Genomic DNA, 71,194 nt, shown 5'->3' with positions numbered 1-71,194 from the left:
AAAGACAAGACAGTGTCAAGCTGTAGTGGTTGAAAATCAGACACTAAACGTTCGTGGAAATAGTAAGCATGTTGAATCAACAGTAACCATGACAACAAAACTATGTCGTGCCGCCGTCATGTATTAGGTGTCTGGATGTGTGACGTTAACAAACACTCAAACAAACAAACCAACAAACACTTCTCTTGTAACCATGAAACCTACAATCACACCTGGTGTATTGTAAATCTATAAAACTGAATTAAACTCTGCATCTCCTGGAGATGTACAATCGACCAAACACCAACGGCGTCAGTCTATCGATGTACTTACGCTTTGATGTAACACGGTAGCTAGGTTCACGGTCAATTTCTTCATGAACTACTTCAGTCAAGGTTACCAAGGTTATCAAGGTGTTACTGACCGGCCACTGTTTATGGGGTGGGACGGGTCAGGTAAATTCCATGGAGGGTCACTATCGAACAATGGCAATGTGAAGGCCATTCTCATTAATGCATTATTACACATACCTAGGGGTCGGTCATTAAAGTGGGCATAATAAGGTGACATACATGTAATAACATCAAGTGTTCTTCGTACTATGTCTTACCAACAACAGTGAGTGAGTGAGTTACGTTTTACGTCGCACTCAGCAATATTCCAGCTATGTGGGGGCGGTCTGTAAATAATCAAGTCTGGGCCAGACAACCCAGTGGTCAACAGCATGAGCAATGATCTGAGGGACTGGGAACCGATGACATGTGTCAAGCAAGTCAGCGAGCCTTACCACCCGATCCCGTTAGTCTCCTCTTGCGACAAGCATAGTCGCCTTTTGTGGCAAACATTGGTTGCTGAAGGTCTTTTCTACCCCGGGCCCTTCACGGGTCTCCATCGGCAAAAGAGAGGTCGGACGAAAACAAATGAGGAAAAGCTGTTTTTTCACGAATTTCATTCTATAATTTATATCACTTACAAACGTGAATATTAATTCATGATGTAAATCGAGCGTGGTTGTTTTATTTGTAAGGGTTTTTTAATGGTTAAGGAGGAACCTGATCTTTTTTTTTTTCATAAGTAGGAAAGGGAAGAGTAGCTTTTTGTCACATCAGACATCAGATCATACTTTTCCACAGCGGTGCGATAAAATGACTGAATAATATTTTTAAATTATTTTAGATTGGAAGGAAAATATAGGACGGGCGGGAAACACAGAAAAGAATGCGTACAGGTTAACGATATGGTGATGGGGGTTTGAGTACGATAGGATTTTACGCTATTTGGAAGTATTTCGGCAATGCCAAGGCTGTGGTACACCAGAAAAGGGCTTCACACATTGCATCCATGTGGGGAATCAAACACAGGAAGTGTTCACAAGCACCGCCCACCCTACAGTCCTTTGTGTGTTAACAATTAGGTTCAGAATGTCATCAGGAGCATGTGTCACTGTGCGCGTGTGCGTGCGTACGCGTTTTTGTGCGAGTGTGTGAATGTGTGTGCGTGTGTGTGCGTGTGTGTGCATGTGTGTATGGATGGTATGGCACTTCGTGTATTTCTTTTGCATAAAAACCAAAAATAGCTTACAAGTGTTGTCACGGTGCAGTCCACATTAGAAACAAACCCGGAACAACTTCCGTCTGAATAACGGTCGCTCAGCTGACACGTGTAGCCACCAGGTGTCTTGCAGTAGGACGCTGACAGACAGTCTTCGTCGTTTAAACAGAGCACAGAACACTCGGTCCTGCTTCTGGCGGTCATGATTGTTATCAGATCATCGTCGGTTTTTGACGAGAGGCAACTCTTGAAAGAAACACGTCTTCTTTCAGCAAAGACGACCGGCAAGTGAAGAAATAACATCAGCAGACATCTCTCGTGGAGCCTCATAGTTTTTGTGAGGTCAGGCTGAATTCCTGTATTTACTCTGTACAGTGTGTTTAATGCTGCAAACAAGTGAAGAAAGGCACACTCGAACATGTGTTTGTAACAAGAACACTTGCGAACACGATTTGTAACAAGAACACTTGCGAACACGTTTTTGTAACAAGAATACACTAGAACACGTTTTTGTAACAAGAACACATGAGAACACGTTTTTGTAACAAGAACATTTGAGAACACGTTTTTGTAACAAGAACACTACAACACGTGTTTGTAACAAGAACACACTACAACACGTTTTTGTGACAAGAACACTTGAGAACACGTTTTTGTAACAAGAACACGTGAGAACACGTTTTTGTAACAAGAACACGTGAGAACACGTTTTTGTAACAAGAACATTTGAGAACACGTTTTTGTAACAAGAACACTACAACACGTGTTTGTAACAAGAACACACTACAACACGTTTTTGTGACAAGAACACTTGAGAACACGTTTTTGTAACAAGAACACGTGAGAACACGTTTTTGTAACAAGAACACGTGAGAACACGTTTTTTGTAACAAGAACACACTACAACACGTTTTTGTAATAAGAACACGTGAGAACATACCAATGTAGTAAGAACACACTAGTATGAAGAACCACTCACGCATTGTTTGGTGAACCCAAAAGAATCCGTTTTTGTCTCAAGAACACGTTCTTGTAACAAGAAAACACAAGAACGCGTTTTCGCAACATGAACACAGAACAACACAATTCTGTAACAGAAACGCAAATAACACGTTTTTCTAATACGAACACACAAGATCACATTTTGGTGATAAGAACGCACAAGAACATACAGTGGTTAAGCAAACACAAGAGCACATTTTGAAATAACACAGAAGAACACGTTTTTGTTACAAAAGTCCATTCATGTAACAGGAACCAATAAGAATAGCTTGCGGTTTTGTGTTAAATTGGCATAGTTTCTTTCATTGTGTGAGATGGCCCAAAAAGAATAATATTTTTTTATCACATGCACGCAGGTACTGAATGTCAACGACTTGCAAAAACTGAGCCTCGTAATGTTTCACAAAATCGCGAGAAATGTGGCAAATTTTGGTTTTCATACATTGATTAATCTCATCGCTGTGTGGCTGAGACATGATGACTCACGCACACGCACACGCACACGCACACGCACACGCACACACACATTGTTTAATGATCTCATAAAAATCTAAAGAGAATAGTCGCTAAATAGCAAAAAGTTCGTGAAATTCAGATAACTGGTAATAGAAAAGTCAAATTTTACTAATCAAAGAACAAACCTACCTTGCTGATTTTCTGTTCAGTTATCATGGACTAAAATGAAGCAAGACTTGTTTGCATTAATAAGGTTAAACCGTTCTACAATTGTCTTGCAATCAACATACTTTATCAACACACATCTTAAGCTTTATCGAACATTCTACTGCAAAAGAAACGCAATAAAACATGACCAAATTGTTGACGCATCGACTGGCCTGGGTTACACGGCGTTTTCCGTTTAATTGTTTCTTTCACATAGACGTTTCAGTTTACTGTGCCTGACAACAATAAAATTATTTTATGTGTTTTGCCCCGTTTGAAGCGTAAGATGTCAATCAATGTTTGCTTTACACAGACAACTGAATGCAAATTAATTTTTATATTTTAAACGGGTTAGCGTTCTTGTTTACTGTTGGTCTGACGTTCACACGTTAATATGAAATCCTTCCACATGGACGCCAGACTCACAAATGCCACAAGGATAAGTTAATGTATTGACTTTTCTTGACATATTCCCTTATTTCCAGTTTCTGGTGAACTGAACTGCTATTTTACATTTATTTTCTGTGATTTATATATTTCTTAAAGACTTTCGGTATGTTGTCTGGGGTTTCCATGGCAACAGTGTGAATATAACATCAGTATTTGCTGATAAGAAGAGGGTCCGGGTGATCCTCTCACATTTAGACTGAGTGGACAGCTCATCAGGTCACGTGTCCTTGCTCTCCTCTAAAGGTTTTGTCAACAACGCTGCCTACTTCTGTATGAAGTCAGTCAATGACAGTAAAACACATGCCCCACACGCTGCAAACATACAGATTCTTAGGAGAAAGAAAACGAATTTGCAGCTGCTGATCCCTTGAAAATCCAGTTGCTGATCCGATGCTTGAAAATTTCAGCTAAATGTCTTTATTGTTATAACATGAGCTGTATGCAATTTCAATTAAATGTAAAGATCCGGCTAGAATAGCCCTTCAGCAACCCATGCTTGTCACAGAAGGGACCACAGTATAACCATACGCAGTAGTACGCTGTACGTATTTCGAGTACGGTGTGTAGCAAGAACCAGAGGTTCCAAAGTATTTCGATATTAGCGTGTTGATTAAAAATGTAGTCCAATGGTCTTATCAACGTGAAATCCTCTACAGATCGCAGGCCATATCTAGAATAGCGCGGCGTCAGACAAACAAAGAAATAAATGATTTATTTTAATTCAATTACATTTTCAGACAAACAAACATGTACTATATGTTATGTACATAACTATAAACGGATTTCAGTTTTAAGGGCACATGTTCAAGTGAGGGAATGCATACAGTTTCATGGTTCAGAAGATGTAAGGTAAAACTACCGAGGAACAAAGAAAATATGCCTTGCTTGTTTTTGCATCTGAAATATGGTAGAACTGTTGTTCTGTAAGATATATCCAAAATCAGTCAACAGCTCTGTGTTACGTAATTTAAATAAATCAGATAATAAAAACCATCGCCTTTCAGAAGTTGCCATAGCCATTACGACTTGTATCTCTGATACAACATTGTTAAATGTAGCCAAGGTTCATTTGCCACCCAGCAGATATCGCAAACACTTGAGGACAAGACAGGACAGTGCAATGTTTTAAATACTGCGTATATGTATTCAAAGCGGTGAAATAGTGGACAAGGTAGTAGTGAGTCACGGGTGTCCGGTTCGTCGATTTGGTTGACACAATGATTGTCTGCTCCAGTGTCTATTGCTAGTAAATACAGGCCGCTAGTATATGCAGCAAACAACAAAATATGAAAAATGCATTAAGCACTGATCTCGATCTCGAAACTGTTCACTGTGCCCTTCGGAGGGCCTTTAACGGTTGGCCTTCAGTAACAGAGACTCATGGACCACTGAATGATAAGTTAGTTATACCTCAGATGGTATATAGACGCAATTATAGTTACTGCAGCGCAATTATTATTACAATTACAGTATATTATTACATTAAATTATTATATAGCGCACACATCCATGCATCTAGTGATTGTTCAAGGCGCTGGTATATGGTCCCCTCGACCATTGGATGTTAGTCTCAACGTCACATCGTATTATCAATCTCAACTCCCTGGGGAATATACAATTCTAATACTGTAAATGCTTTAGAAAAGAATGGGCTCTATTTATTTCGACATATATACGAGTTACCAGAGCAAGGCGGATGGCACTCACTGATGTATAATATTCGGACAAATACATTTAGTTTGTTTGCTGTTCAACACCATACCCAGAACTATCCAGAGGTCAGTAAATACTAGAGGTTCGACTAGACAACCCAGTGATTAATATGTCACCTAATGCACTGGGATACGATGACATGAGTCACCGAGTCGGATCACCCTATCAGTTTAGAGCCGACTCTTATGGCGTAAATTGTATTCGCTTCTTCTTCACAGAGGGTTGACGAGCAAATTGAGTATGTTGGGGTGGCATGGTGGCAATGAGAATCAACATTGGTCGCTAAAAATATATTCTAACTCGGATGTTCAAGGATATGGATATAGGGGTATTGTTGCAAACACTCGTGAGACAAAACAAGTTCCAACCCTTCAAGAAAATGAGGCCAACCGATATTACTGTATAACCTTATCAGAGGACAAGATCATCTTCGATGTACCATAGTCTTGGAACTATCGCCAAAAGAAGATAACGTATCTTCTCTAGTTCAACTGTCCCACTTCGGTTGGTCGGCCATGACAGGGGATCAAGCCCAAAGGCTGCACAGCCAACTGGATTGTACCACCACGAAGCGTTGTAGACGCGGGCGCAGTTGTTAACGTCACGGTCGGTGGTACCAAAACGTGCTCCATTCAAAGTCTTGGTTGAATCCCCTACACCGCCAAATCCATCTAAACAGTGATCGCTGCCTGATCCAGCATTAAATGGATCAATTCTAAAGGAATCCCAGTGCAAGGCATAACCCTCAGTCTCAGAGTCCACACGGATGTTTGTATACATCATTGCGCCAAAGCCATTGTGAAAATCAACCACAGCCACAATCATATCGTACATCCCCTGATTGGTTAAAAGATGCAGGAATTCAAGACCAATGAAACCGGTCTTGTCATTGAAACCATTTTTCATCTCTCGCCACGTCAGTGAAACCTCTAAGCTATTGGACATCCTAATGTCTGCCACTGATGTTATGTTAGAGTGGATGCTACAGCGACACTCGTAGATCTGGTTACTCCCCAACGGCTGAATGGGGTACCCGCTTATCGCCGATCGTCCTTGTGCCTCCCAGCAATCTATTTTCAAAGACAGAAAGGACATGCAAAATAGAAACACTGTGAAACACGTTAAAGGTATATTCAAATCTTCGTAATATTCGGCCAAGTGGCCACACAGATCAGACTAATCTGTTTGAAAGGCAGTTTCAAGAACTTCAAAATGTGGCATGATTTTTTGTGAATATCTAAACGGACAAAACGTAGCTACGTAAAGTCATTACAAAATAAACACTACTAGAAACTTCCTAACCCTTCTAACAATGATGACGGCTACTCCGACAAGTGAGTAATATTTACTTTGTTTGGAACATGATGTTTTCACAAAACTGTTAATAGTCACCATACCTGGAATTGGTGTGCTAGCAGGGACCGGTTTGTGTGCATTTCAGTGGTTAAACTGTTGGCTCGTCACACCGAAGATACAGGTTCCGTTCTCTACATTTCTGATATTGTGGGAATATTGCTTTGCGCGGCGTAAAACTATTTCATTCGTTCTCTATCAGAGGTTTGAGTAGTAAATTTTAAAAATGTTTAGAATCGGGTGCAGTTTGGGTTGCACATAAACAGAATCTTGGAGAACGACCTCTGGTGTAGGTCACATAGCTAAGACAAACGACTAGATTTATGCGAGTCCATTTGCAGCGAACTTCCATTTGTCAGTGATAATGCCAATCGGAATGACAGTCGGGATGACACGTCACTGGGAGGAGCAAAGGCTCCTTTGATGACGTCACGGGGCATTGTTCCTACGCGCCATCATTTGTTTTGTAACAATGGTTCACCGCACCCATTACAAACACGTCATAATACAGTGTGACATAATTTGTGAAACATCGATTCAGGGTCTTCGGCTTGATGAGCAAACACTTTAACACTACCCCTCCGCACAGTCCCCTCGAGATAAGATGACGACATTCAGCAACGTTAATGGCGTACATACCTCGGTAGCGTCGTTGGCAGTACTCCCCTACGAAACCATCGGTACACTGGCAGGTCATGTTTCCGGGAAAGAACGTTCCGCCATTTTCACAGGGGTTCACCTGCGGTGGAAGGTTGTTGCAAAGCAATTTTACATGTAATTATTTTGAAATATTTTTTAATATCGTGTTGAGATTAATATGACAAACCGCCTGGTGAAGCATTAAAAACAATAGAAAAAAACGTCAATACAGGGGTTCGGGTGGAGAGTGCTGGTGGGGAGATGTACAAAGATTTGTGAAACGTCACCCCAACATTTTCGCTAGTGAACCTACACAAAATTATTACACAGAGTTGATGTATAACCAAGCTATAGTGATATGTTCTTGCATATGGGGTATTTTTGCGATGCCAAAAGTAACTGACTTTTCTCCCATCAGTGGACCCTTCAGTGACTACAAATTCCAGTAATGTCAATCTTCACACCAAACCACATGCTCTGGGGGTAACAACGGACACCCGTCAATTGTAATACCGAGGATAGCAATGGAGGATAACAAGGGACACCACATTTGCAGTAATACTATGTGCCCTTAGGATTAACAGTACAGTACACAGCAATGTGCACTTTAATATTTGATGCGCTTAGCGACTTAATGAGTTACATTCAGGGAGTTGAAATTGATAACGGACGATCTGAGGATAGCAGTGGACTCTAGGCTAAAAGTGATGCGATTTTCCCTGAGGATAACAACGCACGCCAAGCTTGTCATGGTGTTATGTGATCTGAAGATAACAACGAACACAAAGATGTTATGTGCTCTGAGGATAACAATGGACACTAAGCTAGTCGTGGTGCTGTGTGCTCTGAGGATAACAATGGACACTAAGCTAGTCGTGATGCTGTGTGCTCTGTGGATAACAACGGACCAAGCTGGTCGTGACGCTGTGTGCTCTGTGGATAACCACGGACCAAGCTGGTCGTGACGCTGTGTGCTCTGGGGATAACAACGGACCAAGCTGGTCGTGACGCTGTGTGCTCTGGGGATAACAACGGACCAAGCTGGTCGTGATGCTCTGTAGCCTGAGGTCGCTTGTTTGATAAAGGGCTATGACATGAGCCGATGAAGTCTTTTGATTCTGAGAAGGGCTGAATCTTCCCTTGTCGGCGGATGACAAACAGCCATTCGTGTGGCAATAAAATGTAGGGACATGCTCTAAGCGCATACAACATAATGGGCATTATTACGTCGGCTAACCCAAACTGCCGGTGAGGCGCTAGAAAGTTAATAGTCATATGACTTATACCATATCTGACTTTTCTGGGTGAACAGAGGTAACGTTAAACAAACCCGCTTCCTTAAGGTGTGACCACTTGTGTGCTCCATTGTGGGACAGAAATGGAGTCCTAGAAACTCTCAGGAGTCAAGTCTCAAAACACGTTCACCCATGCATGAAATCTCCGAAAATCTCCGACGATGCTTCACCTCAACTGATTTGTGACCAGAGGTCTATGCACACACCACCATCAGATCACGTTGTCCTCATGGGTTTTATAGATGTACGCAGAGAGAGTGTTTTATGCTATCATCTCCAAACACAAATTCTCACAAAAGCTGGTAAAATGTAGGTAGGAACACTTTAATCATTTCACGGCTATGGATGGCCTGTGTGAGTGAGTGAGTGAGTGAGTGAGTTGAGTTTTACGCCGATTTTAGCAACATAACGACAATATCACGTCGGAGACACCAGAAATAGGCTTTTTTCACATGGAGACGTGGTGGAAAGTGGAAAACACGTCTCCGGTGCGACGAGCCAACACTTGTAACACTGATATAGTCATGATATAATGATCCACCAATTTCAGGAACAGTAGCGGTTATGTAAAAGACTAATGTCCCAAACAGTACAACTATTACTCACTTATCTGGGAATCGAAATCATGTGGGGAGTCGAACCTGGACTTTTGACGAGCTTTCGGGGTTGTGAAGGAAGCAGTCCAGCGAATCATGATAGGGTGAGAAAGCGGAGAGACAGAAGGTACGACACGACCAATATTTTTGTGCACAAAAACTAAAAAATAACACCACAAAAACTGAAACATAACCTACAAGAGTAGTCACGGTGCACTCTGCATTAGAAGCAAACCCGAAACAGCTTCCGTCTGAATACCGGCCGCTCAGCTGACACGTGTGGCCACCAGGTGTCTTGCAGTAGGACGCTGACAGACAGCTTGGGTCGTTCAGACAGAGCACAGAGCACTCGGTCCTGCTTCTGACAGACCTGATTGTTGTCAGATCATCGTCGGTTTTTGATGAGGGGCAGTTCTTGAAAGAAACACGTCTTCTTTCAGCAAAGATGACCGGCAAGTAAAGAAATAACACCAGCAGACATCTCTCTTGAAGTGTCATAGTTGGTTCTGTGGGGTGACGCTGAATTCCTGTATAATGTAGAGACGCTAAATCAACATTCGGGACCCACTCGTGTTATTCCGTGACAAGCAGTGATTCGCGACCATCTGGACGGACTTTTGGAGTAGGAAATCAGAACTACTTCGAGTAAGAATGGCAACTCTATTACCCTTTAGATTTCAACAGTATTAAATATTGGCGTGGCACTCCAAAATTGATGTTTCTTAAAGACTTTAAGCTGTTTAAAACAATGAAAATTATCTTAATGATTTGTTGAAAAGATACCTAACGTTATTATGACAAGCTGTATTTCTGAATGTTTATTTCTAAATCTTGTTTCAGAAATGTGATTTTCTTTGATGAACAGGCTATTAAAACACATGATGTCCATCGTAATAAACTGAAGGATTCGGGGAGAATGCAATCACGATTTAGTATGCATGTCACCTCTTTGCCATACTACCTGGAATTTTTAACTAAATCATACAAGTCTGATTTCAATTATGCCCGCTGAAAACAAATGTGAGTATAGATTAAAGCTGATAATTGTATCGTTAATACACTGTTTTGAAACCCGTTGCTACATGTTTTAATTCCCCGAAAATGTCAAAGGCCATATGCAAAATGTCCAATACATGCCCGCAAGATACATTCGAAAAAAAGCTCTCTTGCAAACAAAAGTTATGTAGAGACACATACGTGTGTGTTTGAACCTCTCACCGTTCATTGTACTAATGTTCTACTAGTTCTAATGTTCATTGTACTAGTTCTGTTAGATATGTTTTTTGTGTGTTTGTTTTTGTCAATACGATATATAGAGGATACTAAACGACCTGCCGTGTAATACCATTTTTATTAAACGAGTTAATGATTTGGTATCAGACGAGCGAAAGCGAGTTCAATGAAAATAGTATTTCACGGAAGCAAGTTTAGTATTCTGTTTATTACTCGTCAACATAAATTGACAGAAACTGCGGCGAAATTGCCTACAGTGTGAGGACTCTCAGCTTTCAAGTCAAGCAAGGTCTAGTAAAATCGTGACATCAACATTAGCATTGTGACGTCACAACTTTGAACCATGTTGACGTCATACGTCAAGCGGTATTACACTAGTGTAATATTGAAGTGAAAATATTACACTGCTGTATCTTCAACGGGCGAGTAATAATTTACACAACATAATGCCATAACTGATCTAAGGACTGGGTGCTATATCCTTAAGCACATTCAGAGAGAAACAAGTTAAACGCACAAAGACATCTTTTAGTTACAAGAACGCGTTTCAGTGACAAGGACACACTTGAGTACTCGACGTGTTTGAGTGAAAAAAACATGGTTTAAGTAAGAAGAACACGTTTGAGTGACGACAACGCGTTTGTATACACATAACGCGTTTACATGACAAGAATGCGTTTACATGACAAGAATGCGTTTACATGACAAGAACGCGTTTACATGACAAGAATGCGTTTACATGACAAGAACGCGTTTACATGACAAGAATGCGAAAGAAAAGTTTTCGTTACAAGAACGCGTTTTTGTAACAGGAACACAAGTTTAAAAAGACGCAATTTTCCAGACACTAAGCAGGAGGATGACATTCTCATAAAACTTTGATCACCCCCATGTTCGCACAGGCACACGGAACGCAGGTGTAAACGCTTATGTGGTTTAGATAAGAAAGCAGATAAGATGGTAAAGGTTTGTTTTTCATCCATAACTTAGACTGATCGTTGTGTGGCTGACACATTTGAACTCGCTCACGCACACGTATTTCTGTATGTTTCTACTCAAGCTGGTCAACATCTTCATATCCCTAGATTTTGGATCCGTTTGTCATAATGGGCAGAGTCAAACTGTCAAAGATCCTCAGTGAAGCAGTTACTGGTGGCCTGGACCAAACTGTCAAAGATGTTTAGTGCAGCCGTTATTGGTTTCCTGGACCAAACTGTCAAAGATCCTCAGTGAAGCCGTTACTGGTGGCCTGGACCAAACTGGATATGAGTACACATATGGCACCATGGTCAGCTATGATGTTGTAGATCTGTTTACTAACATTCCACTTGATGAAGCCCTAGTCATTCTGCGTACCAGGTTACAAACCTGCATCAACGATACAGACACGAAATTATCTGTAGACAGCATCATCAATCTTGTGCACAGTTGTGTTGAGACTTCTTATTTCAGTTGGCAGAACCAAACATACCAGCAAATGCATGGCCTACCCATGGGTTCTCCTCTGTCACCTCCAGCAAATACATGGCCTACCCATGGGTTCTCCTCTGTCACCTCCAGCAAATGCATGGCCTACCCATGGGTTCTACTCTGTCACCTCCAGCAAATACATGGCCTACCCATGGGTTCTACTCTGTCACCTCCAGCAAATACATGGCCTACCCATGGGTTCTACTCTGTCACCTCCAGCAAATACATGGCCTACCCATGGGTTCTCCTCTGTCACCTCCAGCAAATGCATGGCCTACCCATGGGTTCTACTCTGTCACCTCCAGCAAATACATGGCCTACCCATGGGTTCTACTCTGTCACCTCCAGCAAATACATGGCCTACCCATGGGTTCTACTCTGTCACCTCCAGCAAATACATGGCCTACCCATGGGTTCTACTCTGTCACCTCCAGCAAATGCATGGCCTACCCATGGGTTCTCCTCTGTCACCTCCAGCAAATGCATGGCCTACCCATGGGTTCTACTCTGTCACCTCCAGCAAATACATGGCCTACCCATGGGTTCTACTCTGTCACCTCCAGCAAATGCATGGCCTACCCATGGGTTCTACTCTGTCACCTCCAGCAAATGCATGGCCTACCCATGGGTTCTACTCTGTCACCTCCAGCAAATACATGGCCTACCCATGGGTTCTACTCTGTCACCTCCAGCAAATGCATGGCCTACCCATGGGTTCTACTCTGTCACCTCCAGCAAATACATGGCCTACCCATGGGTTCTACTCTGTCACCTCCAGCAAATACATGGCCTACCCATGGGTTCTACTCTGTCACCTCCAGCAAATGCATGGCCTACCCATGGGTTCTACTCTGTCACCTCCAGCAAATACATGGCCTACCCATGGGTTCTACTCTGTCACCTCCAGCAAATACATGGCCTACCCATGGGTTCTACTCTGTCACCTCCAGCAAATGCATGGCCTACCCATGGGTTCTACTCTGTCACCTCCAGCAAATGCATGGCCTACCCATGGGTTCTACTCTGTCACCTCCAGCAAATACATGGCCTACCCATGGGTTCTACTCTGTCACCTCCAGCAAATACATGGCCTACCCATGGGTTCTACTCTGTCACCTCCAGCAAATACATGGCCTACCCATGGGTTCTACTCTGTCACCTCCAGCAAATACATGGCCTACCCATGGGTTCTACTCTGTCACCTCCAGCAAATACATGGCCTACCCATGGGTTCTCCTCTGTCACCTCCAGCAAATACATGGCCTACCCATGGGTTCTCCTCTGTCACCTCCAGCAAATACATGGCCTACCCATGGGTTCTACTCTGTCACCTCCAGCAAATACATGGCCTACCCATGGGTTCTACTCTGTCACCTCCAGCAAATACATGGCCTACCCATGGATTCTCCTCTGTCACCTCCAGCAAATACATGGCCTACCCATGGGTTCTACTCTGTCACCTCCAGCAAATACATGGCCTACCCATGGGTTCTACTCTGTCACCTCCAGCAAATACATGGCCTACCCATGGGTTCTACTCTGTCACCTCCAGCAAATACATGGCCTACCCATGGGTTCTCCTCTGTCACCTCCAGCAAATACATGGCCTACCCATGGGTTCTACTCTGTCACCTCTCATAACAGAGATCTACATGACTAACTTTGAAGAAGCTGCTCTCTCAACCTCCCCCACCCAACCCTTATGGTGGTACCGGAAGGTGGACGACACATTCCTCATCCTGGAAAAGAATCACGTCCCCTCCGTCCTGCTCTGACCAAACAACACCAACGTATCCAGTTCACCATGGAAACTGAAAAACTACATCAACTCCCTTTCCTAGACATCACCATCTAGAACTCCAACAACCAGCTCATCACTTCCGTCTACCGCAAGCCTACCCATACCGGCCAGCATATCCATCATCGCCCCCAGATCAAAAGAGCCAGCGTCTCAACCCTCGCAAGACGCGCCAAGAACATATGCAGCCCTTCCAACCTTCAACCTTCAAGAACCGCTCCAAACCGGAAATTCACAGAGATCAAGGTGTCTTCCTACCAAATGCGTGGTGCACAGAATATAGCCATCCATAACATGAATCTCATTGTTTTTCTCACTATCACTGTACATGCCCTCATGTGTTTTCGCAATATTGTTTACATACGTGGCTTCTATCCCATCATGTGCTTTCCTATCATTGTTTTCATAAAAATACATTCAGCTGATGAAGGGGCAAGAAGTAGCCCAGAAACGTCGTGTTGTAAACATTAAAGAAGTTGTAAATCTGTACTATTTGTTGTCATCAGTTCATTTCTTTACCATATATAGCGATTATTGCATCGATATCGGTTATTTGTTGTAGCATCTAGTGATTTCTAGTGGTCATTGCATTGATATGGGTTGCCATGTTAACCATTAGTGATTTTTGCATGGATATCAGTTAATTTTTTCAACATATAGTGAGTACTGTATCCATATCAGTTAATTTCTTTATCATATGATGATAATTGGATTTTATATCACCAATTTTTTTTTTGTATAATAATTATTACATCGATATCGCTGTCGTTGTATGGCACATTCTTGCTACCGATGAAAAAAGTTCTAAGGATATCAGATATATTCTGCTCCTGGTGGCAAACATGTCATATATAACACTAACCTGTCAGTTTCCTGGCTGATCTGTTAGACACCAGCGCACGCCATGGACATCTGGAGACGGTGCATGAGCATCAAAGAGCCTATGTGTTTAGGATTCTCCTGTTATAAACGCGTGCATCAGCTGATTAGACAGAAAATCTTTCTTCTCCTGGTACTGTTTCCTTCATTTGCCGCAGACATATAAATTTCATAAAGCCTGCGAATTGATATCGAAGCCATAAGAATGTCCCCAACATTCTTTGTTTCATTTTCATTATATGAAGTTCCCTGAAAGGAGGTCGTGAGATCGCTCCACTGCTTGAAAGCACTTTGCTGCATTGAGCAAAGCCATTGATTCACTCAAATATTTCTTCAGCATATAATTAAGAATGTGTCTATACACGGAGACAATTAGCTGAGTGTTTTCGGTAGTGTAGATATCATAACAAAAGGTTCAGTTTGTGATGTCAAAATGTGATGTATACGGTACGGAAACACAGGAGATTACGACTCTGGTTATTCTATGACGTCTTGTTTAAACTAACAATGCATTGCCGTAGGTATTGCTATTCACTGTAGTGCCTTTTGAAATCGCACAGGAATCTAAGGTATGAGTGAACCGCTCCATTTTGTAATTAGTATCAAGGGATTTACAACCATGTTGTTTGTGTAAACACACTTCATCTTCTTTGTGTGGTTTTTTAGAAAATAGGAAGTGCAACAATGACAAACCTAATGGACAAAAGCTTCTGAACTACCCCTTTGGTTTGTATATCCGTCTTTTTTCTTCTGTTAATTCACTCCCGTCGTCAACTAGCTGTCTCACTAAGTATGTTAATGATGTTGTTTTATTTGTTAGACTCAGTGATATGCATCCCCTCCACTTCGTATTACGCTGCAGCTTTTCAACAGTACAAGGATCTGCACCAAGACGTCCACGAAGAAAGAGGTTGTCATCAGCAGCAGCTGTGTACACCCACCATCAGGAAACCACTAATGCGGGGAAAGCGGGTTCAGTCTCTAGTTGCCTTCATCTCTGAATAATTAGGCTGAAAAATGCATCCCTAGTCCTATCATGGAACCGCCTCTCCAGGGCTATAATGATTTTGATTGACTGTTATCAGAATATTTAGGAAGATAAGTATATCCAATTTGAATTCCATTAAGTATGTAGATGTAAAGCTGTGGCGAATGAACGTTTTTCTTTGCAGTGATTATTTTTATAAATGGCCTAGCATGTCAAAACATTTGCAACTTGTTTTTCAAGTTTTTACTTACAAGAGATACAAGGCAATACATTTACAGGATTTGTAATATTGTTTTAACTTCTCTTTTGATCTGGTGAAAGTTTTAAGGATTAACTCTTTTCCTTCTCATAGTGTAAATATTCTTCTTTATTATTATGCAGACAATATTTAGAAAGGTTGTTAATTTTCCCCTTAAAACCACATATTGTATTTTCTAATGTTAATTCAGTTTGTCCTTCACCCAATATCTCGAGCCACGAGGACAGTACGGTCCAATTCAAATCTCATGTAAATAAGTATTACTTGTTAAATATTCTGAGTAATCTTGTATCGGAAATATTTCAAAAATAGACTCTGTGTACATATATTGGCCATTAAATGTATACATCCCAGCCATTCCGGGGCAATCGTCTTCCTAATGTTCCTTCTCATTACGACATAGAATATCATTTAATATCAATAAACATTTTACACCTCCGTATACCTCTTTGTCTTCTTTCAAATAGAAGAGTCCAGTTTTCAGATCGTAGGTGTGATGCTCCTTTATTATTGTGTACTCGTGGCAACAGACCATGAAGTGTTGTTTTAAGAATGTAGGCGAATAGAGATGTAGGCGAATAGAGAACAACCCGATATGATAGTCTTTGAGCAAGCAAGCACCAGATAATGTACAGCGACAAAACATCTAATTCCTGCGAGATCCTTCTTGCATCAGTTCATTTTGATGCCAGTACGTTTTATCATAAAATGGTTGTTGTGTCGTTATCAGTTTTATCCCACGTAGTGATTATTGCTTGGTACCAGTTAATTTCGTTATCATATAGTGATTATTGCATGGTGCCAGTTAATTTCGTTATCATATGGTGATTATTGCATGGTACCAGTTAATTACGTTATCATATAGTGATTATTGCTTGGTACCAGTTAATTTCGTTATCATATGGTGATTATTGCATGGTACCAGTTAATTACGTTATCATATAGTGATTATTGCTTGGTACCAGTTAATTTCGTTATCATATGGTGATTATTGCATGGTACCAGTTAATTTCGTTATCATATAGTGATTATTGCATGGTACCAGTTAATTTCGTTATCATATGGTGATTATTGCATGGTACCAGTTAATTTCGTTATCATATAGTGATTATTGCATGGTACCAGTTAATTTCGTTATCATATGGTGATTATTGCATGGTACCAGTTAATTTCGTTATCATATAGTGATTATTGCTTGGTACCAGTTAATTTCGTTATCATATGGTGATTATTGCATGGTACCAGTTAATTACGTTATCATATAGTGATTATTGCTTGGTACCAGTTAATTTCGTTATCATATGCATATGGTGATTATTGCATCGATATCAGGTATTTTACTATATAGCTATTATTGGATCGACATCAGTTATCTTTAACTATATAGTTACTGTATCGACTACTGCATCGATGTTAGTTAATTTCTTTATCATATAGTGATTACAGCAGCGCTATCAATAATAGGTTTTTTTATTATATTGTGGTTATTACGTCAATATGGCTGCCATTACATGACAGGTCCCAATTGTTGGAACAAAGATCTCAGGGTATCAGATTGGTGACATCAAAACGACCTGTCGACCAACCAATTTACGTTCCCAAATCTGAGAGCAGCTTTCTCGAGCTTCAATGCAGTAGTTTCAAACTGGCTACTTTACCTCCACGGATGCAGATATGAGATGTGGGCTTCGTGCTGTGTGCCCATGTGGAAAATAGAACAATGGCTTTCGATGATGTGGCTTTATTCATTGTGAATACATTGTATCTGTTGACATTTAGGAGGGGTCTGTACATGTGCTGTCTTCTGTATGTAGGACACATGAAGATCCTGGTTAGAACTGATCTCCAGTAACCCATGTCGTAATGGTTTATACCCGGACTGTCGACAACAACGAACAATCCGTCCAAATTACTTGTGGAGGAAAGGGACAAAATGTTCCACATGATGTTCTACATGATGTTCTACATGATGTTCCACATGATGTTCCACATGAGTGACATGACGCCCAGTGTGCTCGCAATTAACGAACCAATTAAACACAAAGTATGATATCTACAGTGCACTATATGTTTATTATGCCTCGGCTAAGTAACGGGGTATATAGCGTTCATTCTGACCGTATATATGCGCACACTATATTTTGATATAGATATATATTATATAAGTGAAAAAGGTATTAACATTTGAGAATTGTGATGATAAAGTCCATTTCAGTAATCTGAATGTTCAGCCAAGATGAAGTAACTCTGACACGTGGTCTGTGCAGTTCAAGTCAGTAAGTCTGTCAAGAAGGTCAAATACGATGGACAGGTGGAATCTGTACATCTCCAGCATGTTTTCTGAGCTCTGCGCCTGTTGACTCTGACTTCATTGTGGTAAAGATTCTGACCTCCATTAATGTTGTCAGTCAGTGTACCCCGCGCCATAGCATATGCCATTTTGACAGTGACAACCACATATTCCTCATCTGTTATATATTCCCAAATACATGGTTTCAACTGGATCACAATAATCACACTACTCTCAATTTCACAACATAATTTCCGGGATTCGTTTGTTTTGTGGCATGTGAAACTCCAAAATGGTAATCCTTCCACTTGCATAACGTAAAATAATAGTCTGTTTACAATCGTAATTCTCTTACAAATTGTTAAAAAGATTAACTTAATTCAATTACTCGCAAACTGTTAAAAAGACAAACTTAATTAGTGACTAAGTGACTAAGCAAACATTCTCTTTAACACCATCACGGTTTGTTGACCACGTTATGTCGACGCTCCCGGTTTTTACCCTATCGACAATCTGATTTGTTCTCGTTTAATAATATGAGATGCTTTAGCTATTCTCAATAATTTTGAACCATACTGTATTTGTTTTATTCCCTGAGGTGAGGATTATGAAGCAAACTACACACGATCAGTCAACGTTGCTGCTTACGGCTTTTAAGCCTTTCAAAAACGTTTTGAAAGGATTACTTTGACCGTGAGTGTATTTGGTTGTGTGACTAGACAGGACTGTAAGAATAATTCCACAGGCACCAGATACATTGAAACGTACGCATCGTAATGATATACGAATTCAACACTGACAATGAGAGTTTTTTCTATCCCAGGGATTAAAAAGTGAACGTATATGTTCAAGATTCATATTGACTTATTCTCTTTTGTTTCACTTGAGAAAAGGGGGCGGTAGGTAGCCTAGTGTTTCTTAAAAGCGTTAGCTCGTCAAGCGGACGGTCCGAGTTCGATTCTCTACATGGGTAAAAAGCGTGAAGTCTATTTCCTGATGTTAAAATCGCATTATATCTAATACATTTTTAATAGTGATGTACGTAGCGCTTATATCAAGACCATGTTAAATAGTGACACACATTTTCACTAGTATCAAATGCCCGTACAATGGTGTTGTACGTCACTCTAATATCTAATAAACATGGAATAGTGTTATTAATCGCATTAGATCTGATACATGTTTCATAGAGTTGTAGGTCGCACTTATATCAAGACAGCGTTTAACAGTGGTGCATATCTCACTCGAATCAAATACCCGTTTAATCTTGTTATACGTCACTCTAACATCTTATATCACTTATATCAAGACCGCGTTTAACAGTGGTGCATATCTCACTAGAATCAAATACCCGTTTAATTTTGTTATACGTCACTCTAACATCTAATAAAAGTGTTATAACTCGCACTAGATGTGATACATAGTTTCACAGTGTTGAACATCGCATTGGTATCAGACATACGACGTCAGTAGAACAATAAACCACACTATATCGTACTAATACTGCATGTGCTTGTCAATTGTGCGAATTCAAATTAGTCATTTATAGCGGAATCAGATTGATTGCGTTTTTCTCTCTGCATTTGTATATTTTTTATTTATATAATCGAAGATTTCATTTCAGTAAACAAAGAACTTAACATACAGATTAGGTTTTGTCCATGTTTACTTTCAAGTTTGACACACAATCAATGACATCATGTCACATACGTCTCTATCTTTTCCCTATTTGTTCACGTCACACAAAAATGTGATTATTATCTACATGTTCCGGGTTCGAACCAGAGACGACTGACGGGATCGAATGGTCTGATATCCTTAATGCATACCATCATATCTCGGTTGGGAGGTCCGATTATTTACTGACCGCTTACTTCTGGAGTGCGGCGTTAAGGAGCCAGCCAACACATAACGAAACAAAATATTCCGGCCGCTACTGTGAATACCATTAAAACACCTGGTCACAGAACATTTGAATAGCCCTTGAGTGTGCAAGTCCCGATAGGTAAGTAGGTTACACGTTATAGTCAGAGCTATTTATAGAGATCAGGTTACAGCACTCCTATGTTTGTTATACTTGTTCACACTACAGGCACGTACAAGTCACGGCCTGCATAAAATTATTGCGCCACATCTATAGATAGCGCATTTTGAAGCGATTTCCAGTTAAGCTTTAAATATAAATAGCCAATTTCTTCTCAACCGACAGTATTCCATGAATACCGTAGCCTGCAGTTGCACTGCTAGTCAATTTGTTCTGTGTGGTAATGCCCTAAAATAGCCTTTCTCGAGAAATCGGGTAATTTCAAAGAATTGGGTTGCTAATCAGCAGCTTAAATATGTTCAGCGCGCCATTAAGCTTCTAAGATCCAGTAGACGTGGCGTGTTACTCAACCAGTCAAACAGCTACACAATGTCGGCTCCAAAGACAGCGAACGTAATTATCAGTACACACAGAAACCAGCATTTGTCTGCTGAAGGCGATCCACCTCGCCTCACCTTTGTCACTGGGGCAGATCACAAACAGATAGCAGGAGGTGAGATGTAGGTGTTTGAGATAACCTTCGAGGACTGTGGTAAAAGTGATCGCTCGACATGCTTAACACTCGAGTTTGATACTCGCAGAATGTTTCAAGTTTGTTATTGGTATCCCATAGTGTAATGTCGCTTGAAAGGAGTCAAACGTACTGTAAACTCCCGATAAACTCGTCTTTTTCACTGTGAATCAGATTCGTTTCAGTAATGTGAGGATGGAGCTCCCTGGGAATATTCGGGACCCACTTGCTGTTTTAAGGACCAAGTTGAGGCTTAGGCATTCCTTCATAGTCTTTATATCTCTTATATATTGAGCCCCCGCCTTCTGTCACTAGAAGTCGGATCTCAGTGCCAACGTTAAAACGTTACGTTACCTTAAAACAAAAACCTCACACATTCTACATTACATTAAATGTAATGAAAGTGATGGAACATGGAACATCGACTGAAAAAAAATAGATTGTCTCGTGCTCTGAAATTGCAGAGCGGTTGGGTAGCCTGATGGTTAACGCGTTCACTCGTCATGCCGATGAGCTGGGTTCTATTCCTCACATGGATACAAAATATGATGTTTACTCGTCTCGAGGGGGCCGTAGGTTGATGTACCCTCAATGTTTGTTTATGTTCCATCATACCTTCAATGCCCCACAGATTAGCTTTGAACTGTTTGGATTATGATCTGGAGTACCACAGTTAAGCAACAGGCTATCTATTCTCGAAGCGTCCGTAGCCCTACGAACCTAAGTCCACTCTAAACACATTGGCTACGATCAAAGTTTACAATTCTTAGGGCTACGAACGTTTCGAGAATAGCTAGCCTGTTGCTTAACTGTGGTACTCCATATTATAATCCAGGTCAAACACTATTGACACGAAATAGCACAGTTCGGCATTTCCAGCGAGTAACACAGAATATGTTATTGGATTGTAAGCAAGATACATCGATTGGCTTAGCCAGTCACAAAGCCACATGTATCTGTGAGGTAGGATAATGTATGAAGCCTATTGCTGGTGCCCCCCGACGTGATATTGTTTGCATATTGCTACAAGCGGCGTAGAGCTGAACTTGTTCACTCACTGAAATGACACCACAAAGTTGAAAGTCTTTGCAAGAAACAAATCGAGCAAAAGCGACGCACAGTGGTTAATGTGTTTGATGGACATAATGAAAGCTCGGGTTCCATTCCCCGGGTTTTATGCTCCCAAAGATTCCCACAGATATTGCTAGAAAAGTGCTAACAGTGATCCGCTTAATCGATCACTACATCACCTTCTCAGTGTACCATATATATCAATATCAACATTTGTTTTGCTTTTACAGAGACTTTCCAATCATGCACGAGTATTTCAGAAACACAAATGCCCCCTGTGATGACCATCACCTTCAGTCACGAAGTCAAGGGTCACGTGTATGACGTCACTGCACGTGCAGACGGAACAGTCGAGCTGCTGGTAAACTATATATCTGTTATTATTAACAGCCAATTATTTGTAGTTTAAGTGCAGTGTGAAACACATCTAATTATACTGAAATAAAATATGTATGTCTGTCAGTCAGTATACTGAACAATACACTGAAATAAATTATTTCATGTCTAGGACCACAGTTCTCCAAAGTCGACCACTTCTCCAGATGGGCACCGCTTCCTTATTTCAGAGGAAGTTGAAAAAAACGTCGGTTACCTGGTGTTCCAAAGCGTCAAATTTCCAGGTAACACAATTTAGTAAATCGATGTAATTATATCGCAGAGTATAACAAATATTAATTTTACTTAACAGTTACTTTTGTGCCAGAACTGCCCATCATTTATTTGGTAAAGTAAAGTAATTTTTTAAGGCAATTCGTACATTCGTCCCGTATCCTCAGCTGCATCTAACCTGATTTTCCATTTTTGCTAAACAGCAGAAACTTTACGTAGATCCCAGTCAAGGTTTCGTTCATACTTTCGTTCAAAATTCGAAGCCACAGAAAAGTTTTTAATCATAACCACAAGCCTAGAAATCATAAACACATGCATATGTTTTGCAAACAAATGATTGAATTGGATTTTGTACTTCAGAAATCTCATCCAGTATATATACGTTCTTCCAGGAAAATATCTCTGCTGCCATGACAACGATCTCCAGCTTCGTGTCCTTCCAGAAGCTTCTGAAAAAAGGACAGCTTTCCATTTTGACTTGATCCAAATCCAGTGACGCAATGTGTTTATATCGTTACGGTTGTGTTCGGCGTTTAGCGAAGGAAATTAAATGCGTATATTAGAACCCGTATAATTCACCGAAAAGACTACATATGCTTTCCTATTGTCTGGTGCACGAGGCCAGTTCAGCATACCAACACAGCAATGTCGCTCACTAATATATATGTTCAAAGTGGCGAGTGGATGTCCCTGGTGGTTAGATAGAGAGTAGGATGAGACAGTGTGAGGGGTTTTGAGTAGCGTTTCCTTTACGTCATCCACGAATGTCTTGCTCTAATCCCCAACATGTGTTCCCAATATAAAGAATATATAAAATTGCACATTTACAACACAAATATCTCAGAGAATATACAACTTCCTGTCCACAACAACTAGAGTCACCGTAGTATTGTTTTTTGTTAACACATTGTATACAATGAAATTCATATTGTATTGGCATCCAGTAACCCTAATTAGTTCGTATGAATTCATGAAAAATAAAATTATGACGTCTATATCACAATCTTTGTCATCTTCTGACGCCCTCACAAAATGTTCACAACAGTAGTATTTTTATACTAAGGTATGAAAGATTCATTCAAGACGACATCTCAGACTCTCAAGCTTTTCGAACATTTTGATCAGGTTCAAACGGTATCATATTCCTGAATCTATTCTGTCCAACAGATAGTAGCCGTTTTCAAATGGGCTTTGTGTATTCAAAGCAAAAGAACGTGTACACACGACGTTGTGTTGCAACTCACCAACAGAAATACACATATGTATTCAAGGTTTTGTCACTCAATTTAACATACTTAAACTGTCCTCAAAATACAAGTACATCTCTTTACGTGGTAAGGTTTGATACAATCTGACATTCGCCCAATATCTCTTAAAACGAACTATACTCTTCAAAAAAGTAAGGTATAATGAACTTTTAATTTGGATAGGAAGTGTAAACGGCAACAAAGGTTTCAAGGACACACATTTTATCAACGCACCACCATTACACTCCTTCACCACCCTAAACACAACTAATAATATGCATGTGCACAACACATTACAACATACACGGGCATGGGATCAAACTCTTGAATTTAACGTGTTTTCAAGAAGGTCGAGAAAACGGGGAAATCATTGCAGGAAAAATCGTCTTCTGACTGACGTAACTTATATTTGTAATAAAAAAGAATGACAAAACTAGTTCCACAGTAATACAAAATATCTCTTAAAGTATGCCAAGTCAAAGTATTGAATGTATGGTCAGAATGTCTTTGACGTAGCTCATTATTTGTTAACCTCCAAATTTCTCTATCGCTTCACACATCAATAAAATAGAGCACGAATTGTCGAACACCGAAGACCTCTGTCTGTCTCTCTCTCTCTGTGTATGTGTGTGTATGTGTGTGTGTGTGTGTGTGTGTGTGTGTGTGTGTGTGTGTGTCTGTGTGTGTGTGTGTGAGTATAGTCCTTCTGAGACAACACTGGGTGGACGTCAGATTGTTTCCAACCTTACCATATAAAACATGTATATACATTGTATATAGTTGGAAGACCATTCATGCACGTTAAATTGGATAGAAAGTACACCTTGAATACATATGTGGCATTTCTGTTGGAGAGTTGCACAGGACAATGTCACTGAAGTCAATCATGCGTAAATGTTGCTTTGATTATTCAATGCCAATTTCAAAGATGACCAATGTTTCCTGTTAGGTTCTTCGGATCTTTTGAGTTGTTTCTGCTTTGACTTGAATAAGAAATGCCACTGATTGTGCTGATGCCAATTTGAAAGTTTGCTTTGGAATTGTGTGTTGTTTACATTGGCAATGTTTAACCCCTTGTGTTGAGATCAAACAATATATGTAAGTTCATTCCAAAAGGATAGAACACAGATGAAAGTGTGACATGAGGAAGTATATGGCATAGAGAGATAATGACCATGAGTGTTTTTAGTGCTTTCCTTTAATTGTTTGGATATGTCATCGTCATGGATATGGTCAAAGAAATGCCAACGGTTGGGCATGTTATGCTTAGGTGTAGCCGAAGTTGTGTAAGATGGGAATTCCATCGCCAATATCCAGATGTGTTTCATTTCAGTTGGTTATTACTGATGACCTTTCACTACATTGATTGGAGTGGATAGATTTTAGGGATATGACACCGTCAGAACCCAAGCAATATGACCCAAGGCATGAGATATCATCTTGCGTGAATCGTTTGTTTCATAGTATCAAAACAGCTTTCTATACCTAGGGCTGTCCTCACGATGTCGCGAACGTGTCACAAAAATGAGAAAGGTTATGATATCGACTTCATACTTTTATTTCATGAATATAACCATCAACAACCAATCCTGGTTACAATATAACAGGATGCTCTTGGCACAACATTCGGAACAAGAACAATAATAAAGTTAATGTAGCACTACTTGATGTGGCCAGGAACTTGTGATTTCTCTTAAGCGTGTCTATGAAGAGCACAGTCGTCTACAGACAAAGCTCGACTGAGAGTCATCATATCGTAGCTGCTGTCGTTGCTGTAGAAGTCTTCCTGGTCCTCGTCGTCCTCACTGTATGAACTGTCGACCTGGAGTTCGGTGAAGGAAGCATCAACGTCATTGAAGGAAGTTTCAGCATTCCAATCCGCCTCTGTATCACTTCCTCCAGAAGCATCTTTGGTGATGGCATTCACGCAGGCCTGTACCTCTTGCCACTTGATTTGTCTGTAGATGGTAAACATCTCCTTGACACCTTCCAACACCCATCGTCTCTGGATCAGCTGTTCACCTCGAATTATACACTTGTTGGAGGAGGTGGCCGTCATCTTTTGCATCAGCTTGTACACCTGCATGTCTGAAAAAGGTCAAACGGGGAAATTAGAAGTCTTGGCAGAAATCATCAACATAAAGTCATAAAAGATTTTCAATTTGAAGATGCTAAACATTGACATTTCTACAGGCAGATAAGGACGGTTGATATATACCTAAGGTCAAGATCTCTTTTACTGCATTGTCATGGGCAAGAAGGAGACCTCTCAGCTTGATGGCAACTTGAACTGGATCCATTTTGTAGGGCTTTTCTACACAACTGTAGGCTGCAGTCGGGGCGAATACTGTGATAATTGAAAGAGGGTGTAATCGGTCCTGCAGATTGAGATGGAGTGAAGTACACTGGTACCTGGAAAGCCTTTATACTGTCCCTTAGTACAAACAAGTGGGGCTTTAGAGATCAAAGAGAGCGTTTTGGAAGCCAGTGGCGAGATCAAAGCTATACTGCAACCTCATTGGGCTTTGATCGAAAGGGGATCTCACTGTCCACTTTGAAGCACCAATCATGTTCTTGTCAAAACAAGCTTAACTGTGGTAAAGGGAGGTCTGAGGAAAGTTCAAGCAATCCAATCTCGTTATCTCCGGGGAATATCAATCAGCCTTTGTTGATGAAGTCGGGATTAATCTAACGGTGCTGTTTGTCATCTAACTTCAAATGCATTGACTTATGTTGGTGGAGGAAGAGGGTCGTTGATAAATCATTGCAGGAAAATCGTCTTCTGACTGACGTAACTTCTGTTTGTAATAACTAAGAATGATAAAACTAGTTGCATAATAATAGAAAATCTCTCTTAAAGTAGGCCAAGTCAAAGTATTGAATGTATGGTCTGAATCTCTTTGACGTAGCTCATTATTTGTTAACCTCCAAATTTCTCTATCGCTTCATACATCATTAAAATATAGCACGAATTGTAGAAGACAGAAGACCTCTCCCCCTCTCTCTCTCTTTTTTTCTCTCTCTCTCTCTCTCTCTCTCTGTGCGTGTGTGTGTGTGTGTGAATATAGTCCTTCTGAGACAACACTGGGTGGACGTCAGATTGTTTCCAACCTTACCATATAAAACATGTATATACATTGTATGTAGTTGGAAGACCATTCATGCACGTTAAATTGGATAGAAAGTACACCTTGAATACATATGTGGCATTTCTGTTGGAGAGTTGCACAGGACAATGTCATTGAAGTCAATCATGCGTAAATGTTGCTTTGATTATACAATGCCAATTTCAAAGATGACCAATGTCTCCTGTTAGGTTCTTCGGATCTTTTGAGTTGTTTCTGCTTTGACTTGAATAAGAAATGCCACTGATTGTGCTGATGCCAATTTGAAAGTTTGCTTTGGAATTGTGTGTTGTTTGCATTGGCAATGTTTAACCCCTTGTGTTGAGATCAAGCAATATATGTAAGTTCATTCCAAAAGGATAGAACTCAGATGAAAGTGTGACATGAGGAAGTATATGGCATGAGAGATAATGACCATGAGTGTTTTTAGTGGTTTCCTTTAATTGTTTGGATATGTCATCGTCATGGATATGGTCAAAGAAATGCCAACGGTTGGGCATGTTATGCTTAGGTGTAGCCGAAGTTGTGTAAGATGGGAATTCCATCTCCAATATCCAGATGTGTTTCATTTCAGTTGGTTATTACTGATGACCTTTCACTACATTGATTGGAGTGGATAGATTTTTGGGATATGACACCGTCAGAACCCAAGCAATATGACCCAAGGCATGAGATATCATCTTGCGTGAATCGTTTGTTTCATAGTATCAAAACAGCTTTCTATACCTAGGGCTGTCCTCACGATGTCGCGAACGTGTCACAAAAATGAGAAAGGTTATGATATCGACTTCATACTTTTATTTCATGAATATAACCATCAACAACCAATCCTGGTTACAATATAACAGGATGCTCTTGGCACAACATTCGGAACAAGAACAATAATAAAGTTAATGTAGCACTACTTGATGTGGCCAGGAACTTGTGATTTCTCTTAAGCGTGTCTATGAAGAGCACAGTCGTCTACAGACAAAGCTCGACTGAGAGTCATCATATCGTAGCTGCTGTCGTTGCTGTAGAAGTCTTCCTGGTCCTCGTCGTCCTCACTGTATGAACTGTCGACCTGGAGTTCGGTGAAGGAAGCATCAACGTCATTGAAGGAAGTTTCAGCATTCCAATCCGCCTCTGTATCACTTTCTCCAGAAGCATCTTTGGTGATGGCATTCACGCAGGCCTGTACCTCTTGCCACTTGATTTGTCTGAAGATGGTAAACATCTCCTTGACACCTTCCAACACCCATCGTCTCTGGATCAGCTGTTCACCTCGAATTATACACTGTTTGGAGGAGTTGGCCGTCATCTTTTGCATCAGTTTGTACACCTGCATGTCTGAAAAAGGTCAAGCGGGGAAATTAGAAGTCTTGGCAGAAATCATCAACATAAAGTCATAAAAGATTTTCAATTTGAAGATGCTAAACATTGACATTTCTACAGGCAGATAAGGACGGTTGATATATACCTAAGGTCAAGATCTCTTTGACTGCACTGTCATGGGCAAGAAGGAGACCTCTCAGCTTGATGGCAACTTGAACTGGATCCATTTTGTAGGGCTTTTCTACACAACTGTAGGCTGCAGTCGGGGCGAATACTGTGATAATTGAAAGAGGGTGTAATCGGTCCTGCAGATTGAGATGGAGTGAAGTACACTGGTACCTGGAAAGCCTTTATACTGTCCCTTAGTACAAACAAGTGGGGCTTTAGAGATCAAAGAGAGCGTTTTGGAAGCCAGTGGCAAAATCAAAGCTATACTGCAACCTCATTGGGGTTTGATCGAAAGGGGATCTCACTGTCCACTTTGAAGCACCAATCATGTTCTTGTCAAAACAAGCTTAATTGTGGTAAAGGGAGGTCTGAGGAAAGTTCAAGCAATCCAATCTCGTTATCTCCGGCGAATATCAATCAGCCTTTGTTGATGAAGTCGGGATTAATCTAACGGTGCCGTTTGTCATCTAACTTCAAATGCATTGACTTATGTTGGTGAAGGAAGAGGGTCGTTGATAAATCATTGCAGGAAAATCATCTTCTGACTGACGTAACTTCTGTTTGTAATAACTAAGAATGATAAAACTAGTTGCATAATCATAGAAAATCTCTCTTAAAGTAGGCCAAGTCAAAGTATTGAATGTATGGTCTGAATCTCTTTGACGTAGCTCATTATTTGTTAACCTCCAAATTTCTCTATCGCTTCATACATCATTAAAATATAGCACGAATTGTCGAAGACAGAAGACCTCTCCCTCTCTCTCTCTCTCTCTCTCTCTCTCTCTCTCTCTCTCTCTCTCTCTCTCTGTGTGTGTGTGTGTGTGTGTGTGAGTGTGAATATAGTCCTTCTGAGACAACACTGGGTGGACGTCAGATTGTTTCCAACCTTACCATATAAAACATGTATATACATTGTATGTAGCTGGAAGACCATTCATGCACGTTAAATTGGATAGAAAGTACACCTTGAATACATGTGTGGCATTTCTGTTGGAGAGTTGCACAGGACAATGTCATTGAAGTCAATCATGCGTAAATGTTGCTTTGATTATTCAATGCCAATTTCAAAGATAACCAATGTCTCCTGTTAGGTTCTTCGGATCTTTTGAGTTGTTTCTGCTTTGACTTGAATAAGAAATGCCACTGATTGTGCTGATGCCAATTTGAAAGTTTGCTTTGGAATTGTGTGTTGTTTACATTGGCAATGTTTAACCCCTTGTGTTGAGATCAAACAATATATGTAAGTTCATTCCAAAAGGATAGAACTCATGAAAGTGCGACATGAGGAAGTATACGGCATGAGAGATAATGACCATGAGTGTTTTTAGTGGTTTCCTTTAATTGTTTGGATATGTCATCGTCATGGATATGGTCAAAGAAATGCCAACGGTTGGGCATGTTATGCTTAGGTGTAGCCGAAGTTGTGTAAGATGGGAATTCCATCTCCAATATCTAGATGTGTTTCATTTCAGTTGGTTATTACTGATGCCCTTTCACTACATTGATTGGAATGGATAGATTTTAGGGATATGACACCGTCAGAACCCAAGCAATATGACCCAAGGCATGAGATGTCATCTCGTGTGAATCGTGTGTTTCATAGTATCAAAACAGCTTTCTATACCTAGGGCTGTCCTCACGATGTCGCGAACGTGTCACAAAAATGAGAAAGGTTATGATATCGACTTCATACTTTTATTTCATGAACATAACCATCAACAACCAATCCTGGTTACAATATAACAGGATGCTCTTGGCACAACATTCGGAACAAGAACAATAATAAAGTTAATGTAGCACTACTTGATGTGGCCAGGAACTTGTGATTTCTCTTAAGCGTGTCTATGAAGAGCACAGTCGTCTACAGACAAAGCTCGACTGAGAGTCATCATATCGTAGCTGCTGTCGTTGCTGTAGAAGTCTTCCTGGTCCTCGTCGTCCTCACTGTATGAACTGTCGACCTGGAGTTCGGTGAAGGAAGCATCAACGTCATTGAAGGAAGTTTCAGCATTCCAATCCGCCTCTGTATCACTTTCTCCAGAAGCATCTTTGGTGATGGCATTCACGCAGGCCTGTACCTCTTGCCACTTGATTTGTCTGTAGATGGTAAACATCTCCTTGACACCTTCCAACACCCATCGTCTCTGGATCAGCTGTTCACCTCGAATTATACACTGTTTGGAGGAGTTGGCCGTCATCTTTTGCATCAGTTTGTACACCTGCATGTCTGGAAAAGGTTAAACGGGGAAATTAGAAGTCTTGGCAGAAATCATCAACATAAAGTCATAAAAGATTTTCAATTTGAAGATGCTAAACATTGACATTTCTACAGGCAGATAAGGACGGTTGATATATACCTAAGGTCAAGATCTCTTTGACTGCACTGTCATGGGCAAGAAGGAGACCTCTCAGCTTGATGGCAACTTGAACTGGATCCATTTTGTAGGGCTTTTCTACACAACTGTAGGCTGCAGTCGGGGCGAATACTGTGATAATTGAAAGAGGGTGTAATCGGTCCTGCAGATTGAGATGGAGTGAAGTACACTGGTACCTGGAAAGCCTTTATACTGTCCCTTAGTACAAACAAGTGGGGCTTTAGAGATCAAAGAGAGCGTTTTGGAAGCCAGTGGCGAAATCAAAGCTATACTGCAACCTCATTGGGCTTTGATCGAAAGGGGATCTCACTGTCCACTTTGAAGCACCAATCATGTTCTTGTCAAAACAAGCTTAATTGTGGTAAAGGGAGGTCTGAGGAAAGTTCAAGCAATCCAATCTCGTTATCTCCGGCGAATATCAATCAGCCTTTGTTGATGAAGTCGGGATTAATCTAACGGTGCCGTTTGTCATCTAACTTCAAATGCATTGACTTATGTTGGTGGAGGAAGAGGGTCGTTGATAAATCATTGCAGGAAAATCATCTTCTGACTGACGTAACTTCTGTTTGTAATAACTAAGAATGATAAAACTAGTTGCATAATCATAGAAAATCTCTCTTAAAGTAGGCCAAGTCAAAGGATTGAATGTATGGTCTGAATCTCTTTGACGTAGCTCATTATTTATTAACCTCCAAATTTCTCTATCGCTTCATACATCATTAAAATATAGCACGAATTGTAGAAGACAGAAGACCTCTCTCTCTCTCTCTCTCTCTCTCTCTCTCTCTCTCTCTCTCTGTGTGTGTGTGTGTGTGTGTGTGTGTGTGTGTGAATATAGTCCTTCTGAGACAACACTGGGTGGACGTCAGATTGTTTCCAACCTTACCATATAAAACATGTATATACATTGTATGTAGCTGGAAGACCATTCATGCACGTTAAATTGGATAGAAAGTACACCTTAAATACATATGTGGCATTTCTGTTGGAGAGTTGCACAGGACAATGTCATTGAAGTCAATCATGCGTAAATGTTGCTTTGATTATTCAATGCCAATTTCAAAGATAACCAATGTCTCCTGTTAGGTTCTTCGGATCTTTTGAGTTGTTTCTGCTTTGACTTGAATAAGAAATGCCACTGATTGTGCTGATGCCAATTTGAAAGTTTGCTTTGGAATTGTGTGTTGTTTACATTGGCAATGTTTAACCCCTTGTGTTTAGATCAAACAATATATGTAAGTTCATTCCAAAAGGATAGAACTCATGAAAGTGCGACATGAGGAAGTATACGGCATGAGAGATAATGACCATGAGTGTTTTTAGTGGTTTCCTTTAATTGTTTGGATATGTCATCGTCATGGATATGGTCAAAGAAATGCCAACGGTTGGGCATGTTATGCTTAGGTGTAGCCGAAGTTGTGTAAGATGGGAATTCCATCTCCAATATCCAGATGTGTTTCATTTCAGTTGGTTATTACTGATGCCCTTTCACTACATTGATTGGAATGGATAGATTTTAGGGATATGACACCGTCAGAACCCAAGCAATATGACCCAAGGCATGAGATGTCATCTCGTGTGAATCGTGTGTTTCATAGTATCAAAACAGCTTTCTATACCTAGGGCTGTCCTCACGATGTCGCGAACGTGTCACAAAAATGAGAAAGGTTATGATATCGACTTCATACTTTTATTTCATGAACATAACCATCAACAACCAATCCTGGTTACAATATAACAGGATGCTCTTAGCACAACATTCGGAACAAGAACAATAATAAAGTTAATGTAGCACTACTTGATGTGGGCAGGAACTTGTGATTTCTCTTAAGCGTGTCTATGAAGAGCACAGTCGTCTACAGACAAAGCTCGACTGAGAGTCATCATATCGTAGCTGCTGTCGTTGCTGTAGAAGTCTTCCTGGTCCTCGTCGTCCTCACTGTATGAGCTGTCGACCTGGAGTTCGGTGAAGGAAGCATCATCGTCATTGAAGGAAGTTTCAGCATTCCAATCCGCCCCTGTATCACTTTCTCCAGAAGCATCTTTGGTGATGGCATTCACGCAGGCCTGTACCTCTTGCCACTTGATTTGTCTGTAGATGGTAAACATCTCCTTGACACCTTCCAACACCCATCGTCTCTGGATCAGCTGTTCACCTCGAATTATACACTTGTTGGAGGAGTTGGCCGTCATCTTTTGCATCAGCTTGTACACCTGCATGTCTGGAAAAGGTTAAACGGGGAAATTAGAAGTCTTGGCAGAAATCATCAACATAAAGTCATAAAAGATTTTCAATTTGAAGATGCTAAACATTGACATTTCTACAGGCAGATAAGGACGGTTGATATATACCTAAGGTCAAGATCTCTTTTACTGCATTGTCATGGGCAAGAAGGAGACCTCTCAGCTTGATGGCAACTTGAACTGGATCCATTTTGTAGGGCTTTTCTACACAACTGTAGGCTGCAGTCGGGGCGAATACTGTGATAATTGAAAGAGGGTGTAATCGGTTCTGCAGATTGAGATGGAGTGAAGTACACTGGTACCTGGAAAGCCTTTATACTGTCCCTTAGTACAAACAAGTGGGGCTTTAGAGATCAAAGAGAGCGTTCTGGAAGCCAGTGGCGAGATCAAAGCTATACTGCAACCTCATTGGGCTTTGATCGAAAGGGGATCTCACTGTCCACTTTGAAGCACCAATCATGTTCTTGTCAAAACAAGCTTAACTGTGGTAAAGGGAGGTCTGAGGAAAGTTCAAGCAATCCAATCTCGTTATCTCCGGGGAATATCAATCAGCCTTTGTTGATGAAGTCGGGATTAATCTAACGGTGCCGTTTGTCATCTAACTTCAAATGCATTGACTTATGTTGGTGGAGGAAGAGGGTCGTTGATAAATCATTGCAGGAAAATCGTCTTCTGACTGACGTAACTTATATTTGTAATAACTAAGAATGATAAAACTAGTTGCATAACAACAGAAAATCTCTCTTAAAGTAGGCCAAGTCAAAGTATTGAATGTATGGTCTGAATCTCTTTGACGTAGCTCATTATTTGTTAACCTCCAAATTTCTCTATCGCTTCATACATCATTAAAATATAGCACGAACTGTCGAAGACAGAAGACCTCTGTCTGTCTGTATGTGTGTGTGTGTGTGTGTGTGTGTGTGTGTGTGTGTGTGTGTGTGTGTGTGTGTGTGTGTGTGTGTGTGTGTGTGAATATAGTCCTTCTGAGACAACACTGGGTGGACGTCAGATTGTTTCCAACCTTACCATATAAAACATGTATATACATTGTATATAGTTGGAAGACCATTCATGCACGTTAAATTGGATAGAAAGTACACCTTGAATACATATGTGGCATTTCCGTTGGAGAGTTGCACAGGACAATGTCACTGAAGTCAATCATGCGTAAATGTTGCTTTGATTATTCAATGCCAATTTCAAAGATGACCACTGTCTCCTGTTAGGTTCTTCGGATGTTTTGAGTTGTTTCTGCTCTGACTTGAATAAGAAATGCCACTGACTTGTGCTGATGCCAATTTGAAAGTTTGCTTTGGAATTGTATGTTGTTTGCACTGGCAATGTTTAACCCCTTGTGTTCAGATCAAGCAATATATGTAAGTTCATTCCAAAAGGATAGAACACAGATGAAAGTGTGACATATGGCATGAGAGATAATGACCATGAGTGTTTTTAGTGGTTTCCTTTAATTGTTTGGATATGTCATCGTCATGGATATGGTCAAAGAAATGCCAACGGTTGGGCATGTTATGCTTAGGTGTAGCCGAAGTTGTGTAAGATGGGAATTCCATCGCCAATATCCAGATGTGTTTCATTTCAGTTGGTTATTACTGATGACCTTTCACTACATTGATTGGAGTGGATAGATTTTAGGGATATGACACCGTCAGAAGCCAAGCAATATGTCCCAAGGCATGAGATATCATCTCGTGTGAATCGTGTGTTTCATAGTATCAAAACAGCTTTCTATACCTAGGGCTGTCCTCACGATGTCGCGAACGTGTCACAAAAAATGAGAAAGGTTATGATATCGACTTCATACTTTTATTTCATGAACATAACCATCAACAACCAATCCTGGTTACAATATAACAGGATGCTCTTAGCACAACATTCGGAACAAGAACAATAATAAAGTTAATGTAGCACTACTTGATGTGGCCTGGAACTTGTGATTTCTCTTAAGCGTGTCTATGAAGAGCACAGTCGTCTACAGACAAAGCTCGACTGAGAGTCATCATATCGTAGCTGCTGTCGTTGCTGTAGAAGTCTTCCTGGTCCTCGTCGTCCTCACTGTATGAGCTGTCGACCTGGAGTTCGGTGAAGGAAGCATCATCGTCATTGAAGGAAGTTTCAGCATTCCAATCCGCCTCTGTATCACTTTCTCCAGAAGCATCTTTGGTGATGGCATTCACGCAGGCCTGTACCTCTTGCCACTTGATTTGTCTGTAGATGGTAAACATCTCCTTGACACCTTCCAACACCCATCGTCTCTGGATCAGCTGTTCACCTCGAATTATACACTTGTTGGAGGAGTTGGCCGTCATCTTTTGCATCAGCTTGTACACCTGCATGTCTGAAAAAGGTTAAACGGGGAAATTAGAAGTCTTGGCAGAAATCATCAACATAAAGTCATAAAAGATTTTCAATTTGAAGATGCTAAACATTGACATTTCTACAGGCAGATAAGGACGGTTGATATATACCTAAGGTCAAGATCTCTTTTACTGCATTGTCATGGGCAAGAAGGAGACCTCTCAGCTTGATGGCAACTTGAACTGGATCCATTTTGTAGGGCTTTTCTACACAACTGTAGGCTGCAGTCGGGGCGAATACTGTGATAATTGAAAGAGGGTGTAATCGGTCCTGCAGATTGAGATGGAGTGAAGTACACTGGTACCTGGAAAGCCTTTAAAATGTACCTTAGTACAAACAAGTGGGGCTTTAGAGATCAAAGAGAGCGTTTTGGAAGCCAGTGGCGAGATCAAAGCTATACTGCAACCTCATTGGGCTTTGATCGAAAGGGGATCTCACTGTCCACTTTGAAGCACCAATCATGTTCTTGTCAAAACAAGCTTAACTGTGGTAAAGGGAGGTCTGAGGAAAGTTCAAGCAATCCAATCTCGTTATCTCCGGGGAATATCAATCAGCCTTTGTTGATGAAGTCGGGATTAATCTAACGGTGCCGTTTGTCATCTAACTTCAAATGCATTGACTTATGTTGGTGGAGGAAGAGGGTCGTTGATAAATCATTGCAGGAAAATCGTCTTCCGACTGACGTAACTTATATTTGTAATCACTAAGAATGATAAAACTAGTTGCATAATAATAGAAAATCTCTCTTAAAGTAGGCCAAGTCAAAGTATTGAATGTATGGTCTGAATCTCTTTGACGTAGCTCATTATTTGTTAACCTCCAAATTTCTCATTCGCTTCATACATCATTAAAATATAGCACGAACTGTCGAAGACCGAAGACCTCTGTCTGTATGTGTGTGTGTGTGTGTGTGTGTGTGTGTGTGTGTGTGTGTGTGTGAATATAGTCCTTCTGAGACAACACTGGGTGGACGTCAGATTGTTTCCAACCTTACCATATAAAACATGTATATACATTGTATATAGTTGGAAGACCATTCATGCACGTTAAATTAGAAAGAAAGTACACCTTGAATACATATGGGGCATTTCCGTTGGAGAGTTGCACAGGACAATGTCACTGAAGTCAATCATGCGTAAATGTTGCTTTGATTATACAATGCCAATTTCAAAGATGACCACTGTCTCCTGTTAGGTCCTTCGGATGTTTTGAGTTGTTTCTGCTCTGACTTGAATAAGAAATGCCACTGACTTGTGCTGATGCCAATTTGAAAGTTTGCTTTGGAATTGTATGTTGTTTGCACTGGCAATGTTTAACCCCTTGTGTTCAGATCAAGCAATATATGTAAGTTCATTCCAAAAGGATAGAACACAGATGAAAGTGTGACATATGGCATGAGAGATAATGACCATGAGTGTTTTTAGTGGTTTCCTTTAATTGTTTGGATATGTCATCGTCATGGATATGGTCAAAGAAATGCCAACGGTTGGGCATGTTATGCTTAGGTGTAGCCGAAGTTGTGTAAGATGGGAATTCCATCGCCAATATCCAGATGTGTTTCATTTCAGTTGGTTATTACTGATGACCTTTCACTACATTGATTGGAGTGGATAGATTTTAGGGATATGACACCGTCAGAAGCCAAGCAATATGTCCCAAGGCATGAGATATCATCTCGTGTGAATCGTGTGTTTCATAGTATCAAAACAGCTTTCTATACCTAGGGCTGTCCTCACGATGTCGCGAACGTGTCACAAAAAATGAGAAAGGTTATGATATCGACTTCATACTTTTATTTCATGAACATAACCATCAACAACCAATCCTGGTTACAATATAACAGGATGCTCTTAGCACAACATTCGGAACAAGAACAATAATAAAGTTAATGTAGCACTACTTGATGTGGCCTGGAACTTGTGATTTCTCTTAAGCGTGTCTATGAAGAGCACAGTCGTCTACAGACAAAGCTCGACTGAGAGTCATCATATCGTAGCTGCTGTCGTTGCTGTAGAAGTCTTCCTGGTCCTCGTCGTCCTCACTGTATGAGCTGTCGACCTGGAGTTCGGTGAAGGAAGCATCATCGTCATTGAAGGAAGTTTCAGCATTCCAATCCGCCTCTGTATCACTTTCTCCAGAAGCATCTTTGGTGATGGCATTCACGCAGGCCTGTACCTCTTGCCACTTGATTTGTCTGTAGATGGTAAACATCTCCTTGACACCTTCCAACACCCATCGTCTCTGGATCAGCTGTTCACCTCGAATTATACACTTGTTGGAGGAGTTGGCCGTCATCTTTTGCATCAGCTTGTACACCTGCATGTCTGAAAAAGGTTAAACGGGGAAATTAGAAGTCTTGGCAGAAATCATCAACATAAAGTCATAAAAGATTTTCAATTTGAAGATGCTAAACATTGACATTTCTACAGGCAGATAAGGACGGTTGATATATACCTAAGGTCAAGATCTCTTTTACTGCATTGTCATGGGCAAGAAGGAGACCTCTCAGCTTGATGGCAACTTGAACTGGATCCATTTTGTAGGGCTTTTCTACACAACTGTAGGCTGCAGTCGGGGCGAATACTGTGATAATTGAAAGAGGGTGTAATCGGTCCTGCAGATTGAGATGGAGTGAAGTACACTGGTACCTGGAAAGCCTTTAAAATGTACCTTAGTACAAACAAGTGGGGCTTTAGAGATCAAAGAGAGCGTTTTGGAAGCCAGTGGCGAGATCAAAGCTATACTGCAACCTCATTGGGCTTTGATCGAAAGGGGATCTCACTGTCCACTTTGAAGCACCAATCATGTTCTTGTCAAAACAAGCTTAACTGTGGTAAAGGGAGGTCTGAGGAAAGTTCAAGCAATCCAATCTCGTTATCTCCGGGGAATATCAATCAGCCTTTGTTGATGAAGTCGGGATTAATCTAACGGTGCCGTTTGTCATCTAACTTCAAATGCATTGACTTATGTTGGTGGAGGAAGAGGGTCGTTGATAAATCATTGCAGGAAAATCGTCTTCCGACTGACGTAACTTATATTTGTAATAACAAAGAATGATAAAACTAGTTGCATAATAATAGAAAATCTCTCTTAAAGTAGGCCAAGTCAAAGTATTGAATGTATGGTCTGAATCTCTTTGACGTAGCTCATTATTTGTTAACCTCCAAATTTCTCATTCGCTTCATACATCATTAAAATATAGCACGAATTGTCGAAGACCGAAGACCTCTGTCTGTCTGTATGTGTGTGTGTGTGTGTGTGTGTGTGTGTGTGTGTGTGTGTGTGTGTGTGAATATAGTCCTTCTGAGACAACACTGGGTGGACGTCAGATTGTTTCCAACCTTACCATATAAAACATGTATATACATTGTATATAGTTGGAAGACCATTCATGCACGTTAAATTGGATAGAAAGTACACCTTGAATACATATGGGGCATTTCCGTTGGAGAGTTGCACAGGACAATGTCACTGAAGTCAATCATGCGTAAATGTTGCTTTGATTATACAATGCCAATTTCAAAGATGACCACTGTCTCCTGTTAGGTCCTTCGGATGTTTTGAGTTGTTTCTGCTCTGACTTGAATAAGAAATGCCACTGACTTGTGCTGATGCCAATTTGAAAGTTTGCTTTGGAACTGTATGTTGTTTGCACTGGCAATGTTTAACCCCTTGTGTTCAGATCAAGCAATATATGTAAGTTCATTCCAAAAGGATAGAACACAGATGAAAGTGTGACATATGGCATGAGAGATAATGACCATGAGTGTTTTTAGTGGTTTCCTTTAATTGTTTGGATATGTCATCGTCATGGATATGGTCAAAGAAATGCCAACGGTTGGGCATGTTATGCTTAGGTGTAGCCGAAGTTGTGTAAGATGGGAATTCCATCGCCAATATCCAGATGTGTTTCATTTCAGTTGGTTATTACTGATGACCTTTCACTACATTGATTGGAGTGGATAGATTTTAGGGATATGACACCGTCAGAAGCCAAGCAATATGTCCCAAGGCATGAGATATCATCTCGTGTGAATCGTGTGTTTCATAGTATCAAAACAGCTTTCTATACCTAGGGCTGTCCTCACGATGTCGCGAACGTGTCACAAAAAATGAGAAAGGTTATGATATCGACTTCATACTTTTATTTCATGAACATAACCATCAACAACCAATCCTGGTTACAATATAACAGGATGCTCTTAGCACAACATTCGGAACAAGAACAATAATAAAGTTAATGTAGCACTACTTGATGTGGCCTGGAACTTGTGATTTCTCTTAAGCGTGTCTATGAAGAGCACAGTCGTCTACAGACAAAGCTCGACTGAGAGTCATCATATCGTAGCTGCTGTCGTTGCTGTAGAAGTCTTCCTGGTCCTCGTCGTCCTCACTGTATGAGCTGTCGACCTGGAGTTCGGTGAAGGAAGCATCATCGTCATTGAAGGAAGTTTCAGCATTCCAATCCGCCTCTGTATCACTTTCTCCAGAAGCATCTTTGGTGATGGCATTCACGCAGGCCTGTACCTCTTGCCACTTGATTTGTCTGTAGATGGTAAACATCTCCTTGACACCTTCCAACACCCATCGTCTCTGGATCAGCTGTTCACCTCGAATTATACACTTGTTGGAGGAGTTGGCCGTCATCTTTTGCATCAGCTTGTACACCTGCATGTCTGAAAAAGGTTAAACGGGGAAATTAGAAGTCTTGGCAGAAATCATCAACATAAAGTCATAAAAGATTTTCAATTTGAAGATGCTAAACATTGACATTTCTACAGGCAGATAAGGACGGTTGATATATACCTAAGGTCAAGATCTCTTTTACTGCATTGTCATGGGCAAGAAGGAGACCTCTCAGCTTGATGGCAACTTGAACTGGATCCATTTTGTAGGGCTTTTCTACACAACTGTAGGCTGCAGTCGGGGCGAATACTGTGATAATTGAAAGAGGGTGTAATCGGTCCTGCAGATTGAGATGGAGTGAAGTACACTGGTACCTGGAAAGCCTTTAAAATGTACCTTAGTACAAACAAGTGGGGCTTTAGAGATCAAAGAGAGCGTTTTGGAAGCCAGTGGCGAGATCAAAGCTATACTGCAACCTCATTGGGCTTTGATCGAAAGGGGATCTCACTGTCCACTTTGAAGCACCAATCATGTTCTTGTCAAAACAAGCTTAACTGTGGTAAAGGGAGGTCTGAGGAAAGTTCAAGCAATCCAATCTCGTTATCTCCGGGGAATATCAATCAGCCTTTGTTGATGAAGTCGGGATTAATCTAACGGTGCTGTTTGTCATCTAACTTCAAATGCATTGACTTATGTTGGTGGAGGAAGAGGGTCGTTGATAAATCATTGCAGGAAAATCGTCTTCCGACTGACGTAACTTATATTTGTAATCACTAAGAATGATAAAACTAGTTGCATAATAATAGAAAATCTCTCTTAAAGTAGGCCAAGTCAAAGTATTGAATGTATGGTCTGAATCTCTTTGACGTAGCTCATTATTTGTTAACCTCCAAATTTCTCATTCGCTTCATACATCATTAAAATATAGCACGAATTGTCGAAGACCGAAGACCTCTGTCTGTCTGTATGTGTGTGTGTGTGTGTGTGTGTGTGTGTGTGTGTGTGTGTGTGTGTGTGTGTGAATATAGTCCTTCTGAGACAACACTGGGTGGACGTCAGATTGTTTCCAACCTTACCATATGAAACATGTATATACATTGTATATAGTTGGAAGACCATTCATGCACGTTAAATTGGATAGAAAGTACACCTTGAATACATATGGGGCATTTCCGTTGGAGAGTTGCACAGGACAATGTCACTGAAGTCAATCATGCGTAAATGTTGCTTTGATTATACAATGCCAATTTCAAAGATGACCACTGTCTCCTGTTAGGTCCTTCGGATGTTTTGAGTTGTTTCTGCTCTGACTTGAATAAGAAATGCCACTGACTTGTGCTGATGCCAATTTGAAAGTTTGCTTTGGAACTGTATGTTGTTTGCACTGGCAATGTTTAACCCCTTGTGTTCAGATCAAGCAATATATGTAAGTTCATTCCAAAAGGATAGAACACAGATGAAAGTGTGACATATGGCATGAGAGATAATGACCATGAGTGTTTTTAGTGGTTTCCTTTAATTGTTTGGATATGTCATCGTCATGGATATGGTCGAAGAAATGCCAACGGTTGGGCATGTTATGCTTAGGTGTAGCCGAAGTTGTGTAAGATGGGAATTCCATCGCCAATATCCAGATGTGTTTCATTTCAGTTGGTTATTACTGATGACCTTTCACTACATTGATTGGAGTGGATAGATTTTAGGGATATGACACCTTCAGAAGCCAAGCAATATGTCCCAAGGCATGAGATATCATCTCGTGTGAATCGTGTGTTTCATAGTATCAAAACAGCTTTCTATACCTAGGGCTGTCCTCACGATGTCGCGAACGTGTCACAAAAAATGAGAAAGGTTATGATATCGACTTCATACTTTTATTTCATGAACATAACCATCAACAACCAATCCTGGTTACAATATAACAGGATGCTCTTAGCACAACATTCGGAACAAGAACAATAATAAAGTTAATGTAGCACTACTTGATGTGGCCAGGAACTTGTGATTTCTCTTAAGCGTGTCTATGAAGAGCACAGTCGTCTACAGACAAAGCTCGACTGAGAGTCATCATATCGTAGCTGCTGTCGTTGCTGTAGAAGTCTTCCTGGTCCTCGTCGTCCTCACTGTATGAGCTGTCGACCTGGAGTTCGGTGAAGGAAGCATCATCGTCATTGAAGGAAGTTTCAGCATTCCAATCCGCCTCTGTATCACTTTCTCCAGAAGCATCTTTGGTGATGGCATTCACGCAGGCCTGTACCTCTTGCCACTTGATTTGTCTGTAGATGGTAAACATCTCCTTGACACCTTCCAACACCCATCGTCTCTGGATCAGCTGTTCACCTCGAATTATACACTTGATGGAGGAGTTGGCCGTCATCTTTTGCATCAGCTTGTACACCTGCATGTCTGAAAAAGGTTAAACGGGGAAATTAGAAGTCTTGGCAGAAATCATCAACATAAAGTCATAAAAGATTTTCAATTTGAAGATGCTAAACATTGACATTTCTACAGGCAGATAAGGACGGTTGATATATACCTAAGGTCAAGATCTCTTTTACTGCATTGTCATGGGCAAGAAGGAGACCTCTCAGCTTGATGGCAACTTGAACTGGATCCATTTTGTAGGGCTTTTCTACACAACTGTAGGCTGCAGTCGGGGCGAATACTGTGATAATTGAAAGAGGGTGTAATCGGTCCTGCAGATTGAGATGGAGTGAAGTACACTGGTACCTGGAAAGCCTTTATACTGTCCCTTAGTACAAACAAGTGGGGCTTTAGAGATCAAAGAGAGCGTTTTGGAAGCCAGTGGCGAGATCAAAGCTATACTGCAACCTCATTGGGCTTTGATCGAAAGGGGATCTCACTGTCCACTTTGAAGCACCAATCATGTTCTTGTCAAAACAAGCTTAACTGTGGTAAAGGGAGGTCTGAGGAAAGTTCAAGCAATCCAATCTCGTTATCTCCGGGGAATATCAATCAGCCTTTGTTGATGAAGTCGGGATTAATCTAACGGTGCCGTTTGTCATCTAACTTCAAATGCATTGACTTATGTTGGTGGAGGAAGAGGGTCGTTGATAAATCATTGCAGGAAAATCGTCTTCCGACTGACGTAACTTATATTTGTAATCACTAAGAATGATAAAACTAGTTGCATAATAATAGAAAATCTCTCTTAAAGTAGGCCAAGTCAAAGTATTGAATGTATGGTCTGAATCTCTTTGACGTAGCTCATTATTTGTCAACCTCCAAATTTCTCATTCGCTTCATACATCATTAAAATATAGCACGAATTGTCGAAGACCGAGGACCTCTGTCTGTCTGTATGTGTGTGTGTGTGTGTGTGTGTGTGTGTGTGTGTGTGTGTGTGTGTGTGTGAATATAGTCCTTCTGAGACAACACTGGGTGGACGTCAGATTGTTTCCAACCTTACCATATAAAACATGTATATACATTGTATATAGTTGGAAGACCATTCATGCACGTTAAATTGGATAGAAAGTACACCTTGAATACATATGGGGCATTTCCGTTGGAGAGTTGCACAGGACAATGTCACTGAAGTCAATCATGCGTAAATGTTGCTTTGATTATACAATGCCAATTTCAAAGATGACCACTGTCTCCTGCTAGGTTCTTCGGATGTTTTGAGTTGTTTCTGCTCTGACTTGAATAAGAAATGCCACTGACTTGTGCTGATGCCAATTTGAAAGTTTGCTTTGGAATTGTATGCTGTTTGCACTGGCAATGTTTAACCCCTTGTGTTCAGATCAAGCAATATATGTAAGTTCATTCCAAAAGGATAGAACACAGATGAAAGTGTGACATATGGCATGAGAGATAATGACCATGAGTGTTTTTAGTGGTTTCCTTTAATTGTTTGGATATGTCATCGTCATGGATATGGTCAAAGAAATGCCAACGGTTGGGCATATTATGCTTAGGTGTAGCCGAAGTTGTGTAAGATGGGAATTCCATCGCCAATATCCAGATGTGTTTCATTTCAGTTGGTTATTACTGATGACCTTTCACTACATTGATTGGAGTGGATAGATTTTAGGGATATGACACCGTCAGAAGCCAAGCAATATGTCCCAAGGCATGAGATATCATCTCGTGTGAATCGTTTGTTTCATAGTATCAAAACAGCTTTCTATACCTAGGGCTGTCCTCACGATGTCGCGAACGTGTCACAAAAATGAGAAAGGTTATGATATCGACTTCATGCTTTTATTTCATGAATATAACCATCAACAACCAATCCTGGTTACAATATAACAGGATGCTCTTGGCACAGCATTCGGAACAAGAACAATAATGAAGTTAATGTAGCACTACTTGATGTGGCCAGGAACTTGTGATTTCTCTTAAGCGTGTCTATGAAGAGCACAGTCGTCTACAGACAAAGCTCGACTGAGAGTCATCATATCGTAGCTGCTGTCGTTGCTGTAGAAGTCTTCCTGGTCCTCGTCGTCCTCACTGTATGAGCTGTCGACCTGGAGTTCGGTGAAAGAAGCATCATCGTCATTGAAGGAAGTTTCAGCATTCCAATCCGTCCCTGTATCACTTTCTCCAGAAGCATCTTTGGTGATGGCATTCACGCAGGCCTGTACCTCTTGCCACTTGATTTGTCTGTAGATGGTAAACATCTCCTTGACACCTTCCAACACCCATCGTCTCTGGATCAGCTGTTCACCTCGAATTATACACTTGATGGAGGAGTTGGCCGTCATCTTTTGCATCAGCTTGTACACCTGCATGTCTGGAAAAGGTTAAACGGGGAAATTAGAAGTCTTGGCAGAAATCATCAACATAAAGTCATAAAAGATTTTCAATTTGAAGATGCTAAACATTGACATTTCTACAGGCAGATAAGGACGGTTGATATATACCTAAGGTCAAGATCTCTTTGACTGCATTGTCATGGGCAAGAAGGAGACCTCTCAGCTTGATGGCAACTTGAACTGGATCCATTTTGTAGAGCTTTTCTACACAACTGTAGGCTGCAGTCGTGGCGAATACTGTGATAATTGAAAGAGGGTGTAATCGGTCCTGCAGATTGAGATGGAGTGAAGTACACTGGTACCTGGAAAGCCTTTATACTGTCCCTTAGTACAAACAAGTGGGGCTTTAGAGATCAAAGAGAGCGTTTTGGAAGCCAGTGGCGAGATCAAAGCTATACTGCAACCTCATTGGGCTTTGATCGAAAGGGGATCTCACTGTCCACTTTGAAGCACCAATCATGTTCTTGTCAAAACAAGCTTAACTGTGGTAAAGGGAGGTCTGAGGAAAGTTCAAGCAATCCAATCTCGTTATCTCCGGGGAATATCAATCAGCCTTTGTTGATGAAGTCGGGATTAATCTAACGGTGCCGTTTGTCATCTAACTTCAAATGCATTGACTTATGTTGGTGGAGGAAGAGGGTCGTTGATAAATCATTGCAGGAAAATCGTCTTCCGACTGACGTAACTTATATTTGTAATCACTAAGAATGATAAAACTAGTTGCATAATAATAGAAAATCTCTCTTAAAGTAGGCCAAGTCAAAGTATTGAATGTATGGTCTGAATCTCTTTGACGTAGCTCATTATTTGTTAACCTCCAAATTTCTCATTCGCTTCATACATCATTAAAATATAGCACGAATTGTCGAAGACCGAAGACCTCTGTCTGTCTGTATGTGTGTGTGTGTGTGTGTGTGTGTGTGTGTGTGTGTGTGTGTGTGTGTGTGTGTGTATGTGTGTGTGTGTGTGAATATAGTCCTTCTGAGACAACACTAGGTGGACGTCAGATTGTTTCCAACCTTACCATATTAAACATGTATATACATTGTATATAGTTGGAAGACCATTCATGCACGTTAAATTGGATAGAAAGTACACCTTGAATACATATGGGGCATTTCCGTTGGAGAGTTGCACAGGACAATGTCACTGAAGTCAATCATGCGTAAATGTTGCTTTGATTATACAATGCCAATTTCAAAGATGACCACTGTCTCCTGTTAGGTTCTTCGGATGTTTTGAGTTGTTTCTGCTCTGACTTGAATAAGAAATGCCACTGACTTGTGCTGATGCCAATTTGAAAGTTTGCTTTGGAATTGTATGCAGTTTGCACTGGCAATGTTTAACCCCTTGTGTTCAGATCAAGCAATATATGTAAGTTCATTCCAAAAGGATAGAACACAGATGAAAGTGTGACATATGGCATGAGAGATAATGACCATGAGTGTTTTTAGTGGTTTCCTTTAATTGTTTGGATATGTCATCGTCATGGATATGGTCAAAGAAATGCCAACGGTTGGGCATGTTATGCTTAGGTGTAGCCGAAGTTGTGTAAGATGGGAATTCCATCGCCAATATCCAGATGTGTTTCATTTCAGTTGGTTATTACTGATGACCTTTCACTACATTGATTGGAGTGGATAGATTTTAGGGATATGACACCGTCAGAACCCAAGCAATATGTCCCAAGGCATGAGATATCATCTCGTGTGAATCGTTTGTTTCATAGTATCAAAACAGCTTTCTATACCTAGGGCTGTCCTCACGATGTCGCGAACGTGTCACAAAAATGAGAAAGGTTATGGTATCGACTTCATACTTTTATTTCATGAACATAACCATCAACAACCAATCCTGGTTACAATATAATAGGATGCTCTTGGCACAGCATTCGGAACAAGAACAATAATGAAGTTAATGTAGCACTACTTGATGTGACCTGGAACTTGTGATTTCTCTTAAGCGTGTCTATGAAGAGCACAGTCGTCTACAGACAAAGCTCGACTGAGAGTCATCATATCGTAGCTGCTGTCGTTGCTGTAGAAGTCTTCCTGGTCCTCGTCGTCCTCACTGTATGAGCTGTCGACCTGGAGTTCGGTGAAAGAAGCATCATCGTCATTGAAGGAAGTTTCAGCATTCCAATCCGTCCCTGTATCACTTTCTCCAGAAGCGTCTTTGGTGATGGCATTCACGCAGGCCTGTACCTCTTGCCACTTGATTTGTCTGTAGATGGTAAACATCTCCTTGACACCTTCCAACACCCATCGTCTCTGGATCAGCTGTTCACCTCGAATTATACACTTGATGGAGGAGTTGGCCGTCATCTTTTGCATCAGCTTGTACACCTGCATGTCTGGAAAAGGTTAAACGGGGAAATTAGAAGTCTTGGCAGAAATCATCAACATAAAGTCATAAAAGATTTTCAATTTGAAGATGCTAAACATTGACATTTCTACAGGCAGATAAGGACGGTTGATATATACCTAAGGTCAAGATCTCTTTTACTGCATTGTCATGGGCAAGAAGGAGACCTCTCAGCTTGATGGCAACTTGAACTGGATCCATGTTGTAGGGCTTTTCTACACAACTGTAGGCTGCAGTCGGGGCGAATACTGTGATAATTGAAAGAGGGTGTAATCGGTCCTGCAGATTGAGATGGAGTGAAGTACACTGGTACCTGGAAAGCCTTTATACTGTCCCTTAGTACAAACAAGTGGGGCTTTAGAGATCAAAGAGAGCGTTTTGGAAGCCAGTGGCGAGATCAAAGCTATACTGCAACCTCATTGGGCTTTGATCGAAAGGGGATCTCACTGTCCACTTTGAAGCACCAATCATGTTCTTGTCAAAACAAGCTTAACTGTGGTAAAGGGAGGTCTGAGGAAAGTTCAAGCAATCCAATCTCGTTATCTCCGGGGAATATCAATCAGCCTTTGTTGATGAAGTCGGGATTAATCTAACGGTGCCGTTTGTCATCTAACTTCAAATGCATTGACTTATGTTGGTGGAGGAAGAGGGTCGTTGATAAATCATTGCAGGAAAATCGTCTTCCGACTGACGTAACTTATATTTGTAATCACTAAGAATGATAAAACTAGTTGCATAATAATAGAAAATCTCTCTTAAAGTAGGCCAAGTCAAAGTATTGAATGTATGGTCTGAATCTCTTTGACGTAGCTCATTATTTGTTAACCTCCAAATTTCTCATTCGCTTCATACATCATTAAAATATAGCACGAATTGTCGAAGACCGAAGACCTCTGTCTGTCTGTATGTGTGTGTGTGTGTGTGTGTGTGTGTGTGTGTGTGTGAATATAGTCCTTCTGAGACAACACTGAGTGGACGTCAGATTGTTTCCAACCTTACCATATAAAACATGTATATACATTGTATGTAGTTGGAAGACCATTCATGCACGTTAAATTGGATAGAAAGTACACCTTGAATACATATGGGGCATTTCCGTTGGAGAGTTGCACAGGACAATGTCACTGAAGTCAATCATGCGTAAATGTTGCTTTGATTATACAATGCCAATTTCAAAGATGACCACTGTCTCCTGTTAGGTTCTTCGGATGTTTTGAGTTGTTTCTGCTCTGACTTGAATAAGAAATGCCACTGACTTGTGCTGATGCCAATTTGAAAGTTTGCTTTGGAATTGTATGTTGTTTGCACTGGCAATGTTTAACCCCTTGTGTTCAGATCAAGCAATATATGTAAGTTCATTCCAAAAGGATAGAACACAGATGAAAGTGTGACATATGGCATGAGAGATAATGACCATGAGTGTTTTTAGTGGTTTCCTTTAATTGTTTGGATATGTCATCGTCATGGATATGGTCAAAGAAATGCCAACGGTTGGGCATGTTATGCTTAGGTGTAGCCGAAGTTGTGTAAGATGGGAATTCCATCGCCAATATCCAGATGTGTTTCATTTCAGTTGGTTATTACTGATGACCTTTCACTACATTGATTGGAGTGGATAGATTTTAGGGATATGACACCGTCAGAACCCAAGCAATATGTCCCAAGGCATGTGATATCATCTCGTGTGAATCGTTTGTTTCATAGTATCAAAACAGCTTTCTATACCTAGGGCTGTCCTCACGATGTCGCGAACGTGTCACAAAAATGAGAAAGGTTATGATATCGACTTCATACTTTTATTTCATGAATATAACCATCAACAACCAATCCTGGTTACAATATAACAGGATGCTCTCGGCACAGCATTCGGAACAAGAACAATAATGAAGTTAATGTAGCACTACTTGATGTGGCCTGGAACTTGTGATTTCTCTTAAGCGTGTCTATGAAGAGCACAGTCGTCTACAGACAAAGCTCGACTGAGAGTCATCATATCGTAGCTGCTGTCGTTGCTGTAGAAGTCTTCCTGGTCCTCGTCGTCCTCACTGTATGAGCTGTCGACCTGGAGTTCGGTGAAAGAAGCATCATCGTCACTGAAGGAAGTTTCAGCATTCCAATCCGCCCCTGTATCACTTTCTCCAGAAGCATCTTTGGTGATGGCATTCACGCAGGCCTGTACCTCTTGCCACTTGATTTGTCTGTAGATGGTAAACATCTCCTTGACACCTTCCAACACCCATCGTCTCTGGATCAGCTGTTCACCTCGAATTATACACTTGTTGGAGGAGTTGGCCGTCATCTTTTGCATCAGCTTGTACACCTGCATGTCTGAAAAAGGTTAAACGGGGAAATTAGAAGTCTTGGCAGAAATCATCAACATAAAGTCATAAAAGATTTTCAATTTGAAGATGCTAAACATTGACATTTCTACAGGCAGATAAGGACGGTTGATATATACCTAAGGTCAAGATCTCTTTGACTGCATTGTCATGGGCAAGAAGGAGACCTCTCAGCTTGATGGCAACTTGAACTGGATCCATTTTGTAGGGCTTTTCTACACAACTGTAGGCTGCAGTCGGGGCGAATACTGTGATAATTGAAAGAGGGTGTAATCGGTCCTGCAGATTGAGATGGAGTGAAGTACACTGGTACCTGGAAAGCCTTTATACTGTCCCTTAGTACAAACAAGTGGGGCTTTAGAGATCAAAGAGAGCGTTTTGGAAGCCAGTGGCGAGATCAAAGCTATACTGCAACCTCATTGGGCTTTGATCGAAAGGGGATCTCACTGTCCACTTTGAAGCACCAATCATGTTCTTGTCAAAACAAGCTTAACTGTGGTAAAGGGAGGTCTGAGGAAAGTTCAAGCAATCCAATCTCGTTATCTCCGGGGAATATCAATCAGCCTTTGTTGATGAAGTCGGGATTAATCTAACGGTGCCGTTTGTCATCTAACTTCAAATGCATTGACTTATGTTGGTGGAGGAAGAGGGTCGTTGATAAATCATTGCAGGAAAATCGTCTTCTGACTGACGTAACTTATATTTGTAATAACTAAGAATGATAAAACTAGTTGCATAATAATAGAAAATCTCTCTTAAAGTAGGCCAAGTCAAAGTATTGAATGTATGGTCTGAATCTCTTTGACGTAGCTCATTATTTGTTAACCTCCAAATTTCTCTATGGCTTCACACATCATTAAAATATAGCACGAATTGTCGAAGACCGAAGACCTCTGTGTGTGTGTGTGTGTGTGTGTGTGTGTGTGTGTGTGTGTGTGTGTGTGTGTGTGTGTGTGTGAATATAGTCCTTCTGAGACAACACTGGGTGGACGTCAGATTGTTTCCAACCTTACCATATAAAACATGTATATACATTGTATATAGTTGGAAGACCATTCATGCACGTTAAATTGGAAAGAAAGTACACCTTGAATACATATGGGGCATTTCCGTTGGAGAGTTGCACAGGACAATGTCACTGAAGTCAATCATGCGTAAATGTTGCTTTGATTATACAATGCCAATTTCAAAGATGACCACTGTCTCCTGTTAGGTTCTTCGGATGTTTTGAGTTGTTTCTGCTCTGACTTGAATAAGAAATGCCACTGACTTGTGCTGATGCCAATTTGAAAGTTTGCTTTGGAATTGTATGTTGTTTGCACTGGCAATGTTTAACCCCTTGTGTTCAGATCAAGCAATATATGTAAGTTCATTCCAAAAGGATAGAACACAGATGAAAGTGTGACATATGGCATGAGAGATAATAGCCATGAGTGTTTTTAGTGGTTTCCTTTAATTGTTTGGATATGTCATCGTCATGGATATGGTCAAAGAAATGCCAACGGTTGGGCATGTTATCCATAGGTGTAGCCGAAGTTGTGTAAGATGGGAATTCCATCGCCAGTATCCAGATGTGTTTCATTTCAGTTGGTTATTACTGATGACCTTTCACTACATTGATTGGAGTGGATAGATTTTAGGGATATGACACCGTCAGAACCCAAGCAATATGTCCCAAGGCATGAGATATCATCTCGTGTGAATCGTTTGTTTCATAGTATCAAAACAGCTTTCTATACCTAGGGCTGTCCTCACGATGTCGCGAACGTGTCACAAAAATGAGAAAGGTTATGATATCGACTTCATACTTTTATTTCATGAATATAACCATCAACAACCAATCCTACTTTACAATATAACAGGATGCTCTTGGCACAGCATTCGGAACAAGAACAATAATAAAGTTAATGTAGCACTACTTGATGTGGCCTGGAACTTGTGATTTCTCTTAAGCGTGTCTATGAAGAGCACAGTCGTCTACAGACAAAGCTCGACTGAGAGTCATCATATCGTAGCTGCTGTTGTTGCTGTAGAAGTCTTCCTGGTCCTCGTCGTCCTCACTGTATGAGCTGTCGACCTGGAGTTCGGTGAAAGAAGCATCATCGTCATTGAAGGAAGTTTCAGCATTCCAATCCGCCCCTGTATCACTTTCTCCAGAAGCATCTTTGGTGATGGCATTCACGCAGGCCTGTACCTCTTGCCACTTGATTTGTCTGTAGATGGTAAACATCTCCTTGACACCTTCCAACACCCATCGTCTCTGGATCAGCTGTTCACCTCGAATTATACACTTGTTGGAGGAGTTGGCCGTCATCTTTTGCATCAGCTTGTACATCTGCATGTCTGAAAAAGGTTAAACGGGGAAATTAGAAGTCTTGGCAGAAATCATCAACATAAAGTCATAAAAGATTTTCAATTTGAAGATGCTAAACATTGACATTTCTACAGGCAGATAAGGACGGTTGATATATACCTAAGGTCAAGATCTCTTTTACTGCATTGTCATGGGCAAGAAGGAGACCTCTCAGCTTGATGGCATCTTGAACTGGATCCATTTTGTAGGGCTTTTCTACACAACTGTAGGCTGCAGTCGGGGCGAATACTGTGATAATTGAAAGAGGGTGTAATCGGTCCTGCAGATTGAGATGGAGTGAAGTACACTGGTACCTGGAAAGCCTTTATACTGTCCCTTAGTACAAACAAGTGGGGCTTTAGAGATCAAAGAGAGCGTTTTGGAAGCCAGTGGCGAGATCAAAGCTATACTGCAACCTCATTGGGCTTTGATCGAAAGGGGATCTCACTGTCCACTTTGAAGCACCAATCATGTTCTTGTCAAAACAAGCTTAACTGTGGTAAAGGGAGGTCTGAGGAAAGTTCAAGGAATCAAATCTCGTTATCTCCGGGGAATATCAATCAGCCTTTGTTGATGAAGTCGGGATTAATCTAACGGTGCCGTTTGTCATCTAACTTCAAATGCATTGACTTATGTTGGTGGAGGAAGAGGGTCGTTGATAAATCATTGCAGGAAAATCGTCTTCCGACTGACGTAACTTATATTTGTAATCACTAAGAATGATAAAACTAGTTGCATAATAATAGAAAATCTCTCTTAAAGTAGGCCAAGTCAAAGTATTGAATGTATGGTCTGAATCTCTTTGACGTAGCTCATTATTTGTTAACCTCCAAATTTCTCTATCGCTTCATACATCATTAAAATATAGCACGAATTGTCGAAGACCGAAGACCTCTGTCTGTCTGTATGTGTGTGTGTGTGTGTGTGTGTGTGTGTGTGTGTGTGTGTGTGTGTGTGGTGTGTGTGTGTGTGTGTGTGTGTGAATATAGTCCTTCTGAGACAACACTGGGTGGACGTCAGATTGTTTCCAACCTTACCATATAAAACATGTATATACATTGTATGTAGTTGGAAGACCATTCATGCACGTTAAATTGGAAAGAAAGTACACCTTGAATACATATGGGGCATTTCCGTTGGAGAGTTGCACAGGACAATGTCACTGAAGTCAATCATGCGTAAATGTTGCTTTGATTATACAATGCCAATTTCAAAGATGACCACTGTCTCCTGTTAGGTTCTTCGGATGTTTTGAGTTGTTTCTGCTCTGACTTGAATAAGAAATGCCACTGACTTGTGCTGATGCCAATTTGAAAGTTTGCTTTGGAATTGTATGTTGTTTGCATTGGCAATGTTTAACCCCTTGTGTTCAGATCAAGCAATATATGTAAGTTCATTCCAAAAGGATAGAACACAGATGAAAGTGTGACATATGGCATGAGAGATAATGACCATGAGTGTTTTTAGTGGTTTCCTTTAATTGTTTGGATATGTCATCGTCATGGATATGGTCAAAGAAATGCCAACGGTTGGGCATGTTATGCTTAGGTGTAGCCGAAGTTGTGTAAGATGGGAATTCCATCGCCAATATCCAGATGTGTTTCATTTCAGTTGGTTATTACTGATGACCTTTCACTACATTGATTGGAGTGGATAGATTTTAGGGATATGACACCGTCAGAACCCAAGCAATATGTCCCAAGGCATGAGATATCATCTCGTGTGAATCGTTTGTTTCATAGTATCAAAACAGCTTTCTATACCTAGGGCTGTCCTCACGATGTCGCGAACGTGTCACAAAAATGAGAAAGGTTATGATATCGACTTCATACTTTTATTTCATGAATATAACCATCAACAACCAATCCTACTTTACAATATAACAGGATGCTCTTGGCACAGCATTCGGAACAAGAACAATAATAAAGTTAATGTAGCACTACTTGATGTGGCCTGGAACTTGTGATTTCTCTTAAGCGTGTCTATGAAGAGCACAGTCGTCTACAGACAAAGCTCGACTGAGAGTCATCATATCGTAGCTGCTGTCGTTGCTGTAGAAGTCTTCCTGGTCCTCGTCGTCCTCACTGTATGAGCTGTCGACCTGGAGTTCGGTGAAAGAAGCATCATCGTCATTGAAGGAAGTTTCAGCATTCCAATCCGCCCCTGTATCACTTTCTCCAGAAGCATCTTTGGTGATGGCATTCACGCAGGCCTGTACCTCTTGCCACTCGATTTGTCTGTAGATGGTAAACATCTCCTTGACACCTTCCAACACCCATCGTCTCTGGATCAGCTGTTCACCTCGAATTATACACTTGTTGGAGGAGTTGGCCGTCATCTTTTGCATCAGCTTGTACACCTGCATGTCTGAAAAAGGTTAAACGGGGAAATTAGAAGTCTTGGCAGAAATCATCAACATAAAGTCATAAAAGATTTTCAATTTGAAGATGCTAAACATTGACATTTCTACAGGCAGATAAGGACGGTTGATATATACCTAAGGTCAAGATCTCTTTGACTGCATTGTCATGGGCAAGAAGGAGACCTCTCAGCTTGATGGCAACTTGAACTGGATCCATTTTGTAGGGCTTTTCTACACAACTGTAGGCTGCAGTCGGGGCGAATACTGTGATAATTGAAAGAGGGTGTAATCGGTCCTGCAGATTGAGATGGAGTGAAGTACACTGGTACCTGGAAAGCCTTTATACTGTCCCTTAGTACAAACAAGTGGGGCTTTAGAGATCAAAGAGAGCGTTTTGGAAGCCAGTGGCGAGATCAAAGCTATACTGCAACCTCATTGGGCTTTGATCGAAAGGGGATCTCACTGTCCACTTTGAAGCACCAATCATGTTCTTGTCAAAACAAGCTTAACTGTGGTAAAGGTAGGTCTGAGGAAAGTTCAAGGAATCAAATCTCGTTATCTCCGGGGAATATCAATCAGCCTTTGTTGATGAAGTCGGGATTAATCTAACGGTGCCGTTTGTCATCTAACTTCAAATGCATTGACTTATGTTGGTGGAGGAAGAGGGTCGTTGATAAATCATTGCAGGAAAATCGTCTTCCGACTGACGTAACTTATATTTGTAATCACTAAGAATGATAAAACTAGTTGCATAATAATAGAAAATCTCTCTTAAAGTAGGCCAAGTCAAAGTATTGAATGTATGGTCTGAATCTCTTTGACGTAGCTCATTATTTGTTAACCTCCAAATTTCTCTATCGCTTCATACATCATTAAAATATAGCACGAATTGTCGAAGACCGAAGACCTCTGTCTGTCTGTATGTGTGTGTGTGTGTGTGTGTGTGTGTGTGGGGGGGGGGGGGGGTGTGTGTGTGTGTGTGTGTGTGTGTGTGTGTGTGTGTGTGTGTGTGTGTGTGTGTGTGTGTGTGTGAATATAGTCCTTCTGAGACAACACTGGGTGGACGTCAGATTGTTTCCAACCTTACCATATAAAACATGTATATACATTGTATATAGTTGGAAGACCATTCATGCACGTTAAATTGGAAAGAAAGTACACCTTGAATACATATGGGGCATTTCCGTTGGAGAGTTGCACAGGACAATGTCACTGAAGTCAATCATGCGTAAATGTTGCTTTGATTATACAATGCCAATTTCAAAGATGACCACTGTCTCCTGTTAGGTTCTTCGGATGTTTTGAGTTGTTTCTGCTCTGACTTGAATAAGAAATGCCACTGACTTGTGCTGATGCCAATTTGAAAGTTTGCTTTGGAATTGTATGTTGTTTGCACTGGCAATGTTTAACCCCTTGTGTTCAGATCAAGCAATATATGTAAGTTCATTCCAAAAGGATAGAACACAGATGAAAGTGTGACATATGGCATGAGAGATAATAGCCATGAGTGTTTTTAGTGGTTTCCTTTAATTGTTTGGATATGTCATCGTCATGGATATGGTCAAAGAAATGCCAACGGTTGGGCATGTTATGCTTAGGTGTAGCCGAAGTTGTGTAAGATGGGAATTCCATCGCCAATATCCAGATGTGTTTCATTTCAGTTGGTTATTACTGATGACCTTTCACTACATTGATTGGAGTGGATAGATTTTAGGGATATGACACCGTCAGAACCCAAGCAATATGTCCCAAGGCATGAGATATCATCTCGTGTGAATCGTTTGTTTCATAGTATCAAAACAGCTTTCTATACCTAGGGCTGTCCTCACGATGTCGCGAACGTGTCACAAAAATGAGAAAGGTTATGATATCGACTTCATACTTTTATTTCATGAATATAACCATCAACAACCAATCCTACTTTACAATATAACAGGATGCTCTTGGCACAGCATTCGGAACAAGAACAATAATAAAGTTAATGTAGCACTACTTGATGTGGCCTGGAACTTGTGATTTCTCTTAAGCGTGTCTATGAAGAGCACAGTCGTCTACAGACAAAGCTCGACTGAGAGTCATCATATCGTAGCTGCTGTCGTTGCTGTAGAAGTCTTCCTGGTCCTCGTCGTCCTCACTGTATGAGCTGTCGACCTGGAGTTCGGTGAAAGAAGCATCATCGTCATTGAAGGAAGTTTCAGCATTCCAATCCGCCCCTGTATCACTTTCTCCAGAAGCATCTTTGGTGATGGCATTCACGCAGGCCTGTACCTCTTGCCACTCGATTTGTCTGTAGATGGTAAACATCTCCTTGACACCTTCCAACACCCATCGTCTCTGGATCAGCTGTTCACCTCGAATTATACACTTGTTGGAGGAGTTGGCCGTCATCTTTTGCATCAGCTTGTACACCTGCATGTCTGAAAAAGGTTAAACGGGGAAATTAGAAGTCTTGGCAGAAATCATCAACATAAAGTCATAAAAGATTTTCAATTTGAAGATGCTAAACATTGACATTTCTACAGGCAGATAAGGACGGTTGATATATACCTAAGGTCAAGATCTCTTTGACTGCATTGTCATGGGCAAGAAGGAGACCTCTCAGCTTGATGGCAACTTGAACTGGATCCATTTTGTAGGGCTTTTCTACACAACTGTAGGCTGCAGTCGGGGCGAATACTGTGATAATTGAAAGAGGGTGTAATCGGTCCTGCAGATTGAGATGGAGTGAAGTACACTGGTACCTGGAAAGCCTTTATACTGTCCCTTAGTACAAACAAGTGGGGCTTTAGAGATCAAAGAGAGCGTTTTGGAAGCCAGTGGCGAGATCAAAGCTATACTGCAACCTCATTGGGCTTTGATCGAAAGGGGATCTCACTGTCCACTTTGAAGCACCAATCATGTTCTTGTCAAAACAAGCTTAACTGTGGTAAAGGTAGGTCTCAGGAAAGTTCAAGGAATCAAATCTCGTTATCTCCGGGGAATATCAATCAGCCTTTGTTGATGAAGTCGGGATTAATCTAACGGTGCCGTTTGTCATCTAACTTCAAATGCATTGACTTATGTTGGTGGAGGAAGAGGGTCGTTGATAAATCATTGCAGGAAAATCGTCTTCCGACTGACGTAACTTATATTTGTAATCACTAAGAATGATAAAACTAGTTGCATAATAATAGAAAATCTCTCTTAAAGTAGGCCAAGTCAAAGTATTGAATGTATGGTCTGAATCTCTTTGACGTAGCTCATTATTTGTTAACCTCCAAATTTCTCTATCGCTTCATACATCATTAAAATATAGCACGAATTGTCGAAGACCGAAGACCTCTGTCTGTCTGTATGTGTGTGTGTGTGTGTGTGTGTGTGTGTGTGTGTGTGTGTGTGTGTGTGTGTGTGGTGTGTGTGTGTGTGTGTGTGTGTGTGTGTGTGTGTGTGTGTGAATATAGTCCTTCTGAGACAACACTGGGTGGACGTCAGATTGTTTCCAACCTTACCATATAAAACATGTATATACATTGTATATAGTTGGAAGACCATTCATGTCGCGAACGTGTCACAAAAATGAGAAAGGTTATGATATCGACTTCATACTTTTATTTCATGAATATAACCATCAACAACCAATCCTACTTTACAATATAACAGGATGCTCTTGGCACAGCATTCGGAACAAGAACAATAATAAAGTTAATGTAGCACTACTTGATGTGGCCTGGAACTTGTGATTTCTCTTAAGCGTGTCTATGAAGAGCACAGTCGTCTACAGACAAAGCTCGACTGAGAGTCATCATATCGTAGCTGCTGTTGTTGCTGTAGAAGTCTTCCTGGTCCTCGTCGTCCTCACTGTATGAGCTGTCGACCTGGAGTTCGGTGAAAGAAGCATCATCGTCATTGAAGGAAGTTTCAGCATTCCAATCCGCCCCTGTATCACTTTCTCCAGAAGCATCTTTGGTGATGGCATTCACGCAGGCCTGTACCTCTTGCCACTTGATTTGTCTGTAGATGGTAAACATCTCCTTGACACCTTCCAACACCCATCGTCTCTGGATCAGCTGTTCACCTCGAATTATACACTTGTTGGAGGAGTTGGCCGTCATCTTTTGCATCAGCTTGTACATCTGCATGTCTGAAAAAGGTTAAACGGGGAAATTAGAAGTCTTGGCAGAAATCATCAACATAAAGTCATAAAAGATTTTCAATTTGAAGATGCTAAACATTGACATTTCTACAGGCAGATAAGGACGGTTGATATATACCTAAGGTCAAGATCTCTTTGACTGCATTGTCATGGGCAAGAAGGAGACCTCTCAGCTTGATGGCAACTTGAACTGGATCCATTTTGTAGGGCTTTTCTACACAACTGTAGGCTGCAGTCGGGGCGAATACTGTGATAATTGAAAGAGGGTGTAATCGGTCCTGCAGATTGAGATGGAGTGAAGTACACTGGTACCTGGAAAGCCTTTATACTGTCCCTTAGTACAAACAAGTGGGGCTTTAGAGATCAAAGAGAGCGTTTTGGAAGCCAGTGGCGAGATCAAAGCTATACTGCAACCTCATTGGGCTTTGATCGAAAGGGGATCTCACTGTCCACTTTGAAGCACCAATCATGTTCTTGTCAAAACAAGCTTAACTGTGGTAAAGGTAGGTCTGAGGAAAGTTCAAGGAATCAAATCTCGTTATCTCCGGGGAATATCAATCAGCCTTTGTTGATGAAGTCGGGATTAATCTAACGGTGCCGTTTGTCATCTAACTTCAAATGCATTGACTTATGTTGGTGGAGGAAGAGGGTCGTTGATAAATCATTGCAGGAAAATCGTCTTCCGACTGACGTAACTTATATTTGTAATCACTAAGAATGATAAAACTAGTTGCATAATAATAGAAAATCTCTCTTAAAGTAGGCCAAGTCAAAGTATTGAATGTATGGTCTGAATCTCTTTGACGTAGCTCATTATTTGTTAACCTCCAAATTTCTCTATCGCTTCATACATCATTAAAATATAGCACGAATTGTCGAAGACCGAAGACCTCTGTCTGTCTGTATGTGTGTGTGTGTGTGTGTGTGTGTGTGTGTGTGTGTGTGTGTGTGTGTGGTGTGTGTGTGTGTGTGTGTGTGTGTGTGAATATAGTCCTTCTGAGACAACACTGGGTGGACGTCAGATTGTTTCCAACCTTACCATATAAAACATGTATATACATTGTATATAGTTGGAAGACCATTGATGCACGTTAAATTGGAAAGAAAGTACACCTTGAATACATATGGGGCATTTCCGTTGGAGAGTTGCACAGGACAATGTCACTGAAGTCAATCATGCGTAAATGTTGCTTTGATTATACAATGCCAATTTCAAAGATGACCACTGTCTCCTGTTAGGTTCTTCGGATGTTTTGAGTTGTTTCTGCTCTGACTTGAATAAGAAATGCCACTGACTTGTGCTGATGCCAATTTGAAAGTTTGCTTTGGAATTGTATGTTGTTTGCACTGGCAATGTTTAACCCCTTGTGTTCAGATCAAGCAATATATGTAAGTTCATTCCAAAAGGATAGAACACAGATGAAAGTGTGACATATGGCATGAGAGATAATAGCCATGAGTGTTTTTAGTGGTTTCCTTTAATTGTTTGGATATGTCATCGTCATGGATATGGTCAAAGAAATGCCAACGGTTGGGCATGTTATACATAGGTGTAGCCGAAGTTGTGTAAGATGGGAATTCCATCGCCAGTATCCAGATGTGTTTCATTTCAGTTGGTTATTACTGATGACCTTTCACTACATTGATTGGAGTGGATAGATTTTAGGGATATGACACCGTCAGAACCCAAGCAATATGTCCCAAGGCATGAGATATCATCTCGTGTGAATCGTTTGTTTCATAGTATCAAAACAGCTTTCTATACCTAGGGCTGTCCTCACGATGTCGCGAACGTGTCACAAAAATGAGAAAGGTTATGATATCGACTTCATACTTTTATTTCATGAATATAACCATCAACAACCAATCCTACTTTACAATATAACAGGATGCTCTTGGCACAGCATTCGGAACAAGAACAATAATAAAGTTAATGTAGCACTACTTGATGTGGCCTGGAACTTGTGATTTCTCTTAAGCGTGTCTATGAAGAGCACAGTCGTCTACAGACAAAGCTCGACTGAGAGTCATCATATCGTAGCTGCTGTTGTTGCTGTAGAAGTCTTCCTGGTCCTCGTCGTCCTCACTGTATGAGCTGTCGACCTGGAGTTCGGTGAAAGAAGCATCATCGTCATTGAAGGAAGTTTCAGCATTCCAATCCGCCCCTGTATCACTTTCTCCAGAAGCATCTTTGGTGATGGCATTCACGCAGGCCTGTACCTCTTGCCACTTGATTTGTCTGTAGATGGTAAACATCTCCTTGACACCTTCCAACACCCATCGTCTCTGGATCAGCTGTTCACCTCGAATTATACACTTGTTGGAGGAGTTGGCCGTCATCTTTTGCATCAGCTTGTACATCTGCATGTCTGAAAAAGGTTAAACGGGGAAATTAGAAGTCTTGGCAGAAATCATCAACATAAAGTCATAAAAGATTTTCAATTTGAAGATGCTAAACATTGACATTTCTACAGGCAGATAAGGACGGTTGATATATACCTAAGGTCAAGATCTCTTTGACTGCATTGTCATGGGCAAGAAGGAGACCTCTCAGCTTGATGGCAACTTGAACTGGATCCATTTTGTAGGGCTTTTCTACACAACTGTAGGCTGCAGTCGGGGCGAATACTGTGATAATTGAAAGAGGGTGTAATCGGTCCTGCAGATTGAGATGGAGTGAAGTACACTGGTACCTGGAAAGCCTTTATACTGTCCCTTAGTACAAACAAGTGGGGCTTTAGAGATCAAAGAGAGCGTTTTGGAAGCCAGTGGCGAGATCAAAGCTATACTGCAACCTCATTGGGCTTTGATCGAAAGGGGATCTCACTGTCCACTTTGAAGCACCAATCATGTTCTTGTCAAAACAAGCTTAACTGTGGTAAAGGGAGGTCTGAGGAAAGTTCAAGGAATCAAATCTCGTTATCTCCGGGGAATATCAATCAGCCTTTGTTGATGAAGTCGGGATTAATCTAACGGTGCCGTTTGTCATCTAACTTCAAATGCATTGACTTATGTTGGTGGAGGAAGAGGGTCGTTGATAAATCATTGCAGGAAAATCGTCTTCCGACTGACGTAACTTATATTTGTAATCACTAAGAATGATAAAACTAGTTGCATAATAATAGAAAATCTCTCTTAAAGTAGGCCAAGTCAAAGTATTGAATGTATGGTCTGAATCTCTTTGACGTAGCTCATTATTTGTTAACCTCCAAATTTCTCTATCGCTTCATACATCATTAAAATATAGCACGAATTGTCGAAGACCGAAGACCTCTGTCTGTCTGTATGTGTGTGTGTGTGTGTGTGTGTGTGTGTGTGTGTGTGTGTGTGTGGTGTGTGTGTGTGTGTGTGTGTGTGAATATAGTCCTTCTGAGACAACACTGGGTGGACGTCAGATTGTTTCCAACCTTACCATATAAAACATGTATATACATTGTATGTAGTTGGAAGACCATTCATGCACATTAAATTGGATAGAAAGTACACCTTGAATACATATGGGGCATTTCCGTTGGAGAGTTGCACAGGACAATGTCACTGAAGTCAATCATGCGTAAATGTTGCTTTGATTATACAATGCCAATTTCAAAGATGACCACTGTCTCCTGTTGAAAGAGGGTGTAATCGGTCCTGCAGATTGAGATGGAGTGAAGTACACTGGTACCTGGAAAGCCTTTATACTGTCCCTTAGTACAAACAAGTGGGGCTTTAGAGATCAAAGAGAGCGTTTTGGAAGCCAGTGGCGAGATCAAAGCTATACTGCAACCTCATTGGGCTTTGATCGAAAGGGGATCTCACTGTCCACTTTGAAGCACCAATCATGTTCTTGTCAAAACAAGCTTAACTGTGGTAAAGGGAGGTCTGAGGAAAGTTCAAGGAATCAAATCTCGTTATCTCCGGGGAATATCAATCAGCCTTTGTTGATGAAGTCGGGATTAATCTAACGGTGCCGTTTGTCATCTAACTTCAAATGCATTGACTTATGTTGGTGGAGGAAGAGGGTCGTTGATAAATCATTGCAGGAAAATCGTCTTCCGACTGACGTAACTTATATTTGTAATCACTAAGAATGATAAAACTAGTTGCATAATAATAGAAAATCTCTCTTAAAGTAGGCCAAGTCAAAGTATTGAATGTATGGTCTGAATCTCTTTGACGTAGCTCATTATTTGTTAACCTCCAAATTTCTCTATCGCTTCATACATCATTAAAATATAGCACGAATTGTCGAAGACCGAAGACCTCTGTCTGTCTGTATGTGTGTGTGTGTGTGTGTGTGTGTGTGTGTGTGTGTGTGTGTGTGTGTGTGTGTGGTGTGTGTGTGTGTGTGTGTGTGAATATAGTCCTTCTGAGACAACACTGGGTGGACGTCAGATTGTTTCCAACCTTACCATATAAAACATGTATATACATTGTATGTAGTTGGAAGACCATTCATGCACGTTAAATTGGATAGAAAGTACACCTTGAATACATATGGGGCATTTCCGTTGGAGAGTTGCACAGGACAATGTCACTGAAGTCAATCATGCGTAAATGTTGCTTTGATTATACAATGCCAATTTCAAAGATGACCACTGTCTCCTGTTAGGTTCTTCGGATGTTTTGAGTTGTTTCTGCTCTGACTTGAATAAGAAATGCCACTGACTTGTGCTGATGCCAATTTGAAAGTTTGCTTTGGAATTGTATGTTGTTTGCACTGGCAATGTTTAACCCCTTGTGTTCAGATCAAGCAATATATGTAAGTTCATTCCAAAAGGATAGAACACAGATGAAAGTGTGACATATGGCATGAGAGATAATGACCATGAGTGTTTTTAGTGGTTTCCTTTAATTGTTTGGATATGTCATCGTCATGGATATGGTCAAAGAAATGCCAACGGTTGGGCATGTTATGCTTAGGTGTAGCCGAAGTTGTGTAAGATGGGAATTCCATCGCCAATATCCAGATGTGTTTCATTTCAGTTGGTTATTACTGATGACCTTTCACTACATTGATTGGAGTGGATAGATTTTAGGGATATGACACCGTCAGAACCCAAGCAATATGTCCCAAGGCATGAGATATCATCTCGTGTGAATCGTTTGTTTCATAGTATCAAAACAGCTTTCTATACCTAGGGCTGTCCTCACGATGTCGCGAACGTGTCACAAAAATGAGAAAGGTTATGATATCGACTTCATACTTTTATTTCATGAATATAACCATCAACAACCAATCCTACTTTACAATATAACAGGATGCTCTTGGCACAGCATTCGGAACAAGAACAATAATAAAGTTAATGTAGCACTACTTGATGTGGCCTGGAACTTGTGATTTCTCTTAAGCGTGTCTATGAAGAGCACAGTCGTCTACAGACAAAGCTCGACTGAGAGTCATCATATCGTAGCTGCTGTCGTTGCTGTAGAAGTCTTCCTGGTCCTCGTCGTCCTCACTGTATGAGCTGTCGACCTGGAGTTCGGTGAAAGAAGCATCATCGTCATTGAAGGAAGTTTCAGCATTCCAATCCGCCCCTGTATCACTTTCTCCAGAAGCATCTTTGGTGATGGCATTCACGCAGGCCTGTACCTCTTGCCACTTGATTTGTCTGTAGATGGTAAACATCTCCTTGACACCTTCCAACACCCATCGTCTCTGGATCAGCTGTTCACCTCGAATTATACACTTGTTGGAGGAGTTGGCCGTCATCTTTTGCATCAGCTTGTACACCTGCATGTCTGAAAAAGGTTAAACGGGGAAATTAGAAGTCTTGGCAGAAATCATCAACATAAAGTCATAAAAGATTTTCAATTTGAAGATGCTAAACATTGACATTTCTACAGGCAGATAAGGACGGTTGATATATACCTAAGGTCAAGATCTCTTTGACTGCATTGTCATGGGCAAGAAGGAGACCTCTCAGCTTGATGGCAACTTGAACTGGATCCATTTTGTAGGGCTTTTCTACACAACTGTAGGCTGCAGTCGGGGCGAATACTGTGATAATTGAAAGAGGGTGTAATCGGTCCTGCAGATTGAGATGGAGTGAAGTACACTGGTACCTGGAAAGCCTTTATACTGTCCCTTAGTACAAACAAGTGGGGCTTTAGAGATCAAAGAGAGCGTTTTGGAAGCCAGTGGCGAGATCAAAGCTATACTGCAACCTCATTGGGCTTTGATCGAAAGGGGATCTCACTGTCCACTTTGAAGCACCAATCATGTTCTTGTCAAAACAAGCTTAACTGTGGTAAAGGGAGGTCTGAGGAAAGTTCAAGGAATCAAATCTCGTTATCTCCGGGGAATATCAATCAGCCTTTGTTGATGAAGTCGGGATTAATCTAACGGTGCCGTTTGTCATCTAACTTCAAATGCATTGACTTATGTTGGTGGAGGAAGAGGGTCGTTGATAAATCATTGCAGGAAAATCGTCTTCCGACTGACGTAACTTATATTTGTAATCACTAAGAATGATAAAACTAGTTGCATAATAATAGAAAATCTCTCTTAAAGTAGGCCAAGTCAAAGTATTGAATGTATGGTCTGAATCTCTTTGACGTAGCTCATTATTTGTTAACCTCCAAATTTCTCTATCGCTTCATACATCATTAAAATATAGCACGAATTGTCGAAGACCGAAGACCTCTGTCTGTCTGTATGTGTGTGTGTGTGTGTGTGTGTGTGTGTGTGTGTGTGTGTGTGTGTGTGGTGTGTGTGTGTGTGTGTGTGTGTGTGTGAATATAGTCCTTCTGAGACAACACTGGGTGGACGTCAGATTGTTTCCAACCTTACCATATAAAACATGTATATACATTGTATGTAGTTGGAAGACCATTCATGCACATTAAATTGGATAGAAAGTACACCTTGAATACACATGGGGCATTTCCGTTGGAGAGTTGCACAGGACAATGTCACTGAAGTCAATCATGCGTAAATGTTGCTTTGATTATACAATGCCAATTTCAAAGATGACCACTGTCTCCTGTTGAAAGAGGGTGTAATCGGTCCTGCAGATTGAGATGGAGTGAAGTACACTGGTACCTGGAAAGCCTTTATACTGTCCCTTAGTACAAACAAGTGGGCCTTTAGAGATCAAAGAGAGCGTTTTGGAAGCCAGTGGCGAGATCAAAGCTATACTGCAACCTCATTGGGCTTTGATCGAAAGGGGATCTCACTGTCCACTTTGAAGCACCAATCATGTTCTTGTCAAAACAAGCTTAACTGTGGTAAAGGGAGGTCTGAGGAAAGTTCAAGGAATCAAATCTCGTTATCTCCGGGGAATATCAATCAGCCTTTGTTGATGAAGTCGGGATTAATCTAACGGTGCCGTTTGTCATCTAACTTCAAATGCATTGACTTATGTTGGTGGAGGAAGAGGGTCGTTGATAAATCATTGCAGGAAAATCGTCTTCCGACTGACGTAACTTATATTTGTAATCACTAAGAATGATAAAACTAGTTGCATAATAATAGAAAATCTCTCTTAAAGTAGGCCAAGTCAAAGTATTGAATGTATGGTCTGAATCTCTTTGACGTAGCTCATTATTTGTTAACCTCCAAATTTCTCTATCGCTTCATACATCATTAAAATATAGCACGAATTGTCGAAGACCGAAGACCTCTGTCTGTCTGTATGTGTGTGTGTGTGTGTGTGTGTGTGTGTGTGTGTGTGTGTGTGTGTGTGTGTGTGTGTGTGTGTGTGTGTGTGTGTGGTGTGTGTGTGTGTGTGTGTGTGAATATAGTCCTTCTGAGACAACACTGGGTGGACGTCAGATTGTTTCCAACCTTACCATATAAAACATGTATATACATTGTATGTAGTTGGAAGACCATTCATGCACGTTAAATTGGATAGAAAGTACACCTTGAATACATATGGGGCATTTCCGTTGGAGAGTTGCACAGGACAATGTCACTGAAGTCAATCATGCGTAAATGTTGCTTTGATTATACAATGCCAATTTCAAAGATGACCACTGTCTCCTGTTAGGTTCTTCGGATGTTTTGAGTTGTTTCTGCTCTGACTTGAATAAGAAATGCCACTGACTTGTGCTGATGCCAATTTGAAAGTTTGCTTTGGAATTGTATGTTGTTTGCACTGGCAATGTTTAACCCCTTGTGTTCAGATCAAGCAATATATGTAAGTTCATTCCAAAAGGATAGAACACAGATGAAAGTGTGACATATGGCATGAGAGATAATGACCATGAGTGTTTTTAGTGGTTTCCTTTAATTGTTTGGATATGTCATCGTCATGGATATGGTCAAAGAAATGCCAACGGTTGGGCATGTTATGCTTAGGTGTAGCCGAAGTTGTGTAAGATGGGAATTCCATCGCCAATATCCAGATGTGTTTCATTTCAGTTGGTTATTACTGATGACCTTTCACTACATTGATTGGAGTGGATAGATTTTAGGGATATGACACCGTCAGAACCCAAGCAATATGTCCCAAGGCATGAGATATCATCTCGTGTGAATCGTTTGTTTCATAGTATCAAAACAGCTTTCTATACCTAGGGCTGTCCTCACGATGTCGCGAACGTGTCACAAAAATGAGAAAGGTTATGATATCGACTTCATACTTTTATTTCATGAATATAACCATCAACAACCAATCCTACTTTACAATATAACAGGATGCTCTTGGCACAGCATTCGGAACAAGAACAATAATAAAGTTAATGTAGCACTACTTGATGTGGCCTGGAACTTGTGATTTCTCTTAAGCGTGTCTATGAAGAGCACAGTCGTCTACAGACAAAGCTCGACTGAGAGTCATCATATCGTAGCTGCTGTCGTTGCTGTAGAAGTCTTCCTGGTCCTCGTCGTCCTCACTGTATGAGCTGTCGACCTGGAGTTCGGTGAAAGAAGCATCATCGTCATTGAAGGAAGTTTCAGCATTCCAATCCGCCCCTGTATCACTTTCTCCAGAAGCATCTTTGGTGATGGCATTCACGCAGGCCTGTACCTCTTGCCACTTGATTTGTCTGTAGATGGTAAACATCTCCTTGACACCTTCCAACACCCATCGTCTCTGGATCAGCTGTTCACCTCGAATTATACACTTGTTGGAGGAGTTGGCCGTCATCTTTTGCATCAGCTTGTACACCTGCATGTCTGAAAAAGGTTAAACGGGGAAATTAGAAGTCTTGGCAGAAATCATCAACATAAAGTCATAAAAGATTTTCAATTTGAAGATGCTAAACATTGACATTTCTACAGGCAGATAAGGACGGTTGATATATACCTAAGGTCAAGATCTCTTTGACTGCATTGTCATGGGCAAGAAGGAGACCTCTCAGCTTGATGGCAACTTGAACTGGATCCATTTTGTAGGGCTTTTCTACACAACTGTAGGCTGCAGTCGGGGCGAATACTGTGATAATTGAAAGAGGGTGTAATCGGTCCTGCAGATTGAGATGGAGTGAAGTACACTGGTACCTGGAAAGCCTTTATACTGTCCCTTAGTACAAACAAGTGGGGCTTTAGAGATCAAAGAGAGCGTTTTGGAAGCCAGTGGCGAGATCAAAGCTATACTGCAACCTCATTGGGCTTTGATCGAAAGGGGATCTCACTGTCCACTTTGAAGCACCAATCATGTTCTTGTCAAAACAAGCTTAACTGTGGTAAAGGGAGGTCTGAGGAAAGTTCAAGCAATCCAATCTCGTTATCTCCGGGGAATATCAATCAGCCTTTGTTGATGAAGTCGGGATTAATCTAACGGTGCCGTTTGTCATCTAACTTCAAATGCATTGACTTATGTTGGTGGAGGAAGAGGGTCGTTGATAAATCATTGCAGGAAAATCGTCTTCTGACTGACGTAACTTATATTTGTAATCACTAAGAATGATAAAACTAGTTGCATAATAATAGAAAATCTCTCTTAAAGTAGGCCAAGTCAAAGTATTGAATGTATGGTCTGAATCTCTTTGACGTAGCTCACTATTTGTTAACCTCCAAATTTCTCTATGGCTTCACACATCATTAAAATATAGCACGAATTGTCGAAGACCGAAGACCTCTGTCTGTCTGTGTGTGTGTGTGTGTGTGTGTGTGTGTGTGTGTGTGTGTGTGTGTGTGTGTCTGTGTGTGTGTGTGTGTGTGTGTGTGTGTGTGTGTGTGTGTGTGTGTGTGTGTGTGTGTGTGAATATAGTCCTTCTGAGACAACACTGGGTGGACGTCAGATTGTTTCCAACCTTACCATATAAAACATGTATATACATTGTATGTAGTTGGAAGACCATTCATGCACGTTAAATTGGATAGAAAGTACACCTTGAATACATATGGGGCATTTCCGTTGGAGAGTTGCACAGGACAATGTCACTGAAGTCAATCATGCGTAAATGTTGCTTTGATTATACAATGCCAATTTCAAAGATGACCACTGTCTCCTGTTAGGTTCTTCGGATGTTTTGAGTTGTTTCTGCTCTGACTTGAATAAGAAATGCCACTGACTTGTGCTGATGCCAATTTGAAAGTTTGCTTTGGAATTGTATGTTGTTTGCACTGGCAATGTTTAACCCCTTGTGTTCAGATCAAGCAATATATGTAAGTTCACAGATAGAACACAGATGAAAGTGTGACATATGGCATGAGAGATAATGACCATGAGTGTTTTTAGTGGTTTCCTTTAATTGTTTGGATATGTCATCGTCATGGATATGGTCAAAGAAATGCCAACGGTTGGGCATGTTATGCTTAGGTGTAGCCGAAGTTGTGTAAGATGGGAATTCCATCGCCAATATCCAGATGTGTTTCATTTCAGTTGGTTATTACTGATGACCTTTCATTACATTGATTGGAGTGGATAGATTTTAGGGATATGACACCGTCAGAACCCAAGCAATATGTCCCAAGGCATGAGATATCATCTCGTGTGAATCGTTTGTTTCATAGTATCAAAACAGCTTTCTATACCTAGGGCTGTCCTCACGATGTCGCGAACGTGTCACAAAAATGAGAAAGGTTATGATATCGACTTCATACTTTTATTTCATGAATATAACCATCAACAACCAATCCTGGTTACAATATAACAGGATGCTCTTGGCACAGCATTCGGAACAAGAACAATAATAAAGTTAATGTAGCACTACTTGATGTGGCCTGGAACTTGTGATTTCTCTTAAGCGTGTCTATGAAGAGCACAGTCGTCTACAGACAAAGCTCGACTGAGAGTCATCATATCGTAGCTGCTGTCGTTGCTGTAGAAGTCTTCCTGGTCCTCGTCGTCCTCACTGTATGAGCTGTTGACCTGGAGTTCGGAGAAAGAAGCATCATCGTCATTGAAGGAAGTTTCAGCATTCCAATCCGCCCCTGTATCACTTTCTCCAGAAGCATCTTTGGTGATGGCATTCACGCAGGCCTGTACCTCTTGCCACTTGATTTGTCTGTAGATGGTAAACATCTCCTTGACACCTTCCAACACCCATCGTCTCTGGATCAGCTGTTCACCTCGAATTATACACTTGTTGGAGGAGTTGGCCGTCATCTTTTGCATCAGCTTGTACACCTGCATGTCTGAAAAAGGTTAAACGGGGAAATTAGAAGTCTTGGCAGAAATCATCAACATAAAGTCATAAAAGATTTTCAATTTGAAGATGCTAAACATTGACATTTCTACAGGCAGATAAGGACGGTTGATATATACCTAAGGTCAAGATCTCTTTGACTGCATTGTCATGGACAAGAAGGAGACCTCTCAGCTTGATGGCAACTTGAACTGGATCCATTTTGTAGGGCTTTTCTACACAACTGTAGGCTGCAGTCGGGGCGAATACTGTGATAATTGAAAGAGGGTGTAATCGGTCCTGCAGATTGAGATGGAGTGAAGTACACTGGTACCTGGAAAGCCTTTATACTGTCCCTTAGTACAAACAAGTGGGGCTTTAGAGATCAAAGAGAGCGTTTTGGAAGCCAGTGGCGAGATCAAAGCTATACTGCAACCTCATTGGGCTTTGATCGAAAGGGGATCTCACTGTCCACTTTGAAGCACCAATCATGTTCTTGTCAAAACAAGCTTAACTGTGGTAAAGGGAGGTCTGAGGAAAGTTCAAGCAATCCAATCTCGTTATCTCCGGGGAATATCAATCAGCCTTTGTTGATGAAGTCGGGATTAATCTAACGGTGCCGTTTGTCATCTAACTTCAAATGCATTGACTTATGTTGGTGGAGGAAGAGGGTCGTTGATAAATCATTGCAGGAAAATCGTCTTCCGACTGACGTAACTTATATTTGTAATAACTAAGAATGATAAAACTAGTTGCATAATAATAGAAAATCTCTCTTAAAGTAGGCCAAGTCAAAGTATTGAATGTATGGTCTGAATCTCTTTGACGTAGCTCATTATTTGTTAACCTCCAAATTTCTCTATGGCTTCACACATCATTAAAATATAGCACGAATTGTCGAAGACCGAAGACCTTTGTGTGTGTGTGCGTGTGTGTGTGTGTGTGTGTGTGTGTGTGTGTGTGTGTGTGTGTGTGTGTGTGTGTGTGTGTGTGTGTGTGTGTGTGTGTGTGTGTGTGTGTGTGTGTGTGTGTGTGTGTGTGAATATAGTCCTTCTGAGACAACACTGGGTGGACGTCAGATTGTTTCCAACCTTACCATATAAAACATGTATATACATTGTATATAGTTGGAAGACCATTCATGCACGTTAAATTGGATAGAAAGTACATCTTGAATACATATGGGGCATTTCCGTTGGAGAGTTGCACAGGACAATGTCACTGAAGTCAATCATGCGTAAATGTTGCTTTGATTATACAATGCCAATTTCAAAGATGACCACTGTCTCCTGTTAGGTTCTTCGGATGTTTTGAGTTGTTTCTGCTCTGACTTGAATAAGAAATGCCACTGACTTGTGCTGATGCCAATTTGAAAGTTTGCTTTGGAATTGTATGTTGTTTGCATTGGCAATGTTTAACCCCTTGTGTTCAGATCAAGCAATATATGTAAGTTCATTCCAAAAGGATAGAACACAGATGAAAGTGTGACACATGGC

At 40.9% G+C, this 71,194-nt stretch overlaps 8 protein-coding genes across 8 annotated transcripts; 1 reads left to right on the top strand and 7 right to left on the bottom strand.

Moving 5' to 3' along the window:
• Positions 1-20,466: 20,466 nt before the first annotated feature.
• Positions 20,467-23,388, top strand: LOC137282635 (uncharacterized). The gene is made up of 4 exons (XM_067814420.1): positions 20,467-20,695; positions 22,015-22,145; positions 22,293-22,404; positions 22,786-23,388. Exons 1-4 carry the CDS (start codon positions 20,572-20,574, stop codon positions 22,887-22,889), a joined length of 471 nt encoding a protein of 156 aa, XP_067670521.1. The 5' UTR covers positions 20,467-20,571; the 3' UTR covers positions 22,890-23,388.
• Positions 23,389-32,449: 9,061 nt separating this feature from the next.
• Positions 32,450-33,056, bottom strand: LOC137282023 (uncharacterized). The gene is made up of 2 exons (XM_067813777.1): positions 32,975-33,056; positions 32,450-32,844 (listed from the first exon to the last, which is right to left on the bottom strand). Exons 1-2 carry the CDS (start codon positions 33,054-33,056, stop codon positions 32,450-32,452), a joined length of 477 nt encoding a protein of 158 aa, XP_067669878.1.
• A 1,771-nt stretch (positions 33,057-34,827) lies between these two features.
• LOC137282013 (uncharacterized) lies at positions 34,828-35,434 on the bottom strand. The gene is made up of 2 exons (XM_067813765.1): positions 35,353-35,434; positions 34,828-35,222 (listed from the first exon to the last, which is right to left on the bottom strand). Exons 1-2 carry the CDS (start codon positions 35,432-35,434, stop codon positions 34,828-34,830), a joined length of 477 nt encoding a protein of 158 aa, XP_067669866.1.
• A 1,737-nt stretch (positions 35,435-37,171) lies between these two features.
• On the bottom strand, positions 37,172-37,778 carry LOC137282021 (uncharacterized). Its single transcript, XM_067813775.1, has 2 exons — positions 37,697-37,778; positions 37,172-37,566 (listed from the first exon to the last, which is right to left on the bottom strand). The coding sequence occupies exons 1-2, from the start codon at positions 37,776-37,778 to the stop codon at positions 37,172-37,174; spliced, it is 477 nt and encodes a 158-aa protein (XP_067669876.1).
• A 1,745-nt stretch (positions 37,779-39,523) lies between these two features.
• LOC137282026 (uncharacterized) lies at positions 39,524-40,130 on the bottom strand. Its single transcript, XM_067813780.1, has 2 exons — positions 40,049-40,130; positions 39,524-39,918 (listed from the first exon to the last, which is right to left on the bottom strand). The coding sequence occupies exons 1-2, from the start codon at positions 40,128-40,130 to the stop codon at positions 39,524-39,526; spliced, it is 477 nt and encodes a 158-aa protein (XP_067669881.1).
• A 1,749-nt stretch (positions 40,131-41,879) lies between these two features.
• On the bottom strand, positions 41,880-42,486 carry LOC137282020 (uncharacterized). The gene is made up of 2 exons (XM_067813774.1): positions 42,405-42,486; positions 41,880-42,274 (listed from the first exon to the last, which is right to left on the bottom strand). Exons 1-2 carry the CDS (start codon positions 42,484-42,486, stop codon positions 41,880-41,882), a joined length of 477 nt encoding a protein of 158 aa, XP_067669875.1.
• A 21,039-nt stretch (positions 42,487-63,525) lies between these two features.
• Positions 63,526-64,132, bottom strand: LOC137282008 (uncharacterized). Its single transcript, XM_067813761.1, has 2 exons — positions 64,051-64,132; positions 63,526-63,920 (listed from the first exon to the last, which is right to left on the bottom strand). Exons 1-2 carry the CDS (start codon positions 64,130-64,132, stop codon positions 63,526-63,528), a joined length of 477 nt encoding a protein of 158 aa, XP_067669862.1.
• A 2,775-nt stretch (positions 64,133-66,907) lies between these two features.
• Positions 66,908-67,514, bottom strand: LOC137282014 (uncharacterized). The gene is made up of 2 exons (XM_067813767.1): positions 67,433-67,514; positions 66,908-67,302 (listed from the first exon to the last, which is right to left on the bottom strand). The coding sequence occupies exons 1-2, from the start codon at positions 67,512-67,514 to the stop codon at positions 66,908-66,910; spliced, it is 477 nt and encodes a 158-aa protein (XP_067669868.1).
• Positions 67,515-71,194: the final 3,680 nt, after the last annotated feature.

The sequence above is a fragment of the Haliotis asinina genome, chromosome 4 (genome assembly GCF_037392515.1).
Source record: "Haliotis asinina isolate JCU_RB_2024 chromosome 4, JCU_Hal_asi_v2, whole genome shotgun sequence".
In the NCBI taxonomy this organism is placed as follows: domain Eukaryota; kingdom Metazoa; phylum Mollusca; class Gastropoda; order Lepetellida; family Haliotidae; genus Haliotis; species Haliotis asinina.
Note: the sequence above shows the minus strand (reverse complement) of the source record. Positions and strands in the feature narration are given on the sequence as shown.

Bases quoted from the DNA above. Each gene is read 5' to 3' on its own strand.
- LOC137282014 (XM_067813767.1), bottom strand. From the start codon at position 67,514: ATGGATCCAGTTCAAGTTGCCATCAAGCTGAGAGGTCTCCTTCTTGCC. The intron at 67,303-67,432 runs GTATATATCAAC...AACCTTTTTCAG, and splicing joins CAAAGAGATCTTGACCTTAG to ACATGCAGGTGTACAAGCTG.
- LOC137282023 (XM_067813777.1), bottom strand. From the start codon at position 33,056: ATGGATCCAGTTCAAGTTGCCATCAAGCTGAGAGGTCTCCTTCTTGCC. The intron at 32,845-32,974 runs GTATATATCAAC...AACCTTTTCCAG, and splicing joins AAAAGAGATCTTGACCTTAG to ACATGCAGGTGTACAAGCTG.
- LOC137282021 (XM_067813775.1), bottom strand. From the start codon at position 37,778: ATGGATCCAGTTCAAGTTGCCATCAAGCTGAGAGGTCTCCTTCTTGCC. The intron at 37,567-37,696 runs GTATATATCAAC...AACCTTTTTCAG, and splicing joins AAAAGAGATCTTGACCTTAG to ACATGCAGGTGTACAAGCTG.
- LOC137282635 (XM_067814420.1), top strand. From the start codon at position 20,572: ATGTCGGCTCCAAAGACAGCGAACGTAATTATCAGTACACACAGAAAC. The intron at 22,146-22,292 runs GTAAACTATATA...TTTCATGTCTAG, and splicing joins ACGGAACAGTCGAGCTGCTG to GACCACAGTTCTCCAAAGTC. The intron at 22,405-22,785 runs GTAACACAATTT...ACGTTCTTCCAG, and splicing joins CCAAAGCGTCAAATTTCCAG to GAAAATATCTCTGCTGCCAT.
- LOC137282020 (XM_067813774.1), bottom strand. From the start codon at position 42,486: ATGGATCCAGTTCAAGTTGCCATCAAGCTGAGAGGTCTCCTTCTTGCC. The intron at 42,275-42,404 runs GTATATATCAAC...AACCTTTTTCAG, and splicing joins AAAAGAGATCTTGACCTTAG to ACATGCAGGTGTACAAGCTG.
- LOC137282013 (XM_067813765.1), bottom strand. From the start codon at position 35,434: ATGGATCCAGTTCAAGTTGCCATCAAGCTGAGAGGTCTCCTTCTTGCC. The intron at 35,223-35,352 runs GTATATATCAAC...AACCTTTTTCAG, and splicing joins AAAAGAGATCTTGACCTTAG to ACATGCAGGTGTACAAGCTG.
- LOC137282008 (XM_067813761.1), bottom strand. From the start codon at position 64,132: ATGGATCCAGTTCAAGTTGCCATCAAGCTGAGAGGTCTCCTTCTTGCC. The intron at 63,921-64,050 runs GTATATATCAAC...AACCTTTTTCAG, and splicing joins CAAAGAGATCTTGACCTTAG to ACATGCAGGTGTACAAGCTG.
- LOC137282026 (XM_067813780.1), bottom strand. From the start codon at position 40,130: ATGGATCCAGTTCAAGTTGCCATCAAGCTGAGAGGTCTCCTTCTTGCC. The intron at 39,919-40,048 runs GTATATATCAAC...AACCTTTTTCAG, and splicing joins AAAAGAGATCTTGACCTTAG to ACATGCAGGTGTACAAGCTG.